Source organism: Cornus florida, unplaced genomic scaffold, assembly GCF_030987335.1.
Source record: "Cornus florida cultivar Cherokee Brave unplaced genomic scaffold, ASM3098733v1 CherokeeBrave_3.0.0_Hap2_Chr09, whole genome shotgun sequence".
Lineage (NCBI taxonomy): Eukaryota > Viridiplantae > Streptophyta > Magnoliopsida > Cornales > Cornaceae > Cornus > Cornus florida.
In genome coordinates this window covers 38,768,801-38,840,889 of record NW_026775579.1, presented here as the reverse complement: position 1 = coordinate 38,840,889, position 72,089 = coordinate 38,768,801, and the positions used below count along the sequence as shown (strand labels likewise).

General features: G+C 35.7%; 3 protein-coding genes across 5 annotated transcripts; all 3 read left to right on the top strand.

Moving 5' to 3' along the window:
- Positions 1–38,690: 38,690 nt before the first annotated feature.
- On the top strand, positions 38,691–43,617 carry LOC132272508 (aspartic proteinase Asp1-like). Its single transcript, XM_059773642.1, has 9 exons — positions 38,691–39,120; positions 39,213–39,304; positions 40,286–40,400; positions 40,490–40,707; positions 42,217–42,441; positions 42,514–42,656; positions 42,748–42,941; positions 43,041–43,113; positions 43,208–43,617. The coding sequence occupies exons 1-9, from the start codon at positions 38,989–38,991 to the stop codon at positions 43,294–43,296; spliced, it is 1,281 nt and encodes a 426-aa protein (XP_059629625.1). The 5' UTR covers positions 38,691–38,988; the 3' UTR covers positions 43,297–43,617.
- A 643-nt stretch (positions 43,618–44,260) lies between these two features.
- LOC132273703 (uncharacterized) lies at positions 44,261–47,301 on the top strand. The gene is made up of 2 exons (XM_059774735.1): positions 44,261–45,432; positions 45,872–47,301. Exon 2 carries the CDS (start codon positions 45,897–45,899, stop codon positions 47,091–47,093), a length of 1,197 nt encoding a protein of 398 aa, XP_059630718.1. The 5' UTR covers positions 44,261–45,432; positions 45,872–45,896; the 3' UTR covers positions 47,094–47,301.
- A 7,178-nt stretch (positions 47,302–54,479) lies between these two features.
- On the top strand, positions 54,480–58,261 carry LOC132273701 (aspartic proteinase Asp1-like). 3 transcript variants are annotated; one of them, XR_009470228.1, is made up of 9 exons: positions 54,480–54,836; positions 56,027–56,144; positions 56,242–56,459; positions 56,726–56,959; positions 57,082–57,220; positions 57,302–57,496; positions 57,587–57,659; positions 57,757–57,908; positions 57,990–58,261. XR_009470228.1 is itself a non-coding variant. In XM_059774733.1 (9 exons), exons 1-9 carry the CDS (start codon positions 54,643–54,645, stop codon positions 58,049–58,051), a joined length of 1,365 nt encoding a protein of 454 aa, XP_059630716.1. In that variant the 5' UTR covers positions 54,480–54,642; the 3' UTR covers positions 58,052–58,261. The 3 variants fall into 3 exon arrangements, 2 of the variants coding, with proteins under 2 accessions (XP_059630716.1, XP_059630717.1); XM_059774733.1 differs by having other exon boundaries at positions 57,757–57,844; positions 57,946–58,261; XM_059774734.1 differs by having other exon boundaries at positions 57,757–57,862.
- Positions 58,262–72,089: the final 13,828 nt, after the last annotated feature.

The following is a 72,089-nucleotide window of genomic DNA, read 5'->3' as shown; positions in this document are numbered from 1 at the left end:
CGAGAAAAAAGGATTTGGCCACTCTGGCAAGGCTGTACCAAGAGAACAAAGATAAGTTTTGCTCTCCCCTACCAATTAGACAACCTCTCGAACAGAGAGATTAATCTAAACATTGTGCTTTCCGTAGTGATTTTGGTCATCAGACTAATGAATGCAGGAACTTAAAGAGGTAAGTAGAGATGCTGATAGCAAGGGGAGAATTTGCAAGGTATGTCCAAGGGCCAGCAGTAGAGCAGAACCAACAGGCTAAGCAGGTGAAAAGAATTCAGAAGCCAAAATTACCATAACGCCCAACCCATTCAGATTATAAATGCAATTCATGGCCGACCTGAACAGATAGAAGAGTTAGAAGAGCTACTCCGAACGCGTCCCCGTCAAGCACAAATGAAGAAGAAAATAGGCAGTGTAAATACTCTGCACCAACAGAACGTATCAGCACAGATAAAGTTTGATAGAACAGACCTGTTGTGAGTTCAGATCCCTCATGAAGATCCACTGGTTGTCAGCTTGACGGTGGCAGAATGCTTAGTACAAAGAGTTGTAATTGATCTAGGGAGCAGTGCGAATGTCATGCCAAGAATAACGTTCGACTGGCTCGAGATCAAGCCAGAAAAGCTCAAACCAACTGGAAAACCAATGTTGGTATTTGATGGAAAGTGAGTGGAACCAATCGGTATGGTAGAATTTTCAGTTCAAGCTGCTAAGAGATAGTTGATTGAAAGCTTTGTGGTAGTCGAGATCCATCCATCTTACAATCTTTTGATGGGAAGAATGTGAATTCACAGGGTCTAGGGTGTCCCGTCGACTTTACACCAGGTGATGAGATGCCTAGGCCCAGATGGGAATAAGGTGATTGACATCTATGGGGACCAGGTCACAGCCAAAAAATGTTATTTAGTGACTCTAAAAGCCACTGGGAAAGGAAAAACTCACATCCGTTCTGCTAACCCAAGATAGCAATTACAGGAGCCTCGACCCAACAAGAATAGGGTAAAGGAACCTTCAGTCTTGACCGAAGAACCTCTCGTTAATGTGCAAATCGATTATCTAAGGCCAGACCGAACCGCAAGGGTAGGATCACGGCTTGCGAAGGAAGAAAAATGCTAATTAGTTAATTTCCTGTCTTAGAACGCGGATGTGTTCGCTTGGAGCCATTCGGACATGCCAGGGATCGATCCCTCTATCTCCTGTCATTCCCTCAATGTAGGCCCAAACGTCAAGCCTGTAAGTCAGAAGTAGAGGAGATTCATCCCAGAGTATAACCAGATCATAGCTGATGAAATTGAAAGGTTATTGGAAATAGGTTTCATTAGAGAAGTTCAATATCCGTCCTGGCTCTCGAATGTGGTTGTAGTGCAAAAGAAGAATGGGAAATGGAGAGTTTGCATTGACTTTACCAACTTAAACAAAGCCTGCCCAAAGAATAGCGTTCCATTGTCGAAATTGATCAAATGGTGGATACCACAACTGGGTATGAACGGCTAACCTTTCTGCATGCTTACTCAGGCTACAATCAAATCACTATGGATCCAGACGATGAACAAAAGACTTCTTTTGAACTGAATGAGGGATCTACTGCTATAAGGTCATACCGTTTGGATTGAAAAATGCCGGGGCCACTTACCAAAGGTTGGTCAGCAAGATTTTCAAAAATTAGATGGGTAAGACCGTATAGGCTTATATTGTTGACATGGTAGTAAAGAGTATAAAGAATGACCATCATTTGCAACACTTACCAGATGTGTTCAGAGTATTCAGAAGGTACGATTTGAAGCTAAACCCAACCAAGTGCTCGTTCGGTGTAGGCTCTGGGCAATTCCTGGGGCACGCGATCAACAACAGAGGGATTGAAGTTAGCCCAGCCCAAGCGGAAGCTCTGCTAAAAAATGCAGAGCCAAGTACAATCAAAGAGGTGCAGGCTCTCACGGGACGACTAGCAGCACTGAGTTGATTCATTTCTCGGTTGTCAAACCGCTGTAAGCCATTCTTCAATACAATAAGAAGCCAAGGAAGGCAATCTTGAGGGGATGAGCAAAGGCAGGCACTGACCAGGTTGAAAGAGTATATGCGTAACCCTCCAGTCTTAACTGCACCAAAACCGGGTGAAAAGCTTTTCATGTACCCTAGAGTGTCCAATATTGCAACAAATGTCGTTCTGGTACGGTGTGAAGAAGGAAAGTAGTTCCCAGTGTTTTATGTTAGCAAAACAATGACCGAGCCAAAAAGAAGGTATTCGAAGGCCGAACGAGTGGTCCTGTGATTGGTGAATGCAAAGAGGAAACTCAGGCACTATTTCGAATCCCATCCTATCGTCGTTCTGACCACTTTTCCTATAAGGGTGATCCTGCATAAGCCAGATCTATTAAGAAGAATGACAAAGTGGGCCATAGAGTTGAGCTCATTTGATATAACGTACAACCTAGAACGGCCATCAAAGGACAAGCAGTGGCTGATTTCCTGCTGAAATATAACATAGGAGACCCAGAGGAAAATCCTGGAAGTTCTTCGTGGAAACTTTTCACTGATGGTTCTTCAAATCAAATGGGGGTAGGAATTGGGATCAAATTGCAGACGCCAGAAGGCACCACGCTACGTCAAGCGATCAGACTTGAGTTCAGAGCAACCAATAATGAAGCAAAATATGAAGCATTGCTGGCAGGACTGAAGTTGGCCAAAGAGCTAAAGGTCAAAAGTCTAGTTGCTTTTAATGATTCGCAGTTGATCGTTCGGCAGGTAACTGGGGAATACGGAACCAAAAATGAAACAATGGAGGCATATCGATCTGCTATTATACGTGAGGTAAGTAGCTTTAATCGAATCTAGTTCATCCAATTGCCGAGAGAACATAACGAGGATGCCGATCAATTGGCCTGCAGTGCGTCGAGTTCTGGAGAAACACTGGCCAGGGTGATTCCAGTCGATGTGTTGTGTTAGCCATCTATCTTCGAGGAATCATCTGACTCAGGTCATTGGCAAGTGAATGCCAAACCATATGAGCCGAGTTGGATCGATCCAATCATAACCTTCATACGAGATGGTGTTTTGCCCGAACGAAGAGATGAGGCAAGGAAAATCAAATTAAATGCTGCGAAGTATGCCATTCTACATAACCAGTTGTATAGAAGGTCTTTCTCGGGTCCATACTTGAAATGTGTTACCCCCACAGAAGTTAGGCAAATCTTGCGAACTATCCACAAGGGTGTGTGTGGCAATCATTCCGGAGGAAGATCTCTAGCGCCCAAAGTGATGACATAAGGATATTTTTGGCCGAACATGTCACGAGATGCAGAAGAATTCTCAAAAAGATGCGATAAGTGCCAAAGGTTCGGACCATTGATCCACCAACCACCTAAAGACTTGCACGTAATGGCCAAACCATGGCCTTTCTGTAATGACCCAATCATTTTCCTCTTTTCTTTTTTTCGATAATTTCTTTTTTTATCTTTTTCCCTATTTTGTGTTTTTCTCGTCTTTCATTTTTTCTTGCATAACTTCACTTTTCGTGTTCGGATTTGATTCTGGTTTTGCATACATCCGTGATATTTAATTTATGTGATATCCATATTTTTACTTTTATAGGAAAGCATGCTAGTTGCTTACTTTCCTTGTAAAGGTTATGGATGCATAACTTTTGATAATATTCTTAACTTGTGAGGTTTTTGGTGTAATTAAATAAAGTAATTAGTTTTTGTCTTAGGTACCATTTTGTAATTTATTTTGGAAGATATTTTTAAAAAGGACTTTTTTGCAATTTTTGGAAAATGTGACAAATGTCATACTCTCATGGTGCCACTTGTTGATCTTGTGGTGGAACCACTTGGAGGCTTAATCTCTTAACACATGGAGGGTGTGATAAGCGCCGAATATTACATATTCAAGTGCCCTTTCTTGCATTAGTTAAGTCCATTATTAGAGGATAATGTACAATTTTAATTCAGTTGTCTATTTCTTTCTAATTTCAGGTTTCTTTTCCAAGAATGATCAAAGAAGCGATTTTGATAACTTGCCGTTGAAATACGTGCGCCGTGTCGAGGAGTCATCTTTTGGACCTGACTTCTTCTGTTGCTGTTTTGTAAAGTCATGACTGAGTGTTCATCGTGGAAGTGCGTCCACGGTCTGGCGTGAAGAAGGCTTGCAAGAAGCCTTGTTAATGTGCAGAGGCATGCCACCGCGGGCGCCCGCCAGCGCCTCGCGAGCGCCCGCCGAGCCCCTAATCTCTCTGCCCCATTACGCGGGCCCTTGCGAGCCCCTATGGGAGCCTCCGCAAGCCACCGCGGGCGCCAGCCGTGCCATTGCGGGCGCCCGCCAAACACTCCAATCCCTCTCATGCTACCGGGGGCGCCCGCCGACCTGCTGCAGGCAGCTCAACTGCCCCTGAATTTCAGCATTTTTGTCTCCTTATCTTCATTTTGTGTGGCTTAGCTTGATGCAGAGGGGGAAGCTCGGGATTTGAGGGGTATGGGGAGTAAGTTTTAGTGGGAATAAAGAGGAGACACACATCTCGTATCTCATATCTCAAATTTTAGAAAAGGTTAAGTGCTAGAGAGGGAAAGAGGTGTTCTTGAGCTTAAGGTGTGGAAATGGAGAGGGATTCTTCATCTTCTCCTTCATTCTTAGTCTTCATGGGTAACTAACTCCCTCTCTAGGGAGGTGATGAAGCCCCATTTTGTAAGCATTGCTTTGTTTTGATTTCTATTTGGGGTATAATGTATATATGTGACTTTTTCATGAACTAGAGCCCTTCATATGATGTAATGAATTTCATTATCTATAAATGGCCATTTTGAGTTAAATATCTTGTCTTAGATTATTTTTCTCTCATGAGTTCATGGAAGTGATTTTATTGGCATGACATTTAGGAATTTGGATAATCTATTGCATAGGGCCTTCTTTTGATAGATTCTTCTTGATTTCTAATTCATGTGCTCTTATTATGAGATTAAAGGCTTGATAATCTATGGCTTGGTGATTATGTCTACGGTTGTATCCTAGTTTAGGTAACCAAAACATGTAAGTTTTGATAGGTTATTCTTGTATCTTATTTTTATATATTTCTTGAAGATAATGTATCAATGCTATGTTGTTGCATTCCATAGTTATATATATATATTTTTCCCCAAGTAAATCATGTCCTAGTATGATTATGGATGGGTAGTGGATTCACTTCCCTAGTTCCCATTTGAATTGTCTTTGCCTCTCTACTTCTTAGCATTAATGTTTTATGCACTTTTCAGTTCATAATCTTAATGACAATCCAACAAATCCTCTATAACCTCCTTTATCATTCTAAAAATAACTCTAGACACTTAAGTTGCCATAAACTAGCAGTCCCAGTGATTCGACTTACCCGACCAATAGCCCTATTTTACAATGATTTATGCTATTGCAAAGGTTAATGTATAATTGACAACCGATCAATTTTTGGCGCCGTTGCCGGGGACTTGCACACGGTTTAGCAACCGAAATTCTAGGGTTAATTTTGGTTTGATTATATTGTGATTTGTGAATATTTCTTGTGCAGTTTTGACCATCTTGCTATTGAAAGTTGTTTGTGAGATTCTAGGGACTTGATGCTTACCAAGGGAACGCTAGCAAATTTGTAAGTCTAGAGGACTCCAGGTAAGTCTCTTGGCCTTTTAGTTTCGAAATTGTTAATATTGTGTATGTATAATTTGGTAATAGTTAAGTTGTGAAGCCCTTGTTGAGGCTATTTTCTTGTTTATTTTCAATTGCAAAGCATCGGTCCTTGTTGTGGCCATTTAATTTCTGTTTTGATAATTGAGGAGAACGGGAACATCGTATGTGGAGTTGATGGTGATGATTTATTGTATTGATTGTGGGGTGTGTTGTTGATGTTTGGCCGTAGATCTCTCTCCCTGCCAACTCTAAAATCTCCAGTTGATATAAATTCTCTTGAAAGAACTCTTAGACAAACCCTTAGGGAATCTTCTAGCATAAGAGAGCTTGAAACTGAATTTAACACAATGGATGAAAATGTAGGAAATGTCAGAAATGAGGGGATTAATAATGATAGGGCCGAAATTCCAAATGTGGTTCCCATTACTCTTAGGGACCATTTCATCCCTACCAATTATGCTTCTCCCTCTTGCATAGTGATGCCAAATATTGAGGCCGCTCAATATGAAATCAAATCTAGCACCATCCAAATGCTTCCATCTTTTCATAGCTTTGAAAATGAGGACCCTTATAAGCACCTTGATGAATTCCTTGAAATATGCTCTACCATCAAGTTGAGGGGCTTTCCTGATAATGTTCTCCAATTACATCTCTTCCCATTCTTATTAAAAGAACGGGAAAAATATTAGTTAAACTCCCTTGTTGCCAATTCCATCACCACATGGGCTCAACTGCAGCAAGAATTCTTAAAGAAATATTATCCAGTAAGTAAAACCAATTTAATGAGGTGTTCCATTCTTAGTTTTTCACAATACGAGGGGGAACAACTCCATGAGACTTGGGAGCGATTTTAAGACCTTTTAAGGAAATGTCCGCACCACCTAATTCCAAAATGGCAATTGGTGCAAGCTTTCTATGCTGGGTTAACCAACCCACATAGGTTCATGGTTGACTCATCTTGTGGAAGGATGTTCATGTCTAAAAATGCGGATGAGGCATGGACCTTACTTGAAAATTTGAGTGAAAACTCATTGCAGCATAACTCTCGTAGTGGTCCTTGCAGCATAACTCTCGTAGTGGTCCAACCTCAACCAATACAAAGAACACCAACCCTTGTCAACCAAAAACACTGAGGGAGGAATCTTCCTAAGTGGATGCCATAGCTCATAAATTCTATCAATTGATGGCACCACATCTCTCCCCCTCTTTATCTCAAAATTCGGTAAGTGCGGTTTGTGCATCATGTACCAGTCCATTCCATTTTTCAGTAGATTGTCCCACACCAGAACAATTTCCTAATTCTAATCAAGAGCAAGCGAATGCAATGTTCTCAAGGCCTGGAAATAATCCATGTTTCAATACTTACAATCCCGGATGGAGAGATCATCCGAATTTCTCATGGAGGCAACAAGCCCTACAAAATTCAAATTTTCAAAATCAAGGGTAACAAAATCAGCCCTCTTCTCAATTTCAAAACAGGCAATTTCAGGCCTCCTCAAGCTACCGTCCTCCATACAATCCAAATTTCTCTAATCAACCCCATGTGTTCCCAACTAATGAGATCATGGCTGCAAACAAGCAAATGATGGAATCATTGAATAAGCAAATGATGGATTCCAACAAGCAACTCTTAACATCTTTGCAACCCACTCTCCAAATGGTTTATTCTCATACTCAGTCTATAACTAAGCTTGAGAATCAAGTGGGCCAAATAGCTAACTCCATGAGTCAATTACTTCAAAAAGACAAGGGTAAGCTTCCCGCTCAACCATTTGAAAATCCTAGAGGGATGCATGTGATTGATGAATCCCCTCCTCCGAGTGGGCCAATTCATGAACAAGTCCAAGCAATCACCACCCTTAGGAGTGGTCATGTTGTTGACAACAAGGTTGATGGAAACAAGGATGAGAAAAATTCTCCTTCGAAAAATCCAAATCTAAGTCCAAGCTTTTCTAATCCAAATCCTACTCATGAAAGTCCCAAGCTTGTCGCCCCAAATGTCGAAGCTTCTTATGAGCCTAAAGCTCCATTTTCTCAACGTCTCCAAGAGTCGACACATATTGGGAACAAGAATTGCAAAATTCAAGACGTGTGGGAAGTTTTCAAGCAAGTAAAAATCAACTTGCCTCTCTTGGATGCTATAAAGCAAATCCCTCCCTATGCAAAATTTCTCAAGGATTTGTGCACTCAAAAGCGCACTTCCAAAAATCATTTGCCAAAGAAAGTGAGATTAACTGAAAATGTGAGTACAATCATTCAACACAGTGCTCCTCCAAAGTATAAGGATCCGGGCGCCCCAACTATCTCATGTGTCATTAGCGACAACAAGATAGAAAGGGCCCTCCTTGACTTAGGAGCTAGTGTAAATTTGATTCCATATTCAATTTACTTATAGCTTGGGTTGAGAGATCTAAAGCCAACTTCCGTGGTCTTGCAGCTTGCCGATAGATCGGTCAAGCACCCACGAGCCATTCTTGAGGATGTCATTTTCAAAGTGGACAAATTCTACTTTCCGGTAGACTTTTTGGTTTTTAACACGGAACCGGTTCATGACCCAAAGAAGCATATTCCCGTGATCCTCGGTAGGCCATTTTTAGCTACGGCTAACGCTTCAATTAATTGCTGAACCGGGGTGATGGATATTGCCTTTGGAAATATGCAAGTCAAACTCCACATCTTCCATGCAACTCAACATCCTTCTGATGAGGATGATTGCTTCCTTATCGGTATGGTAGATGAAGTGGTCGAAGAATCCCTCCCCTTCATTCTAAGCAAAGATCCTTTGGAAACTTGCATGTCTCATTTCGACTTCTCAAACTTTGATATTGACCAATCAATCTAAGAAATCAATTCCTTGCTTGACATTAATGCTGTCATGGACACTCCTCTATGGAAAATTCTAAAAGAACCGCTTCCTCAACTCCCTTCTACTCCTCCGGTCCCTTCCTTGGAGTCTCCTCCACAACTTAAGCTAAAGCCGTTCCCGGCTCACCTCAAGTATGTGTTTCTTGGTGCTAATCAAACTCTTCCAGTCATCATTGCTTCTGACCTTTTAAAGGATCAAGAAACTAGCCTTTTAGCGGTGCTACAAGAGCACAAAGAAGCTATTGGCTGGGCAGTGGCTGACTTGAAAGGAATTAACCTTTCTATTTGCATGCATTGCATCCATATAGAGGAGGACGCTAAACCTTCTAGAGAGGTGCAGCGCCGGGTGAATCCCAACATAAAGGAAGTGGTCATGAAAGAAGTGATCAAGCTATTGGATGCAGGAATCATCTACCCTATCTCCGATAGCAAATGGGTGAGTCCTACTCAAGTTGTTCCTAAGAAATCCGGCCTTACCGTCGTTGAAAATTCCGCGGGAGAGCTCGTGCCACAACGCACCACCACCGGTTGGCGTGTGTGCATTGAATACCGAAAACTTAACTCTACCACTATGAAGGATCATTTTTCACTCCCATTCATTGATCAAATCCTAGTAAGGTTAGCCGGCCAAAGCTTTTATTGTTTCCTTAATGGTTATTCCGGCTATAACCAAGTGGTAATTGATCCGCAAGATCAAGAGAAAACCACATTCACATGCCCCTTCAGAACCTTTGCTTATAGACGCATGCTTTTTGGGCTACGCAATGCACCGGCCACGTTCCAAAGATGCATGATGTCCGTATTTTCAGATATGGTTGAAAAATTCCTAGAAGTATTCATGGATGACTTCTTCGTCTTTGGATCCTCCTTTGACTCGTGTCTCCAAAATCTATCTCTTGTGCTTCAAAGGTGCAAGGAAACAAATCTCATTCTAAGTTGGGAAAAAAGTCATTTTATAGTCCAAGAAGGCATTGTTTTAGGACATATCGTCTCAAAAAAGGGAATTGAGGTTGACAAAGCCAAAGTGGAGTTAATCTCTAATCTTCCTCCTCCAAATTTGGTCCGTCAAATCCGTTCCTTCCTTGGACATGCCGGTTTCTATCGGTGCTTCATCAAAGATTTTAGCAAAATCTCTCGGCCCTTGTGTAGTCTTCTTGCCAAAGATGTTCCATTCAATTTTGATGAAGCTTATATGGAAGCTTTTGTGAAACTACGCACTCTTCTCTCATCCGCCCCAATCATGAAACCTCCTAATTGGTCTCTTCCATTTGAGATCATGTGTGATGCATCCGATTATGCATTAGGCGCGGTTTTGGGCCAACGTGTGGAAAAACTTCCATATGTCATCTATTATGCTAGCAAGACTCTCTCCGATGCTCAATTAAATTGCACCACCACTGAGAAAGAATTGCTAGCTGTGGTGTATGCCTTGGATAAATTCCATTCTTATCTTCTTGGATGCAAGGTTATTGTCTTCTCGGATCATGCCGCTCTTCGGCATTTACTCGCTCAAAAAGAGACCAAACCCCGTCTAATTAGATGGATAGTCTTACTTCAAGAGCTTGACATTGAAATCCGGGACAAAAAAGGGACCGACAATGTTGTCGCAGACCATCTCTTTTGTTTACTCATTGAAAAATCTTCTAAATTTGCTACAGTCCATGATTCCTTTCCGAATGAGCAACTTTTTCATATTTCCCATTCTACTCTCCCTTGGTATGCGGATATTGTCAACTATCTAGCGATAGGCAAAATTCCATCCAATTGGTCCAAACAAGAGAAAGATCGGTTCTTCTCCCAAGTTAAGCATTTCTTTTGGGAAGATCCGGAATTGTTCAAATATTGCCCTGGAGATGCATTCCCGACAATGAAACCGCAAATGTCCTAAATTTCTGTCACAATCTTGCTTGTAGGGGACACTTTAGTGCCAAAAAGACCGCCGACAAAGTCCTTAAAAGCGGATTTTATTGGCCATCCTTGTTTCGGGATGCATACAATTTCTGTAAATCTTGTAAGCAATGTCAACAGCTCGGATCCATGTCCCGGAGAGACATGATGCCCCTTACTCCCATCTTAATCATAGAAATTTTTGATGTATGGGGGATCGACTTCATAGGACCATTTCCATCTTCTTATGGCTATGAGTACATTCTTGTAGCGGTGGATTATGTTTCCAAGTGGGTTAAAGCCAAAGCTACCAAAACCAGTGATCATAAAGTAGTGATCAACTTCATTCAGTCCAACATTTTTAGTCATTTTGGTACGCCCCGGGCAATCATTAGTGACGGTGGAACTCATTTCCGAAATCGTTATCTTAAATCCGTCCTCTCCAAGTACTCTGTCATCCACAAGGTTGCCACACCTTACCATCCTCAAACGAGTGGTCAAGTGGAAGTCTCTAATCGGTAGATTAAGCATATCTTGGAAAAAACGATTCGACCGGACCGCAAAGATTGGTCATTAAGACTAAATGATGCGCTTTGGGCTTACTGGACAGCTTATAAGACACCCATTGGCATGTTGCCATATCGACTTGTCTTTGGCAAGGCGTGTCATCTCCCCGTTGAACCAGAACACCGTGCTTATTGGGCCATAAAAAGGCTCAACTTTGATCTCAAGCAAGCCGGCTCTACTTATAAATTGCAACTTAATGAACTTGAGGAACTTCGAAATGATGCATATGAAAGCGCCAAAATCTATAAGGCAAAGACTAAAGCTTTTCATGACAAGCACATTGTCAAAAAATCTTTTGCCCCTGGACAAAAAGTTTGGCTTTTCAATTCTAGATTGAGACTCTTTCCCGGTAAACTCCGTTCACGGTGGGATGGTCCATATGTCATCACAACCGTCTTTCCTCATGGTGCTGTCGAACTCCAAGATCCTACCAATGGATCTCTCTTCAAAGTTAATGGCCAACGGCTTAAGCCTTACATTGATGGCATAATCCCTTTTCGAAAAGCTAAGAAAGTCCTATTGACGGACCCAATCTACGAGGATTAGTGCGCCATGTAATGCCTAGTTCGTCTAGCTATCGACAATAAATTTAGCATTCATGGGAAGCAATTCTTCCAATTTCCAAGCTTTCCTCCTTCAAGTTTCCTTGGCTAAGAATTTTCCTAAAATTCGCTAAGTATAGCCAAAATGTGACCTCTTACAAAATTGTCTCGAATTGCATTCCAAAAGTCACATGCGGTTTTCTTAGTCATTTTATGGTCTCGGTACCATTTTCGGAATTTTTCAAGGTCATTCCGGTAATTTTCTTGACAAATCCAAAAATCATAGGAAGATCAGACCTTAAACATATCGCTTTTGCAAAATGAGTTCCGATTCTCGTTCTAAAGGTTCTATAAGGTGTCTAGGGTCTACCGAGTTTAACTTTCAAATTCGGTTGCTTTTGACCCCGGCCCGGCCTTACAAGGCCACTTTAAGCTGCACAAGGTAGCTGCAGAGAGGCCCCGCGGGCGCCGCCAAATGAGGCAGTATGCAAACCAGCTCCCCTGAGGCCCCGCTAAGTCCTCGCAGGCCCCCGCCATCCGTTCCGCGGGCGCCAGCCGCGCTACCGCGGGCGCCCGCCGCGCGACCGCGGGCACCCACCGCCTTCGCAGATAGGGTTTTAAATGGGCTTTCAAGCCCATTTTTCCCTTTTTTATTCTCTCTTTACCCTTCTCCCTCTCTTTGCTTGCCCCCATCCCTCTCAAACACTCAAACCATCCTCCAATCTATCTCTAACCTCCTCCCTCATTCACCTAACCCACCATCTTCTAATCTTCTTTATTATCTTGCATCATCATCAAGCATAAACCAACTTTGTTCTTCCATATTGGGTACGTCTCTCTTCTTATTTTGTTTCTTTACTTTTATGATCAATGGAGGATGGGATTGATGTGGTGAAGGTTATAGAATTTGTTTGGGTTGTGCATGGTTGATTCTAGGTACAAATTTTTGGGAATTTTCACCTTTCTAACCCCATTTTGCTCTCTTCTAATTTCTGCTGCATACTAGGTGTTTGACAAAAGTCCTGAACCAATTTTCTTCATTCCAATGGCTCCTAGGGTTATTTCCAAGCGTGCTCGGTCATCTGAGGGCCCTTCTAATGCTCCTCCGACCCCAAATTGGGCTGAATGGCCAATTGAAACCGAAGCTCATTTCGACATTACACCTACTTTCGAGAGCAATTTGGAGACTGCATGGTCCGTCTGCGAATTGAGGGCCCATGGCCTTGCCTCTCTTTTCAAACCGCGCACTCATTCTTACTTCCCGCGTGTGGTCCGTCTGTTCTATGCCAACATGGTCCACTCATGTGAGGAACCAGACAAAATTAAAACCACCATTGATGGCTATAATTATGAATTCGACCTCAATGACCTTGCTATGGCTATGGACTGCCCCTTGGTTTCGCCGGTGGATAAGGCGGGCCTCGCCCTTTATGTTGAAGGTCCCGATCAGCCTACCTTAGCGAACATTGTGGGAGAAATTTGTCATGGTCAATTCACCGGAAACAGAACCACAAGCACCAATAAATCTTTCTTACCATACCGGCTATGGTTTCTCGATTCGGTCCTAGCCAAAAACATCCTACCAGTGCCAGGCCATTCCGAGCGGAAGGGGGAATTTCTGAAAACCCTCTATTATGTTGAAAAAGAGTGTTGGTTTTGTATCCCACAACTTGTTTAGGACCAATTGCTAAAAATCTATAAGGAATTAATCTTGGTTCGGTCGCGCACCACCACAACCTGGGCATTCCCATTTTCATACCTTATTACAAGGTTGCTCAAAAATATGGGGTTCCGAGCTCCCCGTGGTGAACAGAAAGAGAAAGATGTGTTGAACTTCAACCTTGGGGTCTGGAAGTCCAGCACAGCTCAACTTCAGACGTCCCGTCAGGCCCGCATTGGTGACGAGTTGGATTGGGGTGCTCCGGCCCCCCCTGTGGCTCCTGCTCCTCCTTCTCCGGATGCCCCCGCTTCTCCAGCCACCCCTTTTATCCCACCGCCGGATGTCATGACTCGCACCGACTATCTCGCCTTGGATGCTCGTCTCGATGCCTTTTCCTTGCGCTTTGAAGCTATAGAGGGTGCCGTCCAGAAAACTCAGAAGAATCAAGAGATTTTGTAGGCTATGCTCCAGTCCTTGATTGACCATGCACCTGGCCCACCTGGTGCCTCCTCCTCTACTCCAATGGTGGAGTGATTTCATGTTTTTCTTCTTATTTCCCGTTTCAGTAGTACTTTTTAGACTTATTTTGGGCCGCGTTTGGCATTTGCTTTTCAGTTTTTCTTTGGCACTTATAACTGCATCACTTTTGCTATTTTGCATGGCTTATCGTTTTTAGTTAAATAAATTGCAGTTATTTTCATTGAATTTGGATTCATATGATTCTTGCCTTGTATAGATTTCTTTTGACAGGTTTTTGAAACCAAATTTGGGGGCATGCTCCAGGAATTTGCGAGCTGGCCTTTATTTGCACCGCCACTCCAATCCTATCAACTTGGTATTATTGCTCATTTCCCCCTTTGTTCATTCTCTTTGCTTGTCCTTTGTCTTCTCACATTGGGGACAATGTGACATTCAAGTTTGGGGGTGCATGTGCATGCTATTACATTTTTGGTGCATGAGCATGTTATTGCAGTTTCGATATTCTTTGCTCATTTGATATTTTTGTTCATTTGATATTTTTGCTTGTAAGCTAATAAAATCATTTTGTTTAAAGGAAACTTTTTGAAGGATGAAGCATGTGCTTAATATTTTGTGTATAGAAGCCAAGACAAATTTTTTGAAAATAAAGAAATTTTTGAATTAAACATATTGATTCATAGTCAGTTTGTATAAAAACTTCAATTAAATTTTCGTCGGATTTCATACTCTGTTATGCTTCATGTGACGACCCAAGGTTTTTCAACCCGGTGCGTCAGTGATGAACCGAAAGATGACCCGATAACGGATCCGAATTGCGGAAGTAAAAGATGAAACAACATCCTTAGAGACACAACATGTCTCTAGGACACCAAAGAGACCCTCAATGAGATCATGGAACCCAAAGAAAACAAATGCGGAAACAAGATTTAAAAAATAGACAAAAAGGAACCCAAAGGTAAAATGGTCATTTCTATCATAAAAGTCAGTACTACCGAGCACACCGTTGGAAAAACAATAAAAAAAATTAATGAATTTAGACTCAAGAATCACTTGATTTGGAGTCCGGACGGCAAAGATATCAAGTCTTGAAGTCGATGGAAGAAAAACCCTATCCCTGTTCGAGCCAAAAACTGACACCCTTCCACTAAAATTTGAATATCTTTAGTTACCAAAGGAATCTGAAACTCTAATTGGTACCATTGGAAAGCTTATTTCGATGCGGTCAGTTTAGACTCAAGAACGGACCAATTTGGAGTTAAAACGAGGAAGATATGATAATTTGAAGTTGGAGGTGTAGTGCTGAACCAAGACACACAAACACACACCTATGAACAGTACTTCGAGCGCTCGAACTAGGACTTCACGCGCTTAAATAGTACACGTCTGAGGCCAAAAATTTCTGCCCTAACTTCGAGCGCTCGAACTCCCCTTTAGAGCGCTCGAACTCCTGTAGCTGCACCTGAAATGCAACCTTGAAATGCAATTTTGAGGACTTTCTGGGCTTTTTTTGGAAAAAAGTTGTGAAGTAACCCCCCTTAAAATCATGTTTTCTAGTCAACCGTGTTAAGACCAACATTTATTTTTCAAGTGAAATACCAAAAATGCCCTTGAGGTCTGATTTAACAAAAATATGTAAATGAATGCTACTCTAAGTGTTCATTTCATCAAGAATGATGTTGTGTGCCAAAGTGAGCATGCACACATATGTAAAATTAGTAAATACACATGTTCCAATAGCCCATGGTCACATAACATGTCATATACAAAATACAACCTGTCAAACCTCGAATTCTCATCATTTCATAAGACAACTATGGGATTAAACTAGCATACATGTGATATAAATGTACATGGCACTTAGCCTCATGTAATGCATACAAAATAGACATCTTCAAGTATTCTTAGATATACATTACACATCAAGGAAGCCATCTTAGCTTCTACAATACCATACATCCATGGTATACAAAATTTAACATCCAAAAGGGAGGTATGCTAAACAAGTGCATGTCAACATACAAAAATGCTTCAAATAACTCAAAATCTTCTAAGGATGATGAGCATCCAAGAACATGGTCTCTTTACCTGAAAAATAACCCAAACCACTAGGGTGAATAATCAAGTTACTCGTAGGAGAAGCATATGCGTATACCCTAAAGTTTTAATATCGTTGCAAGATTAATATAGACGAATACAAGGGAGCATTCCACTTAACGTCTATGTTCAAGGTGTTCTAAGGGATCATCTTAAGCTAACTTAAATGTTTCTTAGCAACATAATATCAAAATGGATGTACTTAACAACATCAAACCGCATATAACAAAATTTACAAGTTACAAATAGTATTAATTGTCAACTTGGAAATGAATGCGAAATAAATAAAAAAAATGGAATCCTTGGACACCTAAGCTCGGAATTCTGCCGAGATCTCAACGGTTATTCCGGGCATTAACCCGCAGGGAAGACCACCCTAAGTGCGCACTATCTCAATTGGGGAGAACTCATACCTCCTGCACTAGAGCCAAACTCTAGACATGTTACTAGTAACCATGTCCCAAGAGAATCCAAAATATATATCAAGTTTAAAACTTATATATATAAATAATAAGGTATATCAACCGCCTTACAAGCACAAGAACTTCGAAACCACACAACCATGTCTTAGGGTTCTAAGTCTAGAATGGCATGATAGATGACAAGTTCTTAACATGATATAATGCACAAAACAATATCCTTAACTTATCAATTTAAGCATGCCTCAACAATAAGCCATATATACTAACTGTTTGCATTTTAGCAAATAGCTTCTAAAACAATCATGATTATCAATAGTAATCTACTAGAATGTAGGATTACCATCACAATAGCATAATAACTCAAATCATTATGAATTCTATACAACTTCAACAATCCTACTCAAGATATATACACAACATACATACTTGATCAATGAAATCCTAAGTCAATCATAAGGATTTCCTATAGTATGCAATACTACAATTCTAAAAGCATGTATACAATATATATTAAACCCCAAAAGATTTCAAAACACTTAGAAAATAAACATACTACCACCCCTACCTCAATAGAGAATTGTATCTCTATAATCCAAGCTACTAAGCACAAAATGGAAAACAAGTTTAGGGTTCTTGAAGAGGAAAATGAGAGGAAACTTTTCTCTCCCAAGGTTTTTAGTCTAAGGTGTATGGAAGTGAGCCAAATTGAAGGGGTAAGCTATGAACTAAGCTTTCCTCCAATGGTGGATTTGTTAGGGTTCATGTGAGATAATGAAATGAAGAAGTAAAGTGTAAAAATGGTGAGTGGAAAGGTTAGAGATCCTCCACTCACTATGTGCTCTTGCACTACCTCTCACACACACACAATGCAAGACTATATCATGGCCTTACACTTGTCACTAATCCAATGCCTCTTCCAAGACTTAATCCTAAGCTTACATTTGTCAACAATCCAATGCCTCTTCCAAGACTTAATCCTAAGCTTACACTTGTCAACAATCAAATGGTTACATGTGCACCAATTTAAGGCCAACACATGGATGAATCTCCACCCACCAAATGTCAAGAGGTCATGGTGCCAAGTCTCTTCACCTAAATGCCAATAAATGGCTCCATGAGAGTGTGACACTTGTCACACTTTCCAAAAATTGTAAAATGGTCCTTTTTCAAAATATCTTCTAAAATAAATTGCAAAAAGGTCCCTCGAACAAAAAATAATAATTTTGCATAATTACACTAAAATCCCAAAAGTTATGAATAATTACACTAAAGTAAGCATTCATGCCCTTTATGAAAAATAAAAGCAACTAGCATGCTTTTTAATAAAAGTGAAAATACCAATGTCATGGAAATCAAGTATCATGAATGCATGCTAAACCGGAATCAAATCCGAACACCCGAAGTGAGGTTAAGCAAGGAAAAAATGATAAACGAATAAAAGACGAAATAAGAAAGAAAAAAATGAAAAAAAGAAAATCACCAAAAATGGAAAAGGAGGAAAAAGACCGGGTCATCACACTTCACATTGCACATTTGCACACCGGAAACCTAATTGTGAGGTATGCAACCTAAATTGACCCTGATCGGGACTCAGTGATCTGAATTAATGACCCTAATGAATGGATATCCTTGGCATATAAAAATAAATAAATAAAAATAATAAAATAAAATTATTAACATTTCAATCAATGACCAGTCGAAGTTCGTAGCCTTTCCAACTCGAGTTATTAAGCCCTAGGAATATTTCTACATTTAGCACCCTAAAGCCATCTGGCTTGGGAGTTGTTGGCTTAACAGTTGTTACATGGGTTGGTTAGAAAGCTTAAAGAACTTAGACATTGCACGGTTGTTCAAAAATAAATAAAGATGGTTCGTTGAAATTCGTAACCTTTCCAATTCGAGCTATTAAGCCCTAGGAGTGTCTTTACACTTAGCGCCCTAAAGCCATCTGGCTTGGGAGTTGTTGGCCCAACACTTGCTACATGGGTTGGTTAGAAAGCTTAATGAATTCTTGACATTGCACGACCATAGTAGCTGATCTTTTGTGTTGATCAATAAAATTGTCAATAAGTAACAAAAGTTGTTCAGGTAATAAAGTTATGCATTGGAGACCTCATTTAGAAGGAGATTTAAGGAGGTGAAAATGTGTTCTTGAGATTGGAAAAATAGGGTAAAAGCCACATATTAGGAAGCTGGCTCACTTTCACCGAAGCTAGAGTTCATGTTATTCAAGAGATGACAATTGAAGTATTTATATAGACCTTGATGATTGATGCATTTAAGTTGAACTTGTTTTGCCATTTTGTGTTAAGGCTTCATATATGCAAGGTAGTCTGCTTAATGTCTATTTTCAAAATTTTCTGTGCACCAAATCATAGTTGAGCTTTGTCGATATTTTTATTTCATGATTAATGCATGTGTTAGAATTTCATTGGTCGTCATTTGCATTAAGCTCTTTGTCTTATTTTGTTAAGGGACTAGCAAAATGTAAGTTTGGGGGTGTGATAAGCGCCGAATATTACATATTTAAGCGCCCTTTCTTGCATTAGTTAAGTCCATTATTAGAGGATAATGTACAATTTTAATTCAGTTGTGTATTTCTTTCTAATTTCAGGTTTTTTTTCCAAGAATGATCAAAGAAGCGATTTTGACAACTTACCGTTGAAATACGTGCGCCGTGTCGGGGAGTCATCTTTTGGACCTGACTTCTTCTATTGCCGTTTTGTGAAGTCATGACTGAGTGTTCGTCGTGGAAGTGCGTCCACGGTCCGGCGTGAGGAAGGCTTGCAAGAAGCCTTGTTAATGTGCAGAGGCATGCCACCGCGGGCGCCCGCCGAACCCCTCATCTCTCTGCCCCATTTCGTGAGGCCTTGCGAGCCCCCGCGGGAGCCCCTGCGAGCCACCGTGGGCGCCCACCGCACCATCGCGGGTGCCCGCCAAACACTTCAGTCCCTCGCATGCCACCGCGGGCGCCCGCCGACCTGCTACAGGCAGCTCAACTGCCCCTGAATTTCAGCATTTTTGTCTCCTTATCTTCATTTTGTGTGGCTTAACTTGATGCAGAGGGGGGAGCTCAGGATTTGAGGGGTATGGGGAGTAGGTTTTAGTGGGAATAAAGAGGAGACGCATATCTCATATCTCCTATCTCAAATTTTAGAAAAGGTTAAGTGCTAGAAAAGGAAAGAGGTGTTCTTGAGCTTAAGGTGTGAAAATGGAGAGGGATTCTTCATCTTCTCCTTCATTCTTAGTCTTCATGGGTAACTAACTCCTTATCTAGGGAGGTGATAAAGCCCCATTTTGTAAGCATTGCTTTGCTTTGATTTCTATTTGGGGTATAATGTATATATGTGACTTTTTCATGAACTAAAGCCCTTCATATGATGTAATGAATTTCAATATCTATAAATGGTCATTTTGAGTTAAATATCTTGTCTTAGATTGTTTTTCTCTCATGATTATATTGCTACATTTTCATAGTGACAATGGAGATGAGTTCATGGAAGTGATTTTATTGGCATGACATTTGGGAATTTGGATAATCTATTGCTTAGGGCTTTCCTTTGATAGATTCTTCTTGATTTCTAATTCATGTGCTCTTATTATGAGATTAAGGGCTTAATAATCTATGGATTGGTGATCATGTTTAAGGTTGCATCCTAGTTTAGGTATCAAAACATGTAAGCTTTGATAGGTTATTCTTGTATCTTATTTTCATATATTTCTTGAAGATAATGTATCAATGCTATGTTGTTGCATTCCATGGTTATATATATATATATATATATATATATATTTTCCCAAGTAAATCATGTCCTAGTATGCTTATGGATGGGTAGTGGATTCACTTCCCTAATTCCCATTTTAATTGTCTTTGCCTCTTTACTTCTTAGCATTAATGTTTTATGCACTTTTCAATTCATAATCTTAGTAACAATCCAACAAATCCTCTATAACCTCCTTTATCATTCTAAAAATGACTCTAGACACTTAAATTGCCATAAACTAGCAGTCCTAATGGTTCGACTTACCCGACCAATAGCCCTATTTTACAATGATTTGTGCTATTGCAAAGGTTTATGTATAATTGACAACCGATCAGGGTGGAGATTCACCCATTTGTTAGCCTAGGATTGGAGCACTTGTTGCCTTAGATGAATGACAAGTGTAGGCTTAGGATTTAGCCTAGGAAGGAGCCTTAGATGAATGACAAGTGTAGGTCTCACAATTAGTCTTGCAAGTGTGTGTGAGAGAGGTAGTGCAAGAGCACCTAGTAAGTGGAGAATCCCACCACATTTAGTTTAGGGTTTGTGTCTTTAATTCATTTTATCACTTTCCTCTCAAGCTCTAACCTAGCCACCATTGAAGCAAGCTTAGTTTAGAGCTTTAAGCTTCATTTTGGCCTCCTTCCACTCACCCTAAACCTTTAAGCTTGAAATACTTTAGATTCCTCTCACTCTCCTCTACAAAACCCTTGTTTGGTTTTCCATTTTCAAGCTTGTTTACCTTGGATTATAGAGATACAATTCTCTATTGAGGTAGGGGGTGTTCTAGTTTAGTATCTAAGTAGAATAATTATTTTGTAGTGATTTATAAATATTATTCATGTCTAGTACTAAATTTGAGACATTAGCGATTAATTGTAACTTGTATCTATCTCACTTAGGACTTGATTTATGGCATAACCATGACTTGAACCTTGTTGCATATTAATTTGGCATGATTTAAATAAGCTTTTAAATCTAGAGAATTAATTAATTTAAGTTGATTTAAATTCTACTTAATTGTACCATACTTATAATCCATTTTAGACTTGATGTATGGCATGGCCATGAGTTACTCCTTGCTATATATTAAATTGGAACCATTTGAACAACTCTTGAAATCTAGAGAAATTAACTAGTTAGTCTATTTAATTTCTATGTTATTGATATAATGATTTAGTCATGTAATTCATGGAGCTTTATTGTGTTTTATTCACATATCATGACTTGTTGCTCAATGTGTTGATTTTGGAAACTTAGGATATCATCAAGAACTTGATTTAGCTAAGACTTGGTTCTAGTACGGGAGATAGAGAGCTCCCTACACTATAGTGCGCACTAGGGGAAGGTACATATGGGTTAATAGCCCTAAAGTGATCTCAAGAGTACGGTTTTAGTCCGGGCGATATCCAAGTATCCACTTTGGTTTGATTTCGCACTTAAATTTCCAAGTTGATAACTTTGTGAAATTGCATCTCATTGTGCTATGTTGAAAATTCCAATGTCAATTTAATAGCATGGATCAAATTATATTGAATTGTAAACTTTGTAATAAGTTGAACTTGTGCATGGTCATTCCCTACGAGTAAACTTGTTTACTCACACCGAAATTACTGGGTGTTTTTCAGGTAAAGAAACGGTATTGTGGGATGCACAATACCCCTAGGCTTGCTTGACTACTTGGAGTGTTTTTGTTATATTAGAATATGCACTTGTTAGCATATATTGCTCCATTTTGGTTTATTTTGATAAAACATGTATTAGTTGTTCAAACTATGTAATGTGCACTTAAGTGCACCTTTTATTACTCTTAGAATGTGTTTCTAATGAGGCCAAGGGTTAAAGACACTAATGTGATATATATGCTAATTTTAACTTCATTGTTGCCTATGGAAGATATGTTAGTTAATGCATTGAAGGGACATATTTTGCATATGACATGCCATGAGACCGTAGGCCATTATAGCGCATCCATTTTATCATATTACACATGCATGCATGGTCGTTTCCGGGCAAAACCCATTCCTTTGTGATTTCAACCTCCAATAGACTCATTTCACATTTCTTTTGCAAAAATTGAGCATAAGGGCATTTTGGGGTTTTCACATGAAAAATAAAGTTTTCTTTTCACTTGATGTTGAAATTTTTTTTCAAAGGTGAAGCATGAGCACGTGATCTATTAATTTTTTTTTAATAGGCATCATCATCTAGCCACCAACATCAAGTGGTTGAAATGGATTTCCCATCAACACAAGGCACATAAGATTGATTGGTGATTAAGAAATTTTTTCTGAATGGGGTAAGTAAGTGGCTGAAGACAAATTTGTTTTTTCAGGTGGTTGTTGATGGAACATCAACTGATGGCTGCCTTTAATTTTTTTGCAATTTAATGGATCTTAAACTCATACTTGCAAGTGAACCTCAATATTTTTGCAAGATAGACCTCATACTTTTTGTTTATGGACCTCTTTATTGATTGATGTAATATTTGTATGAGGATCTTAAAGTAATGGTTGTAACTTTGCAATTGATGATGTTATTTTTATGAACCTCATAGATGGTTGTAAATTTGCAATAGATGATGCTATTTTTATGGACCTCATAGGTGGTTGTAACTTTCCAATGGATGATGGTTGTAACTTTGCAATGGATTATGTTATTTTTGTATGATGCATATTCCTTTTGAGCAGCAGCTTATAGCAATGTGGATGGAATGCAAAGTTATTATTATATTGTCCTTTTGAGCAGCAGGTTATTGCAATGTGGATGGAATGTAGAGCAGGTTATTGCAATATGGAATGCAATATCATATTGTCCTTTTGAGTAAGCTATTGTAATGTGGATGTAATGTAAAGCAAGTTATTGCAATGTGGAATGCAATATCATATTGTCCTTTTGAGCAGGTTATTGCAATGTGGATGTAATGTAGAGTAGGTTATTGTAATGTGGATGGAATGCAATATCATATTATCCTTTTGAGCAGGTTATTGCAATGTGGATGTAATGCAGAGGAGGTTATTGTAATATGGATGTAATACAAAGGAGGTTATTGCAATATGGATGGAATGCAATGTTATTATCATATTGTGCATTGTAAGCAGGTTATTACAATGTGAATGAAATAATGCCATTTGTAATTTGAATAGAACAATGCCATATTTAATGTAAATGGTTCAATTACAACATAGTGCAACCATTTCATTCCACCTCTTACATTCATAAAATATGAAACACAGTACAAAAACAAATGTTCCACCACTTAATAAAACAGAAGTACCAGATAAACAAAACAACTCTTTATCTCCTTAACAAAGAACACACCACAGCAAAAACACATAAGATGATACAGGCTGCAATAAGAACCATCATAAATTTCACTCTTTCTCCATGGCTTCTACATGCAACCTCAACTGAGTAATATCATATTCTAATGCCCTTTCAACATGTTGCCGAGTCTCAAATAAATTGCCTTCACTCTAAATGGTTTCTGATGAAATTGGATAACACCATCTCCAAAATCCACATTCTTTCTTGCGACATTTATAGTACAGCTTTCCCAAATTGTTTTTATCCCCCGACAATCACAATAAAGATTCTTATACCTCAAATCTTGACCACCACCAGATCAAATGCTTGAGGCTGACATTATCCGATTAAAATCTACAAATCATACCAAAATTGAAATTTTATATATTAATATATATAAATATTATGCATTAAGATAAATTTTTGTACCAAAAATTACAAATCCTACCAAAATTGAATTTGAATATATGAATATATGTAAATAATATGCATTGAGAATAAATTTTTGTACATTCAATTATGGTGTTGAATGATACGAAGATGGATTACAGGGCTTTCTTTTTAGGCCTTCGATTGCAGAGACTAAAAAGGAAGTTGGACTTGCTTTCCTTTCCTTTTAAGGCTTCGATTGCACACAGTAAGAGGGAAAGGATTTCCTTTCCTTTTAGGGATTCAACAAACCTTTTAGGGCTTCAACAAATCGCAGCCTCCCCCTTCCCTTTCCTTTGTACACACACACGCTTATATATATATAGTACACAACACAATCATATATATAATATAACACAGAAAAGGATAGGGAATGGGTATTTTAGGGAAAAAAAATTTTTGATAAGCGCGTGATGGTCACGCGCTACTACTCAAACGCCAGGTTAACGGGTTTGAAAGGAAAGGGGGCAATGTGATGACGGTTTATAGTTGAGGGGGGGTGTTTAATTTTAGTGGGGGCAATTTGATCGAAAAAAATAGTATAAGGGGGTTATGCGATTTTTCCCCTATAATTTAATATTAAATGGTAAGGTCAAATTTGTCATTTCACAGCCTAATTAATGGGTCGGATATGAATATTGGGGCAATGTGAACTCTTTCAAAAAGTATAAGGGTTTTTAGAAACAGTTTGAGGTTTTATGATCAAAAAATGAAAATAAGGGGGGTTTTATGAAATTTGCCCATTAAATTATGTTGAATGGGTTACTAGAGTGTTTAGGAAACATTGTTACTTTAAAAAAAAAACATTCTCTTTCAATATTAAAAGCTCTTATATTTTAGCTTACGCTCTCTCCTTTTCTTAGAAATAATTTTTGTAAGGGTGACTTTAGCCAAGAGAAAATAGGATGTGCTTGTAAAGTTGGTGTAGAGTAGTAATTGTCATTTACAAAGGGTGTTTTATTTCATGGCTTGAAAAGTCAATTTCCCAACATATTGGGTTACATTTGACTTATTTGAAATATAAGTTTGTATATTTAATCTATATTTATTTATTTAATTACAATAAATAAAATTAATAATTATAAAAGAGAGTGCATAGTAATAACTTCCTAAACAAAACCATTATTAATATTATCACATTACTCAATTAAAGTAAAATTGAAAACAGAATGCTTGACAAGTTAACACAACATGACTGGTTATATCCCCATTGGTGGTATGGAATGTTATTGGATGCCCAAAAAATTAAAGTATTGAAGTCTCCAAGGTCTCCCCTCATTGCTTGAAAAGTGTCCGTACAAAAAAGTAGTTTAAAAAAAGGAATAATATAGAACTTGTTGTAAATATAAGAAATAATATAATCTAAGACGAAAGGGAACTGCAAACAAGAAAGAGAGAGAAATCTACTATGATTTAATTCTTTTCATTCAAGTGTATCAATACAATACAGCATTACCCCTATTTATAGGGAATGAAACCGACTATAGCCGTCATATGCACCAATAGTTTTAAGTTCCTTCTTCTCTTCAGTAATCGGCGTCATCATCACAATTGATCAAGTTGCTTTATAATTCACAACCTCAATGCATGTATTGACATTGCATTAAAGATTGTGGAGCCCACAGTTATTATAACACTCCCCTTTAGGGTCCACAATGCTACACTAAGAATATGTCTCATTAAAACCTTGTCAGGAAAACCCATTGAAACAAAATCTGAGCGAAGGAAAAAAAGTACAATATTCTTATGTATTTGAAAAAGTATTGCATGGTTTAGAACTGTCTCATTAAAACCTTTCCAGGAAAACCCATTGGGACAAAACTTGAGCGAAGGAAAAAAAGTACAGTATATGTCAATATCCTTTCAATTAAGTACTCCCCCTCATTTGTGCCAAAGATCTTTAAGTTGTCGTATCCCAATGTTGTGTACCAATTTCTTGAATGTCGTGGTTGGGAGTGCCGTAGTGAATAGGTCTGCTAAATTTTCACATGAACGTATTTGCTGAATATCAATTTCACCATTCTTTTGGTGTTCATGTGCGTAAAAGAATTTTGGTGAGATGTGTTTGGTCGTATCACTTTTGATATAAAACCCTTTTCATCTGTGCAATGCATGCGACATTATCTTCATATAATGTTGTGGGGCTATCTATTATTGATGAGAGGCCACATGTTGATCTAATGTGTTGGATTATGGATCGTAACCAAATGCATTCCCTGCTGGCCTCATGAATTGCGAGTATCTTAGAATGATTTGAAAAAGTGGCAATCATTGTCTGTTTCATAGAACGCCTTGAGATAACAGTGCCACCGTAAGTAAACACATACCCTGTTTTTTATCGAGCTTGATGTGGGTCAGAGAGATAACCAGCATCTGCATGTCCAATTAATTGGGATTTTGATTTTTTCGAATAAAACAATCCCATATCAATTGTTCCACGAAGATATTGCAATATGTGTTTAACTCCATTCCATTGTCTGCGGGTTAATGTAAGACTGTATCTTACTAATAAGTTGACTAAAAAAATAATGTCAGGTCGTGTGCAATTTGTAAGATACATAAGAGCACCAATTGCACTAAGATATGGTACTTCCGAGCCAAGGAGTTCCTCATCATTTTCTGGAGGTCAAAAAGGATCTTTCTTAACATCAAGTGATCGGACAACTATTGGTGAGCTCTAGAGCTTTATCCATATAAAAATGCTTCAAAATCTTTTCTGTATATGTTGACTGGTGGATGTAGATTCCTCCTAATAAATGTTCAATTTGAAGTCTAAGACAAAAAGTTGTCTTTCCAAGATCTTTCATCTCGAATTCTTTCTTTAAATAAGTGGCAGTCTTTAGGAGCTTTTTAGAGGTACCCACCAGATTCAAATCATCAACATATACTGCAGCAAAAGCAAAACCTAATTCTGTTTTGTAAATTAAAATGCATAGACAAAGATTACTATTCATATACCCTTTTTTATTAAGTACTCGCTGAGGCGATTGTACCACATACGCCCCGATTGCTTCAATCCATACAAGGATTATTGTAATTTTATTGAGTACATACTACGTGGTTTTGTATCTGGCATTTTGAAACCGTCGGGAATCTTCATGTAAATATCATTACCTAGTGATCCATATAAGTATGGCGTTACCACATCCATTAGATGCATGTGCAATCTTTCTGTGACTACCAAATGTATTATGAATCTAAAAGTTTTTGCATCCATTACTAGAGAGTATGTTTCATCATAATCAATACCAGATCTCTGTGAGAAACCTTGAGCTACCAGTCGAGCTTTGTATCTCACAATTTCATTTTTCTCATTACGTTTGCGTACAAATACCCATTTGTATCCAACAAGCTCAACACCCTCGGGTGTTCAAATGATTGGTCCAAATACTTCTCGTTTAGCTAATGAACTTAGCTCTGCCTACATTGTTTCTTTCCATTTTGGCCAATCATTTCTTCGTCGACATTCTTTGACGTTTCAAGGTTCCGGATCCTCATTTTCAATATCAAGAGCAACGAAATATAAGAATATATTGTCAACAACAATTTCATTTCAATTCCACCTTATTTCATAATTTAATGAGAACTCACCATTTTCAGGTACCATTGTCTCATCAAGGGCATATGCCTCATCAAGGGCTACATTATCATCATTTACTGTCTTTGCCTCATTAAAGCTTATAATTTTATCAGTTTTAGGTACCTGGGCCTCATCAAAGGCTATAATTCCAAATTTATCGATAATTTCTATTACTCTTTTTTTGGCCTCTTCAGGAGCACCAACTTTTCTTTGTATTTTCCTTTTGTGAGGAATAACATTTTTTGCACCAACTGGTCTTCTACGTTTCACCTGTATTCTAGATGCATTTACTGCAACATTGAAAGATTGTCCCACAGGGACATCAATTTTTTCTGGAACATTTACAGCTGGTAATAAAGTAATTGATTTGCAACATTTTGTAAATGAATAATCATTTGAACTTCTTTTACACGTTGATTTGTGCGAGGATCAAAATGAGATAATGTTGAGGCATTCCAAGTGATCTCATTATACCTTTTAGAAATTTTCTTTTCTCCCCCTGATGGTGGGAAAACAGCCTCATCAAAATAACAGTCGGCAAATCACGCTTTAAATACATCACCTGTCAGGGGCTCAAGATATCTAATGATAGAAAGAGAATCAAAACCAATATATATTTCAAGTCTACGTTGAAGACCCATTTTAGTGCGTTGTGGTAGTGCAATAGAAGCATATAAGACACAACCAAAAACTCGTATGTGAAAGATATTTGGCTGTTGTCTAAACACAAGTTGTAATGGTGAAAATTTATGGTAAGCAATTAGTCGTATGCGAACTAATGATGCAGTATGTAATATGGCATGTCCCCAAGCAGAAACAAGTAATTTTGTATGCATAAGTAAAGGTCAACCAATTAACTGAAGTCTTTTAATAAAAGATTCTGCCAAACCATTTTGAGTATGAGTGTGTGCAACAGGATGTTCAACACTAATTCCAACTGACATGCAATAGTCATCAAAAGCTTGAGAAAAAAATTCAGCGGCATTATCAAGACGAATTGTCTTAGTTGGATAATGGGGAAAGTGTGCCCACCATTTGATAATTTGAGCAAGGAGTCTAGTAAATGCAATATTATGAGTAGAAAGCAAACAAACATGTAACTACCGTGTTGAGGCATCAATTAAGACCATAAAATAATGAAATGGTCCGCAGGGTGGATGAATTGGCCCACATATATCCCTACAAATTCGTTGTAAAAAGGTGGGTGATTCAACAATGACTTTTGAAGGGGATGGTCTAATAATCAACTTGCCTTGTGAGCAGGCAGTACATAGATGATTATTTGATAAAAGGATTTTTTGATCTTTTAGTGGGTACCCATGTGAGTTTTTAATAATGCGACGCATCATTGTAGTCCCCGGGTGACCAAGTCGATCGTGCTAAAGCATAAAAAGTTTCGGATCACAAGATTTTTGGTGTATCACAACATTTGACTCAACTGTCCTAATGATTGTTGTTACCCAAGTATTGGCTTTAGAGAGGGGTGAATAGAGTCTATGGTAAACAATAGACAATTTTGAGTTTTAATTGTTTAGCAAATTCTAATAAACACCTTATAACAATTATGCAATAATCAAGATATAAACTTAAGCAATTAATAGCACAATTGTAAAAGAGAAAAGGGAAGAGAAATGCAAACACTTGACACAATGATTTAGCGAGATTCGGTAACTTCTACTCCTCGGCTCAAGATCCCTCTTAAGACTTTTCTAATCCCACTATGGCACCTCCTTAAAGGTGGAGAACAAACCGGTACAAGAAGCACACCGCTTCTAATTCTTCTTGCTAAGAGAACAATCCTCTCTTAGACTTCTGCTGGATCACACCAACCCTTACAATTGATTATAGATAGAAAGTTGTTGTATAATAATATTTCTCTCAAAGATTGATATATAAATCAAAGCTCACAACTAGAGTATGAATTAATACAAATGAAGCTTAATACTCAATGAATGATATATATGAGAGGATGAAGAAGATGAAGAACAAAAGCTCTTTAATACTCAAGAAGGTTTCTCTATTTTCTCTCCAATACATACACACAATGTCTGAACATTATGTATTTATAACCCCTTTGAAAAATATAGCCGTTAGGAGTAAAATCAGTTTACAGATATGAAATTTTAGTCCATCTGATCGGTCACATAAACCATCTATGCGGTCACTTGGAGTCATCTGATCGGTTACATTGGTGAAGTGATCGGTAGGATAAGATCTAAATGTCATCTGATCGGTCACATAAACTATATATGTGGTCACTTAGACTCATCTGATCAGTTACATGGTGAAATGATCGGTTACATGATAAACCACAAAGATGCGAGTTCACTGTTTCGGCATCCTCTCAATAGTATGACTGATCTGATCGGTTAGATGAAAAAATAAATTTATTTTTCTGTTTTAGTCATCTAACAGATAGCATGGTCTGTTACTTCTGCAATCACTTCTGCATATATATATGTCCATTTACTTTAAGTTTACAATATAAATAAGGAAGTACCCCCCATTTGGATTCAATAAAAAATATAAGAAAATTGAAATCCAACTAAATCAAAATGTAGAAAATCAGTTTTAGTACAAATTGGGGTTCCCGACAGTTTTTGTAAAACTTGACCCTCCGTGTAGACCAATGTAAAAATGATGAAAAAATCCAATAAAATCAGTTTAAACTATTTGAAGTATAAGGAGTAATTACCTGGAAAAATTATTTTGAAAATATCTTTATTTTTTTTTCCTAGTTGGTACTCACACACACATGTCTCTTCTGAGACTTAAACCACTGACCTCCCTTTAGGAAGTAAGAGACCAATACCACTAGGCCACTGGCCCGTTGGTGAAAATATCTTTATTTCAAAAATCCATTTTTCACACTTAGCAAAAAACACAGTTTTTCATGAGGCGCATTCACGGTGCTAATGTCCGTTACCAAGTCATGGTAATAAAGGCTTCACATGCCTTAACCTCTACATTCTAATGACCAATATGAATCATGTGATTGATGTGCATGGTCCTAGCATTTCTAGCTCAAGTGATGAGTTCTTTCAAAACTTATGCAAGCTTGAACTAACTCATTCTTTAGCAATGACTTCAAATCACAAATATATATGATGAAATTCATAGTCTATTGTTAATGGATATAGGAACATATGAATGATGATATGATATGCATGGTCCAATAAGAGATGAGATTCAAATGGATTCATAAATACTTTGACATTGAATCCTAAACACTCACCAAGTTATCTACTCATTTCTTCAAGCTTTGTCCATAATCGTTTAGGCTTGGAGGCATTCTTGTTTTCTTCATTTCTTTGAGTTGCTTATTTGTTCATTGTAGTCCAGGCTATCTTTGGATAGACTTGCATTTGGTTCCTTGCAACTTCATGTCTCTTTGCATCTATTGTTTTCTATTGATCTGATCTTTATTGCTTCATTGAGGTCATTCTTGGAATATGACTTATCTATAACACTCAATGTAAACATTAGACCATAAACACTATTAATGGTTTGTAATCATCAAAATCACTAGATTGTTCTTGGCTAAAGGCTTTGTGCCAACAGTTGTATAGTATAACCCAAAAGAGAAAACAAAAAATTTTTTAAGTACATGATTTTTAGAAGTAATGCAGAGATATTCCACATTTCCTTCATTCGTGGTCTCAATCTGATACCTATTTTGACGTAAATCTTTAAAGCTCAATAAATTTCTTCGAGATTTAGTATAATATAAGGCCTTATCAATGTGTATTATTGTTCCACGTAGTAAAACAATATCGGCTTTTCCGGAGCCTTCAATCAAACTTGTAGTACCTGAAATTATACTAACACTAGCCTTAGTCAATGTTAAGTGGGAAAAATATTTCTTATCTTGAAGAATTGTGTATTGTTGTTCCACTGTCTGCAAGGCATATATCATCGCCATTAATCAATGCATTTGATAGATCCATGCCTATATATATCATGCAAAATTCATATTTAGACTTTATGACAACAGAAACTTTAATACAAGGATAGCACAAAAGAAACTTTTAATTCAAATATAACTGAAGAAACTTTTGTACAAGCACAACAACAAAAACAAACAACAACAAAATACAGACTAATGATGACATGATAAAATATAGTAGATTTAAGTGGTGTGGACATTTCCATCACCAATCAAGTGGTCAATTTTTCCATCACTATCCTCAAAGAAATCTGACATGTCCAGATTTGTGATATCCACTGGCTCATTGAAATCAATGAAATTCATTTCTATATTTTTCCCCTTTTCCTTCAGTGAGGCTTGGTACAGATCAACCAAATGTTTAGGCGTACGAACCGATAACAAATATTTACATCTGTCTTTGAAGTTTGGGCCATTTTTTCCCCCTTTTCATTACAATCCATTTTCTGGGGATATTGTGTGAATCTCTGATTATTAGAATTTGAGGATTGATAACATTCAAGGTAATAAGAATGATTTCTTCCATGACCATATTCACCATTATAACCATTTCGATTACCACAACCATATTCATTACAATTTCTACTACCACGACCATAATCACTACCATGCCCACGTCCACGTCCTTGTCCACGAAGCGAGGCAACATATGTTTCAGGGATCGGTGTCAATCCAGTTAGACAAGACTGGTGGTTTCTTAACAAAAGATCGTTATTTTGCTCAACCACAAGTAAACATGATATTAGCTCTGAATATTTTTCATATCTATGCTCTCGATATTGTTACTGTGAAAGCACATTCGAGGCGTGAAATGTGGCGTATGTTTTTTCTAATAGGAGCTCATCAGTGACAGTATCACCACATAATTTTAACGTAGAGCTGATTTTAAATAGAGCAGAATTGTATTCAGCCACAGTTTTGAAATCCTACAACCGCAGCTCTTGCCAATTGGCTCGAGCTTTTGGGAGGATAGTAGTTTTCTGATGATCGTATCTTTCTTTCAAATTTTTCTACAAATTTAGTGGATCTCTTTCACTGAGTATTTAGTTTTTAGTTCCTCGCTAGTATGGCAACGAAGAAAAATCATGGCCTTTGCCTTATCTTGTAATGATGCATCATTTTTTTCTTGAATTGTGATTCCAAAACCCATGGCATCTAGATGGATCTGAGCATCTAGAATCCAAGATAAATAATTTTTGTTGGAAATGTCCAGAGCCACGAATTCCAACTTTATCAAATTTGACATTTTCAGAATAACTAGATGTAATAACAACACAATTTTAGCATAGTATAAAAATAAGCGTATATTTTAGTAATAAAATGGCATTAAGTAAAATAATATGAACTATTATAATTTAAGCAATAAAGACGGTGAAACCGGCCATTAAATCATTAATTGATAAAGGCGGTTAAACCGATCATTAAATAAAAAAGGCGAAAATAAATACAATTTTCTTACCCTTTGGAATGAAAAATACAATATTCTTTGGTAAAGCAAGCAAACCTAACAATCGACCAAAACTAATATCACAAAATAGATATATAAAGTTGAGATAGAAAGAGAGCTTCTTTTTCAAGTCTCAGATGGTTAGAGCTTGGACTGATAACGTGTTGTAAATATAAGAAAGAATATAATCTAAGGCGAAAGAAAACTGCAAATACGGAAGACAGACAAATCTACTATGATTTAATTATTATCATTCAAGTGTATCAAGACAATACAGCATTTCCCCTATTTATAGGGGATGAAACCGACTATAGCTGTCATATGCACCAATAGTTTTAAGTTCCTTCTTCTCTTCAGTAATCGGCGCCATCATCACAATTGATCAAGTTGCTTTACAATTCACAACCTCAATGCATGTACTGACATTACATTAAAGATTGTGGAGCCCACAGGTATTATAACAGAACTCATATTTTATTAAACACAAATACATTACTACAATACATACGAATTTAAGAATGCAAGTTTGTTTCGAGTACCATAACCTCATTTAGAAGGTTGTTATGGTATAGATTGTTCGAAAAGAGTTTATGTAAACTAACAATGATGATACCTGCAATTACATAAAATAATAATAATAATAATATAATTGATGATTTTCTAAAATTAGGTTTCAAAGCAATGACACCATATCTATGTATCAAGCCGCGTTGAAGGAATTTTGTCGAATATGACTTCACCTGAATTGAGTCTTATGACGTTGGGTTGTAATAGCGAATAACCATCTCATAAAAGCACTTTGGAATGTAATCTGGGAAAATTCGAAAAGTTCCATCTCGAGTTATATGTGATCAAAACCAACCATAGAAAATTTGCAATAACAATATAAATACATCATGTAATGTTGTCCCCTTCATTACTATAGTGTGCCAATCTGTCATATCAGATAATGTCCCCTCCAGTGATCGATGCTCCTAACAAGTCTTGGGCATGAAACTGGTATCTTTCAAAATGATCATAAAAGAGAAAGAGAGGATTTATTTTAACAAAGAGCCAGAATTCACTATAAATATAAAATAAAAATAAAAATTATGAATATACATATACAGTAGTGTTCAATTGCTCCATGGTGAACAGGAAGCAATATACTCACTTTTACTCATAGCCTTAAGATCTAATCCAATAGTTATTGGGGAGAATAATTATTTTAGGAAATTAACATTATTTTAATTAGCCATTAATTATGAAATAACTATATTTGATACATTCTTAAAGAAAAAAATATATTTAACCGTGAATTGCCATCACCCCACCGCCACTATCACCTCTACCCCGCCATCACCTCCCCCACCACCACCACATACACCACACCACACCACCTCCACCTAGACAGATTTGATGGCTACTTTTGACTAAGAATTACCAAATCTACAAATTAATTGGCGATTTGAGAGACAACGGGTGAAGCTTGCGCAGGGCGAACTTGAACTGGAATAGCGGCGATGGAAACTGAAAGATATGGGTTTTGATATAGGTTTTCAACTTTTGATTCTTGCAGACTAAACTGAAATATATGGGTTTTGAACTTCTGATTCTTGTAGATTTTGTAGTTTGCAGTTGCACAGAGAGAGAGAAAAAGAGAGGGCAAGTTCAGAGTTGAGAACGAGAATAGAGATGGAGGCGATTGGGGAGGCTAAAATGATTTGCATATATATATATATATATATATATATATATATATATATATATGGGCAAAAACAACCAACCAGTCAAATGGTCAAATCTACAGGTCAAAAAGCAGATTTGGTACTGGAGTTGCTGCAGTTATAGGATTTGGCTGATTTGATTTTGATGTAATGATAATGATATTTGGTGTTTGGAGTTTGACAAAGTACAATAATTTATCATCAAAATAATAACTACTAAAATTTTGAACTACTGTATTTTTGTTTTTTTCTCGTGGCCCATCATCCATGGGCTATAAATTTTGAAGCCCCTTAAATTTTGAGGTCCTAAGCAACCGTCTTTGTCGTCATGGGTCAGGGCCGGCCCTAAACTTATTTGGCTGGCGGCTAAGTTAACTTGGGCTTGATTAGATGGACTAATACTATTATTTTTTTTTTTTTTTTTTTCTGGTTGAGCTAAAATTAGTATAGTAAAAAAAATTATTTTTTTATGTACCGTAGACTAAATATGAGTTCCACTAAATCATAGTGAAATATAAAAAAATAATTAGAATATATAAATATTCTTACACAGACACATATACATACAAGAGATAACTCAAGCACTCGAATCTGTCAAGATATAAGAGACAATCGTAGTGTTCAGACTTCAGAGCTTAGTCCAGTCTAGGCTTCCAGGTGGGCTAGACAAGGTATATGCATTGTTGGGCCCCAACCCATATAAAGTCCATCTTCCACCAAGGGACACACAATAAAGGTCCAAAATCAATTGTACTCTTCTAATTCTTTTTATTTTTTTATTTTTTTTATTTTTTTTTTGGGTAATGTAAAAGACATATTAGAAATCTTGACAAATTAGTAGATGGTTAGACCAAGGATACTTACTAGTCCACTTGAAATAAGACTCTGATTAAAAAAGACTAGATTCGCAAGAATATAATAAGATTTTCTAAAGAAAATTAATTATTAATTTTGATTGGATTGGATAACAAAATGCCACCATTCAATAATTTCTCTAAGAAAGTGTGATTTGATATCATTCAAATTTTTCTTCAAGTATAACCCCTCAATTTGGGTACAAAAGTAAGAAAATAAATTGTGAATTTGTGATAAAATCTAGAAAATGTGAAGGAAAAAAGAAGGACTTCTTATAACTTTTTACAAGTTCGATTTTCTTTATAAAAGTAGCAAAATGATGAGGAAGGATGAAAATTACTTTACATTTTCCATTCCATTTCATTTCTTTCTTTGTTTTATTTTTTATTTTTTATTTTTATTTTTCTCACTATTGTTGAGAACTGAATTAAGAGTCTAGGTCATCAAAGACAACAGAACAATGACATTTACTCTTCCATCCAAGGTTGGGACCGTCCATAATTATCACAATACAATATTAACGACTAAATTCTTCTAATACATATTTTGATAGGTTGGATGGACATATCCCTCTCTTTCTCTGAAACCAAATGAGGATTCAATTGGAGCGTTCTTTTAATCTAAGAAGACGAAAAAGGATCCCATTCAATACGTCATGTGCATCAAAATGATACTCTCTTTTTTTTGGGAGGCTTTGAGAGGATCCCCTTCAATGCGTTCTGTGCACCAAAATGATATATTTTTTATTTTATTTTTTTTGTTGGGTAGGCTCCCTTGATTATAAGTAATGCTGGTGGCGATGAAAGGCAGTGGCGGTGGAGGGTGGCTGTAATGACAACGGTGGTGGTGGCGGCGGCAATGACAGTTGTAGCAGTGGAGTAAGGTGGTGGTGGAAGATAGTGGTGGTGGCGAAAGGTGGTGGCAACAATGGCAGCAATGGAAGAAAGTGGTGGCGGAAGGAGGTGATGGCTGCGGTGGAAGGTGGTGGCGGAAGGCAACCACGGTGTTAGTGGCGCGAAGGAAGGTGTTAATAGCAGTGGTGGTGGTGGAAGGCAGTGGTGGTAGCGGTGGTGTTGGTGCAGAAGGCAGCGGTGGTAGCGGTGGCGGTAGTGGTGGATTATGGTGGCTGCGGTGGTGACTAACAATTTCATTCCTTGTAATGAATTTTTGTTCTATCTATTTAGATGTGAAATGGATTTTCATTCCAAATAAATGGTCGTTCTCATTCTAAATATCATATCAAATAAGAAAACGGTTGGAATAAAATGTTTTATTCATGCGTATTAAACGAAACATCATATACTATTTACACAACACAATATATCGGTTATGTAATATTATAATATAAATCAACCAACACAATATATCGGTTATGCAATATTATAATATGAATTAATTATGTAAAATCATATGTCACATGAGAGGATCTGAGTTCTTTAGTGTAAGGTTAAAAGCTTAAAAAAAATTATTAATAATAAATAAATTGAATACGAAACTAATTAAATATTTAGAACAAAATAATATCAAAATGTTACTTTATCTCTATCTTTTCTTCATGGCACTCATGAACGTGTGAAAACAATCTTTTAATAGAATTAATAATAATTCATAAGGATACAAGTTTGGACTACCAAAAACTTAATTCTTGCTGAACATACTATCATTGCTATTTTCAAAGTCAAATAATTTTTATATTTGTTATTTTATTAATTTACTTGTGCCAAACTCATTTTTATAACCCTCAAATGACCTTAACATTGTTTATCAAAATTGGTCTTTTCTGATCCGAATTCTTGTGACCCACTTTAATATATGTAACATTTTTATCCAGATAAGGTTATTTTTTAGGAAGCACAAGTACTTATTTTAAGCTATCTCAAATCTTCCAATACTTTATAGATTAGCAGATACGGCCTGAAATACGACAAAAAGTATTTGAATAGTAAATATTTTATTTTTTTATCGAATATGATTGGAATACGATAGGGACAATGCAATAATACGTTTTAGATACTTTTAGTAGTTTTGTAATTATTTGTTAATGATTATTACATATAAATAGTGCTAATGACCCATATTTAACATTTAATGAAGTCAAAGTTTTATAGTTTCGAAAAAATGAAGTTGACCAAAATGCTGACTTGGATATGAAAAAACACAAGGTGCCACTTTTAGATATATAAGTACCACTTTTTGTTTATCAGGTACCACTTTTGTTTTTGGCATACAAGTACCACTTTTTGTGCATGTAGATATCACTTTTTGTGCATCAAGTACGATTTTTTGTACAACACAAAAAGTAATATCTGATGACAAAAAGTAGTACCTACTTGCACAAGAAACAGTATCAATGTGTCTAAAAGTGATACTCTCTGAGGGTAAATAGTATTTTTTCATGTTTTCATTTTTTTGAAATTATGAAACTTTGACTTTATCAAATAGTAAATATGGATCATTAGCACCATTTATATGTAATAATCCCTATTTAAAAAATATATATATATATAGAATTCAATGCAATTTAAAGAATACTATGGATTAATTAAAAAAATATTAGATTTAAGAAAATAAAAATTAGGGTAAACTGCATTTAACCTCCCTTGACTTTCACCATTTTGCAATAAAACCCCCCCTTTACTATATTTTTGTTAATAAAGCCCCCCTCAACTAATCGAGGGGATTTTTTTTTTTTTTTGTTGCCAAAAATACCCTCACCAACCAAATTAAAGGCGGTTTTATGCAATTTGTCTAATTTTGTGAATTTAGTTAAAAAAAAAAAAAAATTCTTTTCTTGTATAATAATATTTGAACTTATATTTTTCGTTACATATATATTATTGTACTTTTAATTAAAGAAAAATATTTAAAAAATTAAAAAATAAAATTCATAGTTGTGAATGCAAACACATGCTAATTCCTTAGCGCGTGTCTAGTATTGTTAAATTCTGTAATATATATATATATATATATATATATATATATATATATATATATATATATATTATTTTTTTACTTAAAAATAATAATAATAATAGAGAAAAGCTTACTATTCTATGCCACACAAATACTTGTTGTAATTAAATTTTATTTAAATAAAAATATACTATCCGTTAATTTAACTCTAAATTCTAAATTATTAATTTATTTAAAATTATATGAATAACAGGATAAAAAAAATACTTTATTTATATCGTGTTAGTGGGTCCAACACTATCACAACCCCACTTTGAAAGGTGGCTCAAACTCTCTCCATATATATATATATTTTGGTTAAATAACTCTCTCCATACTTGGTCATAATTTAAAATATACTATCGGTTAATTTTTTAAAAAAATAAAAAAATCAGAATTTCATTGTTAAAAATGGAAATACTATCGGTTAATTTTTTTTAAAAAAAAAATAAATCAGAATTTCATCATTGTTAAAAATGGAAAAGGAAAAAATAAAAAATTTGCCATGCTTTATGAGACGACAGTGAGCCAAATTCTAAATTATTAATTTCTCTCTACTTCTCTCTGGTGAATGTGTGTTTTTTTTTTTGTTCGTTCCAAGGCAAAGACGACCACACAAAGGAAGCAAAGACGACCACAACAAACCAAGACCCAACATCCGCCGGTGAATGTCAACAGAACGATTATTATAGGAATTCTTTATCCTCTTCCATGGCTTGAATTTCCCCAAAAAAAAATAATAATAATAATTTCTCAGATCATCATCTTCTGCTTCGCTTAGACGACCACCACCCATAAAAATCTTCTCTCTAAAAACTCTATATAACTCAAGGATCAGGCGTGGATCGACCCATGATGGTGATAACGAACTTGCCGGCACCAAACTTTTCAAATCTGGCGGTAGAATCCTCCACCATCAACTTCCTCTGCAGTTATGGCGGTAGAATCCACTACAACACAGCCACGCGGTCAAATCAAGGATGGGTGAGATTAAAAAACAAACAAAATCAAGGCTGTTGTTGTGTGCTTTACTTTTCACCGCTATGTTTCAATTCTGTTCCTCATCTGCCAAACAGATTCACAACAACAAGAAAATGCAGACCCAATCCCCCAATTGTATGGGTTCCTCCTTCATTTTCCCTGTTCATGCAGATGTCTATCCTAATGGGTATGTGATTATGTCTCTATATCTATAAATTCTTTCATTGGTTTTTGTGTTTGTTAACTGATTGGATTTTTAGGATTTTTTGGGATTGTATAATTTGTTTAAATTTGTTGATTTTTTGTTTTGGGGAATTTTCTTTTCCTTTTACTTTTTTTTTTTTTTTCAACTTTCCTGGAAAATTTCATGACCCATTTGTTTCATGTCTAAATTTTTTTGCAGTTTCTTTGAAAAACAAACCTCTAATTTCTGATGAGTCTTCCCAGAAATATTGACTGTCACATGTTCTAAAGGATTGACACCATTCATATGATTAGTCCCATTTTATAGATTGATAGAACTTATACATAGCTGAATTTTGACAATTGTGGCATTGTATATCAATCAAAATTTTATATAACTCAATATATAGTCAAAACTCTTCAGAATTTATATCATTGATGTATCAAACAGGGGAACCAAAAATTGGTCCAATTTTTGTAAGCCGTCGGGGGGATTGGATGAATTGTCCATAAAGCAATTCCTCTAATTTGATTCTTTTACCTATTGCACCTACTTTCACAAGTTGGAATTTGGTAGATAATATTAGTGACCCTTTTCTCAAAATTCCTGGTTAACTCATCGTGCTATTACTCATTCTATGATTTGAATGAAACAATGATATGGCTGTGACTATGACTAGAGCTTTGTCGAGTTGAAATGAATCGAGTGTTATTTACTTAATATATAAGAGAATCAACACCAATTTTCCTCGGAACTTCAAATTTTTTTTTTTTAATGGGGTTTCTTTGCATTTTTTTGGGTAAAAAGCACGAATTTATTACCAAAAAGATGAGATTAACAAAGAATTTTCTTCCCCAGAGTTGTATCTCCTAGCAGTTTCATGCTTGTGTACATTTGTCATTTACAGTGATCAAAATTCATAGAATTTTCATGATATGCCTCTTCTGACAATCTTAAGAGCCTTAAGTTCGTTTCAATATGCAGGTTCTTCTTTGTTTATGTGATAATAGGAAATCCACCCAAAACCTACCATCTTGATATAGACACCGGCAGTGACCTTACTTGGGTCCAATGTGAAGTACCAGCCAAACTGCACAAGGTAAATTCTTCATTCATTTGACAAGAAAACTCGAGGACTATTTTTCATTGTTTTCTCATCTCTCTCCCTCTATGCATGTGTGTATACAGCCCCACCACAATTCATACAAGCCCAAGAACAATGTTGTATGCTGTAAGGACCCCTTATGTGCCTCTGTCAACCAACCGCCGGATCATCCCTGCAGGAGCCCCAATGATCGATGTCACTATGTGGTTGAATATGCCGACCATAGTTCTTCTCTTGGTGTGCTGGTTAGAGACTACTTTACCTTCAATAAAGCTGCTAATAGACACATTCTGGCCTTTGGGTAGGTAATTGCCTTCTCACTTTATCTGAACCAAAACTTGCTTAAATGTGATTGTGATCCCAACTAACTTTTATCTTAGTCAAGTTCGAGAACAATTACTGTCTTCTGTTTTTTCAGACAAATGTCAATTAGCATTTTGGGCATTTTAATTTTCATTAATGAGAGAAAATACTTCAAATGTCAACAATCTATGTTACCTCAGTTTACTTGAAGTGAACTATCTAAGTTGGTCAAAATTCAGAAATGACTCATGCTTGAAGTGAACTATCAAACTTTTTCTTTTTCACCTTTCATTTAAATTTTCTACCCATCTATCTCTTTAGTGTGAAAGAAGGAGCATATCATTGGGTCTTCATCCTCAGTTTACTCAAGGACATCGATAAGCTAAACCAATTAGGTGTTGGTTCCAAATATTTTGGGCTAAGAAAAATAACCTTCAAGATTTAAAACTAAACTAGGCAAAAAAACTGGACACCAAATAGACATGGAAAAACCCTACAGTATAGAAGGAAAAAAAAAATCTGGGGGGCCAAACCAACGATAATCTCCACTAATAAAATCAACCAGTACAACTTTGTTCTCAAGTTATGCCCTAACTTGAGAAGTTACAATCAGAGAATTCCAAAATAATGCGATCTACTTTTACTACAACCAACCCTTCCTAAACGCCCATTGGAAAAACGATCCTCCCTAAGAATCTAAAACAGAATAGTTGAAAAACAGTACCTTCGCAACCTGCGAAACCTATCTCTCATCTTCGTCATTGCACTATTCACCGCAAAGCCAAATACCTGCTCAACGGAAGATAACACCGAACACAAGACCGTGCATACAAACTCCTGGGTAGGGTGATAGATACCCGAGCCTTACACCGTTTATCACTCCACGAGATGCCCCTCGCCATCCGTGTTCTCACTACCAAACTTGTAGGTTTGAGAGAAGGGGTCCGATATATTTTTTGTTTTGTGCATAAACTCCCTCTACCCATCAACTCCCTCATAAGGTTACATCTCTCTCAACTCATACTTTGGAGGTGCCAACAACACGCAAACGCCAACAACATGCATACGCCAACACTGATGCGTCAACCACGTGTACCATACCGATACTTCGCCAACACGCATATGCCTACAACATGCATACGCCAACCACACTCATCCTGATACTTTGGTGCACCACCATGTGTTGATATGCCAATAAGGCGCATACTGCAACCAACACTCATGCGCACAATACGCATAACTCAATGCGCCTACAAGGTGCATACGTCTTCTGAAATACACCCAATTATATAGCCAAATACATCCATCCAAATCATATCACCCACGAGAAATATCAATGCGGACGCCATGTCCACAATTTTATCACTTGTGGGTGAAATAACCCAACATTAGGCAGTAGTTTCTATCAATTGAACCTCGCTATATACCTGTCTTGAGATAATTAGATCTTTTTTGTTATGTTCTGTCTTTAGCTTCTATAACTAACTCTCTCATGACTCATTGGCAGGTGTGGATACCATCAGAAATTTTCTGATCCATCTCCTCTTCCTGTCGATGGAGTTTTTGGCCTTGCTGACGGCAAATCAAGCATTCTGCGGCAGCTACACAGTCTAAGTCTAACACGGAATGTAATTGGTCATTGTTTCAGTAGGCGAGGGGGAGGATTTCTTTTCTTTGGAGATGGTCTCATCCCTTCAGGAATTGTTTGGACACCAATGGAAACCAATCCCTTGTAAGTACTCCCATGGAACTACTCCATATTGCCACTTCTTTCTTTGGATCATCTCATTATGATTTATTTCAGGAACCACTACTTGTCTGGACCAGTGGACCTCCTGCTTGGCGAGCAGACTCTTGTTGCCGAGAATCTTGATATAGTTTTTGACAGTGGGAGCACATACACTTATCTTAATTCCCATACATACAACAATACACTAAGGTGGGGAGGTTGAGTGTTCAAGCCCTGCCAGGGCAATATTGTGTGTGTGTGCATGCGCGTTTGCTTGAACTTCGGGAAAAAAAAAAACTCATTCTGATTAGTGTTTTCAGATTATGACGGAGTTAAAGACAAAGCCATTAAAGGCAGTTGAGGATGAACTACCAGCGTGCTGGAAAGGTGCCAAGCCTTTTCGATCCATAGAAGCAGTCAAAAACTACTTCAGTCCCTTAGTGTTAAGGTTTAGGAACAATGTTCGTTTTGCATTACCACCTGAAAATTATCTCATCGTTACTGTAAGAACATCTTGAAACCAGTTTTACTTGAATTATGACTAAAAGATAGAACAATTATACATTCATAACTTGGACAGTTGACAAGGTCTTGCTTTACAGTCTCGTGGCAATGTGTGCATGGGGATTCTGAATGCAGGCGAAATAAATTTGGAACATCCGAATATCATTGGAGGTAAGAAATGCTAAAGAACAAAAACCCAAATACACATATTTTGTTTGTGCAAGAGTTGATTTGATTTGAGTTAACATATGTATTGCTTTTACAGACATTTCTATGTTAGACAAGGTGGTGGTTTATGACAATGAGAGAAGGATGATTGGATGGGCTTCTTCGAATTGCGATAGGCGATTTTGAACTTTTTTCTTGTATCTTTCTTCAACTCGAGTATGATTAGAGCATTTTTACTTGAAAATTTTACAGTTTGTGATAATAATATTGTTTCTCAACCTTAGCAGAGCATTGTCATGCAATTGAAGATTCTTGAGAAGAGACTAGAGGAATAAGGCTGAAAGGTAGATAATGTAACTGGTGTAAGGCAATGGATTTTCACCAGGGATATCATACAATAGCATGAAAATAAAATTTATAGAAATATATATATACACACACAATTATATATTGAGGAGGATACAAGTTATATTTTTATTTTGATTTTAATTTTAATTTTAATTTTAATCTTTCTTTCTAATGTCTGGCTTTCAAATGTGACTCAAAATTCTCCAGATGACTTATTTCTGCAGTAACTCACAGTGTAACTCTACCATATTTACTTTGAAATTTTACTACTTTAAATTGTGAATTTCACCGAATCTGTGTCTTAGATTTGGAATTGGAAAAAGTTAAGCTCAAAATTTGTATTAAAGTTTTGGTCTTTTGGGCTCAGCCTTCATATCAAAATATTCTCTTCTTTATTTATTTATTTATTTATTTTGTCTCTCTTCTTAAAATTTCTTCTTGCACAAAAATGTATGTGAGGCTAAGAAGCACAAATATAAATACAAATAGGACACAATACGAGTACGGCAATTCAATAAATTTTTAAAAAACAAAATATGATACGGCATGATACGATAATAGAAAATTAATAAATTATATTTTTATATATTAAAAAATTAAATTTTAGTCAATTTATTTTTTAAAAATATTATGAATCTAAATGCAATCATCAAATTAACATCGGAGTTAGTTTCACAATTTATAAAACAATCATCTTTAGTCTTCACTTAATAAAATTTGAAATGTTTTTTTTTTTTTTTTTATCAATTATGTTATGTTATTTTTGTTAAAAAAATAATAAAAAAAAAAATTTTAAAAAAATCATTTTAATGTTCAAAACTTATTAAAAATGTATTATGAAGCATCTGATAAGTATTAAATAAGCAATTGAAATATTTTAGAAGTATCGGACGTATATGTTTAAGGAGTATCGAAAATGTATGCGCGAGAATCTGAAGAGTATTGATATTCAACATGTATGCAATATGAATACGTCATTCCTGTAGACGTATTCATGCATCTTAGATGTGAAGTAAACTAAATTGAATATGCCACAGTACTAAAAATACTGTTTTCAAAAGACATTCTCAAAACCAAATCATTTTTGGTATTTCTTCAGCACTTTAAATTTTATTTTACTTGTGCCAAACTCATTTATAACCCTCAAATTTATTATTATTTTTATTATTTTTCTCCGTTTAGTAAAATTGTACTCCAAAATTAAACTTTAATTTCTAACAATATAGTATAGGTCTGGGTTTTATTTATTATTAGAGTACCTGACTCTGCAAATCTTCTGTCTCTACCCAAGAAAAAGATTGCCCGCTTTTATCTCTCTATATTCTCTGCAAATCTTCTCTCTCTGTCTCTTTCCTCCATTAAATTTGAGTTTCAAATTGACAATTTGATTTCACTTCAACACTAATAGAAGACCCAAAACCCCACATTTATTTCATTCTCTCTCACCAAGAAGCCTTGAATCATCTCACAAATGGAGAAGAAATCGATGGTGATGGTGAGATTCTTTTTAGTATATGATCTTTTTGCTGAGGTATGGGGATATATACCTGGGATTGCATTTGATTCTCTGTTTAATTTTCTGTATGTGAAACAGAGAGAGCCTTTACATTTGACAACTACGACCGCCTCTCTCTCTCTTTCGCTTTCTCTCTCTATATATATCAGGCAAGAGAGAGCCTTTACATTTGATTCTCTGTTTAAATTTTATGTATGTTAAACAGAGAGAGCCTTTACATTTGACAACGACGACCACCTCTTTCTCTCTCTCTATCGCTCTCTCTCTCTCTCTCTATATATATATATATATATATATATCATGCAACAGAGAGAGAATCTCTCTCTATATACAGTAGCTTGTAGTCTCCGTTTCTTCTTCTTTGTTGGAAATGGAAGCAGAGTGAGTCTTCACAGATTTGAGCTGGTTTCAAACAGATCGGAGGACCTTCCTCTTCGGCGCAGACCTAGAAATTGGAGGTACAGAATTCAATTTTTTTTTTTTCACCTTCTATTTTATTAATTTCTGTTCAATTAGTGAAACCATGTTTGTTTAAACTTTAAAGTGTGATTATTAGCACCAAACTCAATAACATTGTTGTTTAATCCCTTGAAATATATATACTCAACACACTTGTTTACATTGCACAATGATATTAATCTAAACCCATTGTTGGGATTAATAATTTTTTTTTTTTTTTTTTGCATTAAGTGATTTGGACCTAGCTACTTCTTTACACTTGTATTAAGTGATCATCCCTATATATACTTATTTAGTTATCTGTACACACACTTTTGCATTGCCTTTTGAAAATGGTTTTGAATTTATTAAGTTTTCAGGAAAATGGGGACTAATACTATACTATAATCAACAGAAATGGCACGTTAACATTTCTGCTTTAATTTTCTTCCATTACAGGAAGTGGTAACCAAAATTCCTTTCCATGGCCATGGAAAACTTAGATTTCATTGCATCTGTTTGGAGGATGTTATCATCGTCCTTAAGCTGGTACTTTTCTTGGCGGCGAAATACCCCACCATATCTGCTCATACCTGCTTCCAAGGTCACTGCGGATGATGATGATGAAGAAACAGCCATGGCTCCTCCTCCCTCTTCTGATTATTTGTTCTGCAGGCTTGCCAACAAGAAGCTCTTCAGGGTCAAGAATGGCAGGAGTGTCCTACCCGATGATGCAAAGTGCTTGATGTCCTCCCACGGATGGCTGGCCTTTTTAAACCCTCGTGACTGTTCTCTACTATTAACCAATCCCCTCATCTCCCCGGTTCCGCCCACCATCAGCCTTCCCTTCTTGGGAACGCGTTACATAAGAAGGCTTGTCATGTCATCTGCTCCTACATCGCCAACTTCTACCACCGACGGGGATGAGTGCATAGTAATGGCTATTGCAACAAAGACTAACACACTGTTACATAGGAAGAATATGCTATTCTTCTGTAAACCAGGTGACGAGTCCTGGGAAGTCCTAGACAGTGAGTTGAAGCACGACTACACGGTTGCATATTCGAGCAAAGACCGGTTGTTCTATTGCATAGATGGCTTTGCAAACATTGAAACCTGGGATCTTCGCGGTCCTTCCCCACTGAGAATCTGTATTGACACTTCCAGAATTCGGACACCCAATTTACCAGTGTCTGAATTGAATTTGAGATTAAACAAAAGCCTCAGGCTGAAAATGTACCTGGTGGTGGACTCGTGTTCTGGGGATGTTCTGTTAGTTTGGAGGTATACTGCACCCCTTGAGGATGATGGCACCATCATTGACTTGACTGACAGGCGTTGGACGCGAATCTCTTTCACTACGCTTCGGTTTGATGTTTACAAGCTCAGTGTGGCTAAAGGAAGTTGGGACCCTGTGGAATGCCTCCGTGATCGAGTGGTGTTTGTGGGTTTATGTCAGCCCTTCATACTCTCAGCTCAAGACTTCCCTCCTGGAGTAGTGATGCCTAATTCAATCTACTTCTCCGATGACGTCCAAATGTATGACGACCAGAAGAAGGACGATGTTGGTATCTACAACTTGCGAGATTTCACTGTTGCACCCCTTTTTCCCTCTCATCATCCATTCAACAATATCCCTCTACCCCCCATTTGGTTCACCCCTAACCGATGCTATAACTAATTTTATAGTAGTAGGAAAAATATCTCTATATTCTTGTCGATTGTATAATTGTTTATGCTGTTAGCAAAACTTATACTAGGATCTATTTAAAGGGTATAATGGAGAGCGTGTATACATTGGAATTGACTCAAGAGGGGATTGGAATTTTCATATCTAAAAATGATATATATTTAAGAAATTAATTTATGAAGAAAAGCATGGTAGTACAATGTTGGTTTGTTTTTCAAACTTGACTTCAATTAATTGTGGCTTTCACTTGACATTGAATTATATAGGGTGTATGGTCATTTAGTAGATTATGCAATATCTGTGAACTCATGTTTCCTAATTTATTGTGCAACTATTTGATACTTTTCTAGAACAGTTCTCTGAATCATTGACAGAGATTGAAATGATCTCTTCTTAATAGGCATATAGTATTAATGTGTGCAATTAGGAAGCACATGTTGATAATTCAACCCTCTTATGTTGGTCTAAATTTGTAGACATTTAGGTTTGAAGTTTGCAGGCTGTATGTGCTTAACAGAAGTTGAGACTATGTAGAATGCTTCGGTGATAAGAGTTATGTTTGTGGGAAAGAATCAGACCTTCATGCTGATAATGGCCGATTTCAGAACAACCGGGACTTCTGAAAATGATGTTGTGCCATCCAATTCTTTTAGAACAGAATCAGGAAGTCAACGATGAAGCTTTCAGTTAGCCTTCTTTCAGGTCAGTCATCTTCTGTGACAGAACAAGCCTCTGAAGTCTCATTGGAAAAAGTTCTGAAATTGGAGTAATAGGTCCTCGCCATACCTTCCATAATAACCCTAGAGAGTTACAGGTAAAGTTAACCTTCACAATTCCTACTTTACTTGTGATAACTTACATGTAACACCATGTGTTCGAAATATATTGATGTCTCTCGGTGGAAGATTTTGTCTTTGCACCTTGAATGTGGTGATTTGTGAATTCCCCAAATTGTTTGTAATATATAAATATATCATTGCACCTTGAATATGCTGATAAATATATCATTGAACCTTGAATATGCTTTTAAATATATCATTGCACCTTGAATATGATTTTAAATCTGGTGGTTACAGAATGCTGAATGCATTTTGAAGTAGTGGCATATGTTCATGTAAATGGTTCCATTTTATGCGTCCTGATCGAACTTCAGTTTGATGAATTCCGAAGTGCAACAGTGACTTTTTGAATGTATTATTTTCTTGGGAAATTTTTCTTGCGTTTGTATTATTCACATTCTCGAGTAGATTGTGTATGGGTGAGCTTACTTTTTGTTTTTCACTTGTACATTCACATTTTGGAATTTCTTAGATAAATTTAGTAACTTATTTCTCTAAATTAGGCATTACCCAGTGGACTTATCGGTAAAGTGCCCAGGTCTCCGAGCGGGTATGCCAGTGTTCAAGTTCCCCTCCCTAGTTTGCCCAAAAAAAAAAAATTCGAGTGCAACAATGATTTTATTAATGTATTAACATTGCACTGCTCTTTTTTCCTTACTCTTAAACTCTGGTAATTATTTGCCTGGGAAATTTCTACTGTGCAGTACTCACAGTCTTGAGTAGATTGTGTATGAGTGAACATACTTTTTGTTCTTTCACTTATTGGACCTACATTCACATCTTTGAATTTCGTAGATAAATTTAGTAACTTATTTCTCGAAATCGAAATTTCTGGTTAAACTCGTCATGCTGTTACTCTTTCTATGATTCGCATGAAAACAATGATATGGGGTATTATTTACTTGAGATATAAGAGAATCAACACCAGTTTTCTTCCATTTTTTTTTTATTCATGCTTGTGTACAGTTGTCATTAACATTGATCAAAATTCATAGAACTTCACCACTTAAAATGGTGAATTTTACCATTTTTTTTGGTAATTAAAAAATGGCAAAATTTCATCATTATAGTGATAAAATTCAGTATTTAATGTTGTGAAATCTCAAAATAAATATGGTGATGTTGCACTGCATGATCCCACAACAAAAGTGTAGTGAGAAATGATTAAGATTCTTCAAAAAGGAGGAGAGATCCAAATTGGGATTTTTACGGGGTTTGGGGCCTTATGTTAGTTGATTATAATCCAGACTATTATTATGTGAAGGATTTGAAAGGAATGGATTTATATTAACCATTTTAAGGAATGTTACAAAAATTCAGAATGAATGATTTTGTTGGATAACTCAATTTAGCGATTAAGTACTTATTTAATTATATATGTTTGATAATGCAATTTGAATATCATTTAAAAGAGTAAGTGCTATTTAAAATGGGATAAAAATTTTAAGTAATAACAACATCATTTATCACTTAGGAGGGCCATTTTGTTTTAACCTAAAACAAAATAGGTGTTTTGAACTAAAGTGGTTGCGAGAGCAAGAGAGTGAAAACGACAAAATTAAGTCATAAATACTAAGAATGGAAGTGAGAGTATGGGCGGAGCGTAGTGCTGTAACTCGGGCAGGCTGGGCACTTAACTCGGGCTCAGTTCATATAGAAAATCTTCAACTCCAACCCAACCCAACCCAAGCCTAGAACTCAAATTTGAAACCTTTAACATAAATCCTAAACACTACCAACTTGACTGCACTTCTCTTGTGATTTAAGACTAGTTATAAATATATATAGTATTTTCGGTTCAGGTTGGGCCTGCCCAAGTTGCAGTCCTAGCAAAGCATGAGAGCGAAAGCGTGCTCGGAAAGATGGTGTGACTTAGGTTTTGAATAGTTATCAAAAACATGTTTGGTAACTTCCATTTTTTACAAGATTTTTGAAAGGAAAAATATAAAAACATTTTTGGTATAAAAGTGTTGCAAGTTTAAAAAATATAATGATTAGTTTTAAAATGTGAGTTTTTTTAAATAAAAAAATATATATATGTTATTATTATTCATTGTTACAGTACCTAACGTGCGAAAACATACCAAAATATCAAATTGGTGTTTCAATTTTGTCATTATTCAAAAAACATTTAGGCACTTTACAAAACAAAACATTTTTACCAAATATGTTATTTTTACTGTTCACTACATTCAGTTCTTGATAAAATAAAAATATCAAAAACAAAAGGCATAAATAATAATTGAATTTAAATTAATAAAAAAAGGAGAGAATGATTGTACTACAATTTGTTTACTAGGTTTATCGCCCAAATAGAAGAAGACATTTTTGTCCCAGAGCTACATTTATGATTGACGGATTTCGGTTGTATATCAACATTAATTGATAAGGGTGATAGCTTCCTGCAACATTAGAAGTTAGTCAATAAATAGAAGAAAAGGGCAAATTGCTAGCTGTAACACTAAAATTCAAAAAGTTTGGGCCGTTTGGTAACCCAAATGTTTTATATTTTTGCTTTGACTCGAAATAAAATTAATATTTTTATTTTTAAAGTATGTTTAATATTATTAAAAAATTTATTTAGTAACATAAATTTGTTACATGATTTTTAAAAGCAAAAATATGAAAAGATGTTTGGTAAAAAGTATTGTAAATTTAAAATTTTGAATATTTAGTTAAAAATATTATTTTAGAATTTTTATTTTTTTTATTTTTTGAATATTACTTTGCTACAACGCAAAAACAAACAAAAGTATTATTTTGATACTTCTGATTTTAGCTTCAATTTTAGAAGCGTTTTCGTACTATTTAAAAGTATAACAAATATTACCGAACATACTTTGTACTTTTGCTCCTTGACAGTGTACTAGCAAAAGCAAAAAATACGCATCAAAAACACTAGCCAATGCAAATTTTAAAATAGGACAAGAATCACTTTGTACAATAGCATATGTACGTTTCCAAAATATTTTGGTTTTGACAAAAATGATAAGCACAATTTTTCAGAATTTGTCATTTTCACATAAGTAAAAGCACCAAAAAAATAAAATAAAATAAAATTACAGGGTTACTCCAAACATCGAATTAGTAATATAGATATATATATATATATATTATAAAAATGAGTAGTCAAAATAGACTCTTCAAATTGTATCAGAAATATGTCAGCCTTCCAACCGCCATCCGGCAATGTAAAAAACATGTCATAAATTTGACAATGAGTTCACTGATTATGAGAAAGACAGGTGGAGACTTCGAGCCTACGTAGAAAGGGTATGCCTTTCCTTAATACACCTTTTGTGTCTGGCTCAACTTTTTAAAATTCTTTTTCAGCTTTCTAATTGTAGTGACATAAAATGTTACTAAGGTCTGTTTCGCTAAAAATTGTTTTTATAAATTCAATTCCTGTAAAGCATGGAACCATGGACATTCTGGTCACATAAGTGTCTCACACGAATACTCGCGTGAAACACAGATGAATATGCATCTGATATGGTTAAGAATACTCGTGTGAGACATCGACTATTAAAAGTATTTAATTACTTGAACACAACTTTATTATATGAGACTTTCAAAACACATTTAGAACATTTTATTTTCCAAAAAAATGCTTTAAACCACTGATTTGGGAAATAAATTGTTTTTAAAAGAAGAATGAACATGTCAAATAAACAAGATTAGGACCAAATCATTGAATGCATGAAGAGCTATAATCAATGTGAGGGATTCGAATTAAGGTTGTGAAAGTACGAAAGCAAACATAAATTTTATTGTTCTCACTTGGGTAACGTATTTGGATGAAATTTTCGGTGTCTGAACGAATCGTATCAAGTGTACCAAGTGTAGGTTAGAATAATCTCTATTATACAAGTTTGCAATTTAAATCTCACTCGTATAATGGAATTGGTAAATATAAGAGTTCATCCAATGAAAAGATGTTTAAGGAAAAACGTAAGTTCCATTAACATTAGAAAATAAATTTGAAACCACTATGATTTAGTATTTATTTATTTTTCTTGACAAAAAATCTATCACAAGTTTGGCCGGTAGAATCGCAAAGAAATTATTTAAAGATATTAGTCTAGTTTAATAGTACTTTCTCTTTGTATAAACGCGTGAATAAGTGTGTCATTTGGATAAAAAAATAAAAATAAAAAATATCCCAAAAGATGTGTGTGACTAATATTGCAAACAAAATATGTCCATGATTCATGAATATTATTCTGTTCTGACTTGCGCCCCTAGTTTTTATTTGGATCACTAACTTGGGCAGTCCTGTTTGATCAAAGTAAATGAGCTTTTATTCAGATTACAGCAAATTCAGAAAGCTCCCCCAAGCAGGCACTTAATAAATAGAAGAGAAGGGCAAATTGCTAGTTGTAACACTAAAATTCAAAAGTTTGGGTGCGTTTGGCAACTATAGTTGTTTTATATTTTTGTTTTAACTCGAAGCAGAATTAATGTTTTTATTTTTAGAATGTGTTTAATATTATTTAGAAACTTATTTGGTAACGTAAATTTGTTACAATATTTTTAAAAACAACAATATAAAAACATGTTTGATAAAAAATATTACAAATTTAAAAATTATAGTGTAACTCCAAACATCAGCTTAGAATTAGTAATATTGATATATATATATATATATATATATATATATTATAAAAATGAGTGGTCAAAGACTCTTCAAATTGTACCAGAAATACGTCAGCCTGCCAACTGCCATCCGGCAATGTAAAAAATTGTCATAAATTTGAGAATGAGTTGTAAATCAACCTTTTTCATAAGAGTTCATTGATTATGAGAAAGACTGGTGTAGACTTCGAGCCTACGAAAAGAAAGAGAATGCCTTTCCTTAATCCGTAGTAGAGCTTTTGTATCTGGCTCAACTTTTTTAAATTCTTTTTCCGCTTTCTAAATTGTAGTGTCATAAAATGTTAATACGTTCTGTTTTACAAAAAATTATTTTTGTAAATTCAATTCCGATAAAGGAGCTATGGACATTCTTCTACGAGATGCTCGCATAGTGTTTCACACGAATACTTGCATGAGACATAGATGAATACGCATCTAACACAATTAAGAATACGTGTGTAAGATACCGATTAAGAGTATTTAGCTATTTGAACACAGCTATATTCTATCAGATTTTCAAAACACATCTAGAACATTTTATTTCCCAAAAAAATGCTTTAAACCACTGATTTGGGAAATAAGATTTTTTAAAAAAGAATGAACATGTCAAATAATCGAGATTAGGAGTCATTGAATGCATGAAGAGCTATAATCAATGCAAAGGATTCGAATTAAGGTCGTGGAAGTATGAAAACAAACATAAATTTTATTGTTCTCACTGAGGTAATGTAATTGGATGAAATTTTCGATGTCTGAACGAATCATATCTAGTGTACTGAGTATAAGTTCGAATAATTTCTATTATACAAATTTGTAATTTAAATCTCACTCGTATCATAGAATTAATAAATATAAGGATTCATCAAATGAAAAGATGTTTAAAGAAAAACATAAATTTCATTAGCATTAGAAAATAAATTTGAAACCACTATGATTTGGTATTTATTTTATTTTATTTTTTTTCTTGATAAGAAACTTACACAAGTTTGGTAAGTAGGATCGCAAAAAAAAATATTTAAACTTTCTCTACGTATAAGCATGTGAATTAGTGTGTCATTTGTTTGGATAAAAAATAAAAATAAAATAAATAAAATAAAAGACATCCAAAAAGATGTGTGTGAGTTGTGACTAATATTGGAAACAAAATATATTTCCATGATTCATGAATATTTTATTCTGTTCTGACTTGGGCCGCTAGTTTTTATTTGGATCACAAACTTGGGCAGTGCTGTTTGATCAAAGTAAATGAGCTTTTATTATATTGCATTGTTTTTGCATTTCTTGGAAGTTTCTCTCTTCAACTTTCATGACCAAGTGGTAATATATACATACATACATACACACACACATATATATATATATAATATGCCCTCTATCATATTTTGGTTCCTCTCTAGAGAGGTGTTACTCATATTTTTAGCCTATTCTAAGTTCTAAGAGCTCTTTAGTTTGGTATTTTTCAAATACAACAACTCAGCTAGTCCAATGACAGGGATGCCCTTCCATAAACAATAGTCGCCTTAAATAGTGAAGGGTAATTTTGACCTTATAATTAAGCTAATTCAGGATCTGACTTTAAAATTTTGTTCAGCCTCGTTTATTAAGAAGTACTGAATCGAACACTTGAAGAGAAATTAAGTGGATCTAAATTTATTATTTGAAAAGAAATTTTTATATAGTTCGATAAATATATAAACTTTATTTAAATTTTTATTTGCATGTAATGCTATGATTGATTAAAGATTAGCCGAGACCGTGTTGGTCCACGTACGCGTTATAACTGAATTTCCAGGAAAATAAGCTCTTTCTCTCTCTAAACTTTTCCGTATTTTCTCTCTCTAAAGTACTTTTCACACCTATGAAATCTAATTACCAATAAAAAACACACACCACACAGCAAAACCGGTAGTTCAGACAGTCAATGGACTAGTAGTAGAGAGAGGTCCCTTCGAGGTCCTATATATATTCTCTATCCCTCTTTCAGAGCACTTTCAGATCAAAAGCGTTTGAACTTTGAACCCCTTTTGGGTTTGTTTTCAAAACAGATCAATCGGAGACCCACAAAAATGCAAACCAAAAGAAAACTAAGATCATCATCATCGAAGATGGTGATTTTCTTCCTATTGGTATTTTCTACTGCATTCCAAGGATGTTTCTCGGACTCCAATCAGCCCCAGAACAACAAGAAGCAGTCAACAGCAAGAAATCGATTTGGGTCCTCGGTCGTCTTCCCTGTCACTGGAAATGTCTATCCTAAGGGGTATGTAATCTTTGATTTTGGGTTTTTATCGGATTTTGCAATTTAATCATATATGCATATATTTGTGTGTATATATATATCTTGTTTATATATTTAAGGGTCATATCAGTGTTTAATTTTGGGGTTCTCTGCAGATTCAAGAATTTAACTTTCATGGGTTTTGCATTAATTGTTATGAATTTTATGTTTGTTTAATGCTTCTGTTCTTGAAATGTTGGTGGTTTTTGTAATATTTGATGTTGGGTTTTTTAAGGATTTTGCAATGTAATCATATATGCATATATATCTATATATTTTGTTTATATATTTAAGGGTCATATAGTGTTTAATTTTGGGGTTCTCTGCTGATTTCAGAATTTAGCTTACATGGGTTTTGCATTAATTGTTATGAATTTTATGTTTATTTATTGCTTCTGTTATTGGAATGTTTGTGATTTTTGTAATATTTGATTTTGGGTTTTCTATCGGATTTTGCAATGTAATCATATATGCATATATCTATGTGTGTGTTATCAGTGTGTGTATACTTGTAGGTGTGTTTTCAGTGTGTGTTTAATTTAATGCTTTACATATATGTTGTTTATATACTTGTAAGGGTCATATAGTGTTTAATTTTGGGGTTCTCTGCAGAGTTCAGTATTCAGCTTAAATGGGTTTTGCATTAAATTTTGTGAATTTTGTATCTCCTTAATTCGTTTGTGGGTTTTGTGTGGTTTGTTTGAATTAGAAAAAAAATTCTTTGGGAAGCTTCTTGCTTTCTTTGAATTCAAATTTTTTTTTTTTTCCCTTTTAATGCATTATTTCACGAATGATGAGCCACATGCTTTCTTTAGTAATTCCATGACCAATTGATTTATTTTTTCTGAAATCTTTGAAAAAATTCACATCCTAAATTCCTTGATTTCCTTTTGTATCTCTCTCTCTCTCTCTCTCTCTCTCTCTCTCTCTCTATATATATATATATATATATATTCATATATTTATATGAAGTGCTTATGGATAGAAAATTTTCAACCTAGGCTAAATTTATATTTCTTTATTTACTAATTAATTGTTCTTTCCTCTATCCCCATTTCCCTACTTTTCTCTCTCTTTTACTATATGACTGAGATTCATATAAATTGCAAGAATCCAAATTATTTACCCTTCACTTTGTATCTCCAATCTAACAATTTTCTTACCATGTGCAGGTACTATCAGGTGACCCTTAATGTAGGCCGCCCACCCAAACCTTACTTTCTTGACATAGACAGTGGCAGTGACCTCACTTGGCTTCAATGTGATGCACCTTGTACCAAATGCACTCCGGTAATCGTCTCTTGATGACATTCAAGAATCACTCTGCAATTACAAGTTACAACCCGTCATTGTCCTAACCTCTGTGTGTGTGTTTGTTTGTTTGCAGGCCCCTCACCCTCTTTACAAGCCCAACAAAAACATTGTCACGTGTAAGGATCCCCTATGTACCGCCCTTCCAAACATTCCATGCAAGACACCGGATGAGCAATGCGACTATGACGTCGAGTATGCTGATCTTGGTTCATCTATGGGCGTGCTGCTTAAAGACTATTTTCCGCTAAGATTCACCAATGGTAGTATCTTTGGACCCAATATAGTATTCGGGTGGGTAACTTGCCCTTATCACTTGTGTTTGATTTCATAAATGTTGAATTTGAATTCTGGCATTAGTTTTGATCTAGTCCAGCTTGACATCAAAATCCTGAAAGTTAAATTCTGTCCTTTTAATTCATTATTATTTTCCGAGTTAACGTCTATTGTTTTGTACCTGAACAAGTTGGAACTTTATTGAGTGGTATATCCTTGCAATGAAAATACACATTTGTCTTCCAGGTTAACAATATCATGTTTACCGATACTCTTTTATGCAGTTGCGGGTACCATCAGGAAGTTCCCGATTCTGTGGATCCTCCTTACACAGATGGAGTCCTTGGTCTTAGCAATGGCAAATTGAGCTTTGTTTCGCAACTGCATGACCTGGGTCTTATACGAAATGTGATGGGTCACTGTTTAAGTGGGAAAGGGGGAGGGTATCTCTTTTTCGGAGATGATCTGATCCCTTCTTCCGAAGTTGTCTGGACACCAATGTTGCAACGTTCTTCAGAGTATGCACGCAAGTCTTTCTTTTCTTTTCCCGATCTCCCTCTATATAGTTTATCTTGTTCCATTCTTCACTGGATTATGTAATGATGTTCTTATTTATTTATTTTTGGTCCTTTTTTTCAAGGAAACATTACTCGTTGGGATCGGCAGAACTCCTTTATGGCAGGCAGGCTACAGGTGTTAAGGGTGTACCAATCCTTTTTGACAGTGGGAGTACCTATAGTTACTTCAATGCCCAATCTTACAAAGCTACACTTTCTATGGTGAGTTGAGAAGAAAAGAATAATGTCTCGTTAGAGTTGTCTGTTTTTATATAGGAATTAACCATTGATTTATCTTTCTAGATAAAGAAACAATTGAACGCAAAGCAATTAAAAGATGCAGTCGATGATCGAAACCTTCCAGTCTGCTGGAAAGGTGCAAAACCGTTCAAATCTATTCATGATGTCAAGGACTACTTCAAGCCCATAGTAGTGAGCTTTTCAAATCGCAAGAATGTCCAACTGACATTGCCTCCTGAAGCCTATCTAATTGTCACAGTAAGCACCCCTATTGCCATTTTTTTCCTGCATTTGGCACCAAAAAAAAAACCGACTAGAAGAAAAACACATAACGAGCTTCTCTTTCAGGACCGTGGCAGTGTGTGCTTGGGTATATTGAATGGGTCTGAAGTAGGACTGGGAAAATTCAACATTATTGGTGGTAAGAAATAGTAAAAGAACAGAATCTGTTGGATGGAAGTTTCTGTTTTAACTTGCTAATCTCGTCTTTTTACTCCTTTTTTTTTTTTTTTTTACAGACATATCTATGCAAGACAAAATGGTGATCTATGACAACGAGAAACAACAGATTGGATGGGTTCCTGCAAACTGCGACAGGCTTCCCATGTCCTGAACCATTTTCTTGTAATTTCTTCCTTACACATTACTGGGCTGAGGGCATTCTCACCAGGTTTCTCTTTTTTTTTTCTTTCTTTGTTTATTAACAGCGTGGCCCGTGGTAATAAGGGAGGTTTTTCTCGGCCTGATGCAGCCAATTTTGGTATCTTAGAAGAGCATTATCCTCGAGCTTATAGTTGGAAGGAAGAATTATAAGGTGGTCAGGCGAATAAAACCGAGTGAAAACATAGAAGACAGAGAGTAGCTTACACACACCAGATCTGTATAACAGGTTTACAAGAGTTCTTTATCCATTGTCCTGTAACCTACATTGTAGAAAATGGTTATATTCCAGTTGCAATGAAGGTAAATGTAGATTTTGTTAGAGAAGATTTCGATTTACGACACGAATTTAGTTTCAAGAAAGTGCATCTCAAATCAATTCTCATCGCTTGTGACATATGAATGGTTATTGTTATAATTGCATATTTTTACAGAAAAAATCATTATTTGATGGTATTACATATAACATACTGTCCAAGATCATTTATCATCAGATGGCAAGGCATGTGATGTGTTCTTGAGGACATTTTAGGTTCTGTTAAATAAAGAAGTTCTTGAGGACATTTGCTCAAGCAATTACTATACTTCATGTTTGTTTGAAAGATTTCTCAGGGAAAGAAAGACACTACTATTGGAATCAATACTGATGGCTTGTTTAAGGCACTTGAAAATTTTCATGTTACACATTTTTAGTTACCAGCAATAACATCACTACAATGTATCATATGGAGTCGTTTTGTTACACCCAATATTATACTAGGGAGAAATTTTTAGATAGCCCTAGACCACGATTTAGTTCAATCAAAATCTATTTTCAGATTACCTTATAATATCTTATTGAAGTTTTTTTTTTTAATTATTATTGACAAGAAATACACTACGCATTCTTGCCCACACCCGAACTCAAACCCCATCCCCATTGAAGTTTGATGAGTATATGTTCTTAGTTGGAGACTTTGTATTGGACTGAACCACACGGTGTACCTGTTACACAAGGTGCCATCATTCTGGTTAAATATTATTCTCTAAAAAGAGAGAACATTTGGTGAGTCCAACATATCAAGGTGTTGGTATGCTGGATTGCTGGACATTTATGCAATTTTAGCCCATCTCACATAACTCTCATTGGCCTATTTTAATCTCTATAAGCCCATTCATGTAAATAAAGTCCACTAAGAAGAGTTTAGCCCATATCACATACCATCTTTCACTAGCCACTATAGGTAGCCCATTAGGTTAGATAACTTATATGGAGTTGATGCAATGGATATATGTGTGTGTATATGTATATCACATTCACTATTTCACTATTTTCCCCCTTATGTTTCATTATAGAATCTTAAGATACAACTTAGCTGATCTAATACTCCCTCCCAGCCACATTAATAGTCTATTTGTTGATTTTTAGATGTTTCACATTAGTTCTCCTATTTCAAAAATCAATAATACACTACATTTAAAATAAAAAAATAAAAAAAAAAATTACCCTTGTAAAAAAGTAAAAAAGTAAAAAATAACATCATTGTGGGCCCTACTGATTCAAAATTGAGAGTAAATTTGAAAATCCATTCATGCCAATGTAAAAATATATATATATGAAAAGCAATTTTTAGAAAGAAAAAAAAATAGAATTGTAAAAGTGGACATTTAAAATCGGACAATGCTTAGCTACTCACTGGTGAAACTACTCACCCCTATGTGGTCCCATAACAAAATAACACATTATCTTTAATAATAAAATAATCCACACATTTCTCTGCTTTTTCGGATCAACCGTTGAATAAGCGTATATAGTGTTTTTAGGTGTGTATTATTTTATTATTAAATGTGATGTGTTATTTTATTATTAGACCACATAAAGGTGAATAGTTTTACCCTACTCACCAGTGAGTAGTTAAGCATTATCCTTTAAATGGGAGAGATGGAGGAATATTTCCTTCTGTTTCCGATGCACAGTTGAACGTTCACATCACTTGTTAAAGGAAAATGAGTATGCAGTTTAACAAAAATAAAAGGAAAAAGTCTTCAAGATATACTCACCACCATATGGACTACAGATACTTCTAAAAGAGTGATGTACTTGTATCTTGTATCTGTGTCTCATATGAATACTTTTGCATATTTCTAATATTTCCTAAACGTATTCATAATTTTAATATGTATATATATATATATATATATATATATAATTTTATTTTTAACACGTTTCTGATACTTCTCAGATACTTCAACCTCATATCTGATACTTCTCAAATTTTTAATAAGTTTTGAACATTAAAATAAAGCTTTTCTTAACAATTATAATATGATATAGTTGTTTTTAAAAAAAAAATTAAAATTTATTCGAAAAAGAAGTATAGAAAAATATGTTGTGATTTAGTTCAAAATATAGTCTTGCAAATGATGCAATATGACTCTTTTAACTCTTATTTTGTTTATTAATCGTAATATTTTAAAATAAAAAAAATATTAATAACAATATATATAACATAAAATTAATTTTTTGTATACATAAAAATATAATTTATTATTTTAAATTGTCGTATCCTAACCATACTCATATTTTTTTATTTTTTTTATATTTGTCATATCACTGTACCCGTATTATGTTGTACATGTGTCCCGTATCCGTATCCATGAATAAACCAGAATACTTTCCCGCGAAAAAAAAATACAAAAATAATTTACCAACAAAAATAAATTGAACCCATGGGTATCTAACCCAAGTGGTATAGTGTAACAGGTGAATGCTTCGCAATCCAACCCAAAAACCTAAACTATTAGATGAAGCTAACAACCAACTCATATATACCCAATTCACTTCCCATTCGGATATGATATGGGACAAGTCTTCCTTTGTAACATTATTCGGACCCTTGTTGCCGTTGTGGCCCACCCGCAAAAATTTAGGGTTAACTTGCATTGACCCATTGGAGTCGGGTTCGGATCACTCGTCCACTATTATCTACTTCTATTTTGTTTTTGCTTCTCGAGTCATCTCATATCAATAGAAGGTATCAATCTTGTTTCCGAGAAGAGGGTTGATTCTTCTAGAAATCTGCAGTTTCTCTTTGAGTAAATTTTTCAATTTTAGTATCTTTCCAAACAGAATCATGAATTCAGTTTATATAATACCACCTCTCTCTTCCTTCTTCTTGTTCATTCTTGCAACAAAATGACTTTTTCATTCAAAACGGGTTTGGATAAAGTGCTTAGAAAATTGAAATTAAGGAAGAAAAATAATACAAGAGAAGAAAATATTGATTTGTTCATGAGCACTGCTACAACAGAACCAGAAATGAAGAAACACAGTGTCTCTCTTTCTGGGTATAGAGAGACATTTTCAGGGTCAGGATCGATGAGAGCTCCCCCATCAGCCAAGAATATTCATGCTCCTATCGGCAGTCAAGAGAGAAACTCCAATAATGTTAATGTTGTTGGAGTAATCATGAATCAACAATAACTCTCTCGGTCACAGTCGGTGATAGACCACCGTAGAAGCTCCAATGTTGGAACAAGACTTTCAAATTAATGGGTGGTCCAATCAATGGGTTCCCATACAGGAAAAATTATTTCTAGATGAGAGAATCAGAAAAGCCCGGATAAGCACCCCTATTTTAAGAAGAACCCAAAATATTGGTCTATGTATTGTCCAGGTATTGTCCATGCCCACTGAATCAACTAAACAAATTTCCATAAATAATTAACCTTATTACAATAATCATAGTAAAAGAAAACTGAACTAAAATAAATAAATGTACAACGAGCTAAAATCCATCAACTAAACAAATTTCCACAAATGATTAACCTTATTACAATAATCATAGTAAGAGAAAACTGAACTAAAATAAATAAATGTGCAACAAGCTAAAATCCATCAACTAAACAAATTTCCACAAATGATTAACCTTATTACAATAATCATAGTAAAGGAAAACTTTGACGTCCTTCATCAGTTGACCTAGGTCAGTCCCCACAAAGAATACTAGTTCAAACTTGAACCTACCCATCTATATACACTGTTTTATTTCAATTATTTTACAGTATCTCATATGAATAATTACACTTACCTCACCGACATTTCCGGTGTATTGATTAAAAAATTTCAAACAAAATTACCCTTAACATGAAACATACGTTTGAGTAATTGTGTGAGAAAATTTTCGAACAAAATTACCCTTAAAATTCAAAACAATACATTATTACTAAAGTACCCACCACTCACTTTTTCTTTTCTTTTTTTTTCTTTTTTTGTTTTCTACATAAAAATTTAAAATGAGGCCTCTAATTTTGAAACAAGGCCTTTGATTTTTTCTTTTAAAATGTTCTTGCATTTGGAATATATATAGTAATATGGTAGTTATTTATCAAATGTCAACTTAAATTGATTTTGGTGAAAAAAAAAAAAAAAAAACACTTATTTATTGAATCTTGCATATTTCAGTAACCAAACAATGGTTGAATGCAACTTGCTTACAAAACATTCAGATACATCCTCAAAAAAAAAAAAATAATAAATAAATAAAATTTCAGTACATCCATAATTGACAAGCAATCATTTGTCCCCTAGAAAATTTACTTCCATCTTTAACAACTATAACTGACAATTAAGATATATGTCCAAACATCCATTAGCATAAATGAATCCAACCTGTTTACCAAAACACTTGAATACATTCATAACTAAAAAACAATATACATCAAAATTATATATATCTGACAAACATCTATCATGACGGTTGACCCAGTCCATTTTCACCAAACCTATATTTAACACATTACAAGCGGATTGAATATGGGTCACAACCCATATTTGACCCTGCCCAAACTCGACCTAACCCGCTCATTTTCCACCCCTAATATATACAGTGTTCAATTGCTCCCTAGTGAGTAGGGAATAATATACTCATTTTTAATCTTGAACCTGAACCGTGTGCACAAATTTTTCTTATTGATTCTTGAGCAAACTTTGAATATAAATTTAATAAGTGATATATACTCCATACATATATACGTGTAACTAGTGTTGTAAAAAATTTTCAAAGTCAATTTTTGCAGTTGTATACTTTAAAAACATAGTTTGTGTTTACTATCCCATTATTAACAAGATTGACAAGTACGTTCAAATAAGCATGCGTTGCATTATATTTAGTGATTAGGTGGGTTGATAAGTGGTTTAGAAATGCACATGTTGTTTTATTTTAGGGCGAATAGAGTTGTATACTGTAGAATACTTGATTGTTCTGTTTTTATAATTTAGTACAGATTAATTATTTTTTCGCTCTGAGTTGAAATTTTAATAGTAATGAATTAGACTATTTTGTTTTGAAATTAAAAGAATTTTAGTTCAAAGTCTGAACTAAATTCATGATGCATACTTTCAAGCATAGCACATAAATTTCATTATGGAATTTTCCTTGGTTATTATGTACGTAGTAACTTATTGCTTGGGATCAAAAAAATAAAATAAGATACAAATCTCAAATAAAGGTCTACTAACCTACTAAAGTCTATTCTAAATGTTGTTGCAATAAGTACTTTTAGCCTTTCGTGACATGAACATATTGTATTAAATAAAAATATAGAGTTTTGATTGGGAGTGCTGTTGACTCTTTGACTAATGCTTCGTTTGGTTGGAGGGATGAAAAAATTGATGGAAGAGATAGAAGGAAGGATGAATGAGTTATCCCGAGGGAAGGGAGGGTGTCTTTCCCATTTTATGTTTGGTTGAATGGAATGAATATTAGAAAGGATGAATGGAGTGATACTTTTTTCTTGTTTGGTTGGAAGAAAGGGAATGAGAGTTCTTATATTATTTTTACCAATATACCCTTTTATATAAAATTATAAAAGGTAGGTATTTATTTCAAAATTTTTGAAAAGGTTAAAATTATAAATTATCAATTCATAGGTAGTTATGCCTTCCTTCTCTCCTCCCTTCCGCCCAAAAATGGGCGGATAGAAAAACATAAAGGAAGGAGGGATGAAGCATCCCTCATTGTTTCCCCTCTCTCTTCCCTTCCCTCCGACCAAACACGAAAATATTTATCTATCCCTCCTCTCATCCATCCCTCTCAATCCTTCCCTCCAACCAAACACAGCATAAAGGTTGTTCAAATCCTAAAGCTGACGCTTGTGGAGCCCACTCATTCTATAGGGTCTCCTTTTGCTTTTCCTTTATGCATTTTCGTACTCCGCCTTTTTTAATTATTACTGCAAAACAGCTTTATTTTAAAAAGGAAAAGAAAAAGTGGCACATGTTTATATTAAAATTACGCCACTCAACGATTCTTTATTACGGAGTTTTTTTTTAAGAGCTCCCTCATATGGTACAACTGTGCCCCGTGCAAGAAAAATTCTCTCCAGATGAAAGAATTAGAAAAGCCCAGATAAGCGCCCCAGTTTTAAGAGGAACCCAAAATAATGGTTTATGCATTGTCCAGGTATGACGTTATGTTACAAGAGAAAATTGAAAAAAACACAACAAAAATCATCATCGAGCCGGGTTTTTACAACCCGATCTAATCTGGGCCTAAATAATATCATTAATGAATTGTTACATTATTATTATTATTAAAATATTAAAATTAAATTCTAACCATCTATTTTGATCCAACAACCATTGTACTGCTAGTCTACTACCATGTATATGATATCTAGAGAAAGGAATGACAAAAATTCCTACCCTGGGCCCATCCCATTTAGGGGCAATTTTGGAGAACCGATTATGTAAATGAGGTCGGGAATGGAGTCTGATTTGAAAAACCCAACAAGTTTTTGGGGCGGTTTCGAGGGATGGTTGCCTCGCCCTATCCCGCCCCAAAAATACTATAAATTTATTAAATTACCCTTACACATTATGATATATTAATAAAATAAGTTAAGCGAGGCCCCACCTTATTTGGGGCAGTTTTGGGGAACCGATTATGTAAATAGGGTGGGGATGAAGGCTGCTTTGAAAAATTCGATGGGTTTTGGGTAGTCATGGGGTGGAAAAATTAAACGGGGATGGGGAATAAAATCCCCGCCCCATTACCATACTTAACCCTTACTGCCGTTGTGGCCAACCCGCAAAAATTTAGGGTTAACTTGCAGTGAACCATTGGAGTCGGATTCGGATCTCTCGTCCACTATTATCTACTTCTATTTTCTTTTTGCTTCTTGGGTCATCTTATATTAATAGAAGGTATCAATCTTATTTTTGAGAAGAGGGTTGATTCTTCTGAAAATCTGCAGTTCCGTTGAGTAAGTTTTCCAATTCCAGTATCTTTTCAAAAACAGAATCACGAATTGAGTTTATATAATACCACCTCTCCCTTCATTCTTCTTATTCATTTTTGCAACAAAATGGCTTATTCATTCAAAGCAGGTTTGGATAAAATGCTTAGAAATTGAAATTAAGGAAGAAAAAGAATATAAGAGATGAAAATGTTGATTTGTTCATGAGCACTGCTACGACGGAACCAGAAATGAGAAAACACAGCGTCTCTCTTTCTGGGGATAGAAAGACATTTTCAAGGTCATGATCGATGAGAGATCCCCCATCAGCCACTAATATTCATGCTCCCATTGGCGACCAGGAGAAACGCTCCAATGTTAATGTTGTTGGAGCAATCATGAATCAACAACAACTCTCTCGGTCACAATCGATGATAGACCACTGTAGAAGCCCCAATGTGGGAGCAACACTTTCAAATTAATGAGTGGTTCAATCAATGGGTTTCCATGCAGGAAAAATTCTATCCAGATGAGATAATCAAAAAAGCCCGGATAAGCACCCCTATTTTAAGAAGAACCCAAAATATTGGTTTATGCATTGTCCACGTATAATGTTCTATTACAAGAGAAAAATGAAAAAGCACAACAAAAATCATCATCGGGTTGGGGTTTTACAACCCAATCTAATCTAGGCCCAAATAATATCATTAATGAATTGTTATATTATTATTATTATTAAAATATTAAAATTAAATCCTAACCATGTATTTTGATCCAACAACCATTTTTATATTAATCTACTACCTTGTATATCATATCTAGAAAAAAGAATGACAAAAATTCCCACCCCGGCCCTATCCCATATGGGGGCGATTTTGGAGAACCGATTATGTAAAGGGGATGGGAATGGAGTCTGATTTGAAAAACCCGGTGGGTTTTTGGGGCGGTTTCGGAGGATGGTTGCCCCACCCTATCCCGCCCCGAATATACGATAAATTTATTAAATTAACCTTACATATTATGATATATTAATAAAATAAGTTAAGTATATATATTAGGGATAACAAAAACTATCACCTCGTCGAATCCCCGCCCCCGTTTTGGGCAGTTTTGGGGAACCGATTATGTAAATGGGGACGTGGATGAAGGTTGCTTTGAAAAATCTGATGGGTTTTGGGGCAGTTATGGGGGTGAAAAAATTAAACGGGGATGGGGAATGAAATCCCGCCCAATTGCCATCCCTAACCCCTGCTGCTGTTGTGACTAACCTGCAAAAATTTAGGGTTAACTTGCATTGACCCATTGGAGTCGGGTTCGGATCACTCGTCCACTATTAGCTACTTCTATTTTGTTTTTGCTTCTTAGGTCATCTCACATCAATAGAAGGTATCAATCTTGTTTCAGATAAGATGGTTGATTCTTCTGGAAATCAAAACTTTCTCTTTGAGTAAGTTTTCCAATTCCAGTATCTTTCCAAAAACAGAAAAATGAATTCAGTTTATATAATACCACATCTCCCTTCCTTCTTCTTGTTCATTCTTGTACCAAAATGGCTTTTTCATTCAAAGTAGGTTTGGATAAAGTGCTTAAAAAATTGAAATTAAGGGAGAAAAAAAATACAAGATATGAAAATGTTGATTTGTTCATGAGCACTGTAATACCCCTATTTTCCAAAAGGATAAAATTGGAATTTAACGTTTATTTTTGTGCATTTTTAATTGATTTTTGTGTCTATTTGCTTATGTGTTTAATTGTTTTATTTCTATTTGATTTAATTGTTAATTGTGTATTTGAATTTGCCTTACGTGATTAATTATTCTATTTAATTGGAATTAATTATTTAATGGCATTATTTGCTTTATTTGTATTACTGGATTTAATTAAATTATCTGAATTGTTTTTATTATTTGTGTGTCCTTGATTTATTAATATAGAGGTTTAATTATTTAATTACGTTAATATAGTCTTTAGGGATTTCATAACTGAAACTGTTAGAAGTTCTGTAGGTGGAAGCAACAAAGTTTCTAACGAGTGTTTTATCCTATGGGCCGACTAAGGTTTAATTTAGATTAGGGTTTCTGTCGCGGATTAGCATTGGAATTAGGTTTTATCTGTGCCTATATATATATGGTTATAGTCTGAAGGAAGGGTTGGAAAACCCTATTCACGTATCAAAACACAAAGAGATATAGAGTGAGGGTTTGAGAGAAACAGAGCAAGTCTGTGAGGTTTCCAACTGAGGCTTCAAAGTCAGACCTAGGAGAAGGGAAGAGCAAAAGTAGAAGGAGGCTAGACAGTAACTCGGTGTTGCTGGAACAGTGGACACGACGCCGGGATTTCAACTGAAATCATAGGCAAGTTCTTTTCTTCCTCCTTCCTTTTGGCTTGTGTTATGTGCACCTAGGTATGCTCTAGGGTTTTAATGGATTAATAACTGAATCGTGCATTTTTATATGTTAAATTAATCATATTTTTGCCTTGAATTAGTTATGTGATGAATTTTGAAAGTTTGGTTACAGTACTTGTTTTTATAAGCATACTATAATCGGTAGGTGTTAAAGGATTTTAGTAATGCTATTTGGTATGAATAATGAATCTGGATGATACTGGACATACTTGGGACATCTAGGTTCAGGTTTAAAATAAACAGAGAGGGTTGGAAGCAGCCGGAGTCGAGGACGAAGGTCATAGAATTCACAGAATTGCGGACGGCTCTCAGAAAGGGAGAGAGCCGGCTCCCCCCAATTGTTGAGCCGGCTCTACCCTCTTGGAGACGGCTCCAGGAATTCTTGGAGCCTTCTCTTTTGTTTTTTTGGAGCCTTCTCCTTCGTTTAGAGCCTTCTCTTCTATTTTAGAGCCTTCTCCCTTTTTTTAGAGCCTTCTCCTTCTATTTTAGAGCCTGCTCTCTTTTTTTTGGAGCCTTCTCCTGCTGTTTTTGGAGCCTTCTCCTTTTGGTTTTAGAGCAGTCTCTCACAAGGATTGATTTTCTGAAGTTTTAGGTGATGTTTGGATGTTTTTAATTTGGTCTGGACTGTGTGGCGAGCATACTGGGGTTCTTAATACTAATTTCAAGTGTGGTTAAAGCCTCTTGTTGCATAGTTTATGTCTCTACACTAAAGGATGGACAATATAAAACTATGTAATTTAACATACTGGTAACGGGTGGAAGGAATTGAACTGTTCTGAAATTTTGGGACTTCACTGAGGGATTTAATGGTTTATTTTGGGTGTTATTAAAACCTTAGATTGATCAAAGTTGGCCTCTGAGTCAGTGGGACAGACAGTATTAAAATATAAATTTTCTATACTATTAACAGATAAAAGGGGGATTAAGGGGGATGAATTGCTTAACTAAATTGTAGCAATTTACTGGGATTTAGGATGTTTATAAAACTTATTTTTAAATGCATGATAGGGTCATCTATGTATTTGTTTTGATCTATACATGCTTTGGGATACAAATTGTCGAAATATTAAACTTTTTCTGCAATTATTTGTATTACTGTTGGATTACAATTGCTAGAATAATGAAATATTTTCTGCAATTATTTGGATAATGGTTTGGACTGTAAATTACTAAATTATGATTTATATATTGTAATTTACATGGATATGGAGGATTGTATGCACCGATATGGGACGATGGCATACTAGGGACGGCTTGGCTTCAAAACGCTAAGACCTAACCTATCGGATTAAAGGAAAGGATTGTAAAATATTGAATCCTAAATTGTGGTTAAGTCAGATCAACGGACTATGTTGAGTGACTTCCCGGATTAGTTGGTTGTAGTTAAGTCATATCCGCTGAAAAGTTGAGTGACTACCTGGACTGTGTTTTGTATATCACTTCAATGAATAATTGAATGACATACTCTGGTTTTTTGACGGACTTTAGATATATGATTATGGTATCATGAGATCAGCTTGAGTCTCAGACTCGTTGGTTAGGGTGCGCATATGCAGTGGATGCGTAGCTGGATATAGTAGGTAGGTGTACCCTGTTAGGTCTAGGTACTCGTGCCCACCTTTGGGTGCATTTTTGCATGATGCCTTCTATTCAGGTTGAGACCCCTATTATAGTCCAGTGAATGTCCTTAGTGTGGATATATATATACTTATGGACTAAATAGATATTGTGAGGTATCTAGGGTATATCTGCGTATCGGGTTTCTGTATGGATTACAGTTAGATTAGAACTTATTTGTGGGCCTGACCCACTATTATTTTTCAGGTAACGGACGGTTCCAGGTTATAGATCTTGTTCGTGTTGAGCAGAGACGGTTACTCATTCTTCTGACGATGTAGGAGTTTTCTTCATGGTTTAGCGTTGGAGTTCTTCAGTTGTTATTTTTCTAGTGTTGGAGTTTATTAGGGGTCCATCAGATGGATTCCCGAGTTGTATTAAAAATGGAGAAGTTAGATGTATCAGAATAATTCTTTAATTATAAAATTTATTTTGAACTTTCAGTTTTGGTTTATCATTCTAGTTTCTTTTCAGTAGTTTTATTTATTTCTATTTATCTGAATTGTATTCTGTGTTCATTTATTGCCTAATTGTTTTGATATTCTTGGGTAATCGGGCGTGGGCCTGGCCAACCCGCATCCGGAAATCCGGAGGTATCACAAGCACTGCTACGACGGAATCAGAAATGAGGAATCATAATGTCTTTCTTTCTGGGGATAGAAAGACATTTCAAGGTCAAGATCGATGAGAGCTCCCCCACAGTCAAGAATATTCATGCTCCCGGCGGCGGCCAAGAGAAAAGCTCCAATGTTAATGTTGTTGGAGCAATTATAAATCAACAACAACTCTCTCGGTCACAATCGGTGATAGACCACCGTAGAAGCTCCAATTAATAGGTGGTCCAATCAATGGGTTTCCATGTAGGAAAAATTCTTCCAGATGAGAGAATCAGAAAAGCTTGGATAAGTGCCCCTATTTTAAGAAAAACCCAAAATATTAGTCTATGCAATGTCTAAGTATGATTTTTTGTTACAAGAAAACAATGAAAAAGCACAACAAAAATCATCATGGGCCCAGGTGTTTACAACCCGATCGAATCCAGGCTCAAATAATATCATTAATGAATTGTTGTTGTTGTTATTATTATTATTATTATTATTATTAAAATATTAAAATTAAATCATAACCATCTATTTTGATCCAACAACCATTGTACGACCAGTTTACTACCTTGTATACGATATCTAGAGAAAGAAATGGCAAAATTCCCACCCCGGGCCCCATCCCATTTGGGGACGATTTTGGATAATCGATTATGTAAATAGGGATGGGGATGTAGTCTGATTTGAAAAACCCAGTGTGTTTTTGGGGTGGTTTCGAGGGATGGTTGGCTCGCCCTACCCACCCCTAATATAATATAAATTTATTAAATTGCCTTTACATATTATGATATATTAATAAAATAAGTTAAATATATATTAAGGATAACAAAAATTCTCGCGAGGCCCCGCCCCATTTGGGGCAGTTTTGGGAAACCGATTATGTAAATAGGGACAGGGATGGCGGCTGCTTTGAAATATCCGATGGGTTTTGGGGCGGTTATGGGGGTGGAAAAATTAAACGGGAATGGGGAATGAAATCCCTGCCCCATTTTCATCCCTAACCCTTGCTGCTGTTATGGCAAACTCGCAAAAATTTAGGGTTAGCTTGCATTGACTCATTGGAGTCGGGTTTGGTTCACTCATCCACTATTATTTACTTCTATTTTGTTTTTACTTCTTGGGTCATCTCATATCAATAGAATGTATCAATCTTGTTTCTGAGAAGAGGGTTGATTCTTCCGGAAATCTACAGTTTCTCTTTGAGTAAGTTTTTCAATTCCAGTATCTTTCCGAAAACAGAATCGTGAATTCAGTTTATACAGTACCACTTCTCCCTTCCTTCTTCTTGTTCATTCTTGCAACAAAATGGCTTCTTCGTTCAAAGCAGGTTTATATAAAGTGCTTAGAAAATTGAAATTAAGGAAGAAAAAGAATATAAGAGATAAAAATGTTGATATGTTCATGAGCACTGATACAACGGAACGAAAAATGAGGAAACACAATGTCTCTCTTTTATGGGGATAGAGAGACATTTTCAAGGTCAGGATCGATGAGAGCTCCCCCATCAGCTAGGAATATTCACGCTCCTATCGATGTCCAGGAGAGAAGCTCCAATATTAATGTTGTGGAGCAATCAAGAATCAACAACAACTCTCTCGGTTACAGTTGGTGATAGACCATCGTAGAAGCTCCAATGTTGGAGCAAGACTTTCAAATTAATGGGTGGTCTAATCAATGGGTTTCTATGCAGAAAAAATTCTTTCCAGATGAGAGAATCAGAAAAGCCCGAATAAGCGCTCCTATTTTAAGAAGAACCCAAAATATTGGTCTATGCATTGTCCAAGTATGATGTTCTATTACAAGAGAAAAATGAAAAAACACAACATAAATTATCATCGGGCCGGGTATTTACAACCCGATCTAATCCGGGCCCAAATAATATCATTAATGAATTGTTATTTTATTATTATTATTAAAATATTAAAATTAAATCCTAACCATCTATTTTGATCTAACAACCATTGTATTCCTGTTTATGATATCTATGGAAAGGAATGGCAAAAATTCCCACCCCGGGCCCCATTCCATTTGGGGCCGATTTTGGAGAACTGATTATGTAAATGGGGACGGGGATGGAGTTTGATTTGAAAACCCAACGAGTGTTTGGGGCGGTTTCGGGGGATGGTTGCCTCACCCTATCCCACCCCGAATATACTATAATTTTATTAAATTTACCTTGCATATTATGATATATTAATAAAATAAGTTAAGTATATATATTAAGGATGGCAAAAATTCTCACTCCAGCGAGGCCCCGCCCCGTTTGGGGCAGTTTTGGGGAACCCATTATGCAAATGGGGATGGGGATGGAGGCTGCTTTGAAAAATCCAATGGGTTTTGGCCGGTT

What these genes read in the sequence shown, in the direction of transcription:
- LOC132272508 (XM_059773642.1), top strand. Translation starts at nt 38,989, where the DNA reads ATGATGGTGATAACGAACTTGCCGGCACCAAACTTTTCAAATCTGGCG. An exon ending in AGACACATTCTGGCCTTTGG is followed by an intron (nt 40,708 to 42,216) that starts GTAGGTAATTGC and finishes ACTCATTGGCAG; the next exon opens with GTGTGGATACCATCAGAAAT. An exon ending in CAATACACTAAGGTGGGGAG is followed by an intron (nt 42,657 to 42,747) that starts GTTGAGTGTTCA and finishes CTCATTCTGATT; the next exon opens with AGTGTTTTCAGATTATGACG.
- LOC132273703 (XM_059774735.1), top strand. Translation starts at nt 45,897, where the DNA reads ATGGCCATGGAAAACTTAGATTTCATTGCATCTGTTTGGAGGATGTTA.
- LOC132273701 (XM_059774733.1), top strand. Translation starts at nt 54,643, where the DNA reads ATGCAAACCAAAAGAAAACTAAGATCATCATCATCGAAGATGGTGATT. An exon ending in CTTGTACCAAATGCACTCCG is followed by an intron (nt 56,145 to 56,241) that starts GTAATCGTCTCT and finishes GTTTGTTTGCAG; the next exon opens with GCCCCTCACCCTCTTTACAA. An exon ending in AAAATTCAACATTATTGGTG is followed by an intron (nt 57,660 to 57,756) that starts GTAAGAAATAGT and finishes TTTTTTTTACAG; the next exon opens with ACATATCTATGCAAGACAAA.